Here is a 72,089-nt window from a genome sequence, read left to right as displayed (position 1 = left end):
TATGGTATAAATATAGATGCTAGTTCTATCTTGCAGCCAAGTTTCTCACTAGAAAGCCACATTAATCTCATGATTCCCTTACATAGCAACTAGTAGAATTGGATGATTTCTTCTAAATGGTAAACTAATAAAAAAGAATCCACTAGTACTTGTAGAGTTAAAAAAATATTGTCTTCCTCCTTTTCCCCTCTGGTTGGAATTAGTTGGTTTCAGTCCACAAATATTTACTGAGTATTTATTATGTGCCAGGCACTGTTTAATGCAAAAAATACAGATTCTGTCAAAGGTGGTTGCATTCCAAATGAGGGGGAGACAGGTAATAAACATGTAAACAAACAAATAAACAAAACAATTTCAGGAACTAAGGGCTATGAAGAAGATAAAATAGGGTAATATGGCAGATGGTACCTGGTGAGTGGTGTGGCTACTTGGTGACATCTGAATTGAGACCTGAAGGCTGAGAAAGAGGCAGTAGTGTGACAATCTAGGGAAGAGCTCTCCAAGCAAAGAACTAGTAAGTGCAAAGGACCTGGGGATAGAAGTGAGCCTGGTGTATTAGAGGGCAGAAAGATGCACGTACGGCTGGAGCAGAGTAAGAGTCTTGTAAGGAAATGAGGAGATGGGGTTGAAGAGGGAGGCAGAGATGGGAAAGAACGATGGTCAAGGAATGATGGGAAGCTACTGGAGGATTTAAAGCAGAGAAGCTTGGAAGTGATATGATTTAATTTATATTTTAAGACGATGAGTCTGTCTGCTTTGTGGAGAAAGGATCATAGAAGGTCAAACATAGAAGTGGGGAGATCAGGGAGGAGACAATGGAAGAAGTCTGGTGACAGATGCTGGTGGCTTGGCCTAGGGTTTCAGCAATGAGGCCACTGCTGGCCTATATAGTGCTTCTGTGAAAATTAGAAGAAGTCTCCCCTTCCCTTTAGTGGTCCTGAAGAGCAGACAGATTAAATGTGGGGTGTGAAGAAAAGAGAGGAATCCATAATGACTTTGGTTTGCACCTGACTAATTGGGTGTATAGTGGTAGAATCAATAGTTCAGTTTTAAATATGTTCACTTTGAGGACCATGAAGTTTTCACATGAAGTGGGTATACCCATGTCACAAGGTGAAAACGTAGTAACATTTACCACACTGACATTGGCTTCCCCTCATCCTGCACTGAAAACCTTATATTGATGTAACGGAGATAACATTTGTGAGATATTCAGCCAACATATTTGCCTTCACAGTAAACCGTCATCCCCCTGGTTCCACCACCCATTGAGTCAATGGCATGCTTTGGGTCACAGGGAGGAAAAACCCCAGACAAGAATGGGTAAGTCATAATTTAACTTTGAATTTCAAAATAGAATTTAAAAAAATTCATAGCAAGACAATAGTTTGAAATCAAGTGCTTTTGATTAGCAAAAGCCAGACTTTGTTGAAAGAAAAAAATATATGTGTATACACCCATAAGACAGAGCTTGGAGGACTGCCCCTGAACAGATCATAGATAGTGCCAGGAACAACAGAGGATATGATGTCAGAGCTATTTTCTCATGACTATAAAGGAAGATAAAAGTTTAAGTAGCAGGCAGGAAGTTAGGAGATTCAGAGGGTATAAGAACAGAGTTGTCCCAGACGAGTGGTAGAGGAGTCCTCAAGCAGAGGAAGTGTGTACTCTGCTTTCCATTTGGAACTAGGCCAACTGCAGAGCAGTGGAAATACTATGGTTAGGGAATGAGAGGCCTTGAGACAGTGCTTCCGTTCCCAGGGGCCTGTGCGTGGTCTGTAGGAGATCCAGTGGGAGAATGACGAAGGCTGACAGGATGAAAGGGCTGGAAGAGGCCTGGCCTTGGGCCAAGAAGGTACAAGGCATGTGGCCTTTACCACTGAGGGCCATGGCAGGGACTGTGGCTGTCAACAGCTTGTATCAATGTAGGCCCCAAAGCCAGAGAGAACAATTTCCTCACCAAGGGAGGCTGGGAATGTCTGGAGGTTGGCAGACTTTCCCTGTACCTCCCCTGTGGCTTCCCCTCCACTTGGGTGATATTTTGGGAAAAGGAAAGGGGAAGGGAGAACCCCGGGATGAAGGAGAAATCCTGAAAGACTGAGTGATTTCCCAAGGGAGACTGTTTTAAACCTAAAGAGACTGAGATATCTTTAACCAGCAAGATCAAGTGTTTTCCACCTACATCAGGAATGGGGCTTCTTTTAGCAAGAAGTCATTATAGACAATAGAGTTTATATATATATACATTCGTGTATGTGTGTGTGTGAGGAAGATCAGCCCTGAGCTAACATCATGCCAATCCTCCTCTTTTTGCTGAGGAAGACTAGCCCTGGGCTAATATCCGTGCCCATCTTCCTCCACTTTATATGGGACGCGGCTACAGCATGGCCTAACTAGCGGTGCATCGGTGTGTGCCTGGAATCCGAACCCGGGCCACCAGCAGCAGAGCACACGCACTTAACTGCTATGCCACAGGGCAGGCCCCGATTTTGTATATATGATTTTTTGATGTGTACGTCAAGGCTGCTACATTAGGAAGGTCTGTATCATTACTGAATGAAGAGAGCTCAGCTTGACGCACCTAAGCCTATAATGGAGAGAGGAGGCGGGAGGAGAGGGGAGCACAGGGATTCATTCTGTCAACATTGGTTGCCTCCAGAGAGTATAACTGGAGGACAGAGGAGAGAGAAAGACATATTTTTTTTTTCATTTTATTTATTTATTTTTTTTCCCCCAAAGCCCCAGTAGATAGTTGTATGTCATAGCTGCACGTCCTTCTAGTTGCTATATGTGGGACGCGGCCTCTGCATGGCCGGAGAAGCAGTGCATTGGTGTGCGCCGGGGATCCGAACCTGGGCCGCCAGCAGTGGAGCGCGCTCACTTAACCGCTAAGCCATGGGTCCGGCCAAGACATATTTTTCACTGTATACCTTTGGTACCTTTTGCATTTATACCACGTGTAAGCATTAACTATTCAAAAAACAAATTAAAATTGGAAAAATAAAAGTTTTTGTAATGAAAAAGAATGCAGATGCACAGAATCTGATATTCAATGCTTGGCAATTAACATTAAACACTTTTCATCTCACCAGGAATCTTTGAACCACCTCTCCTCCTCAGTGCACTCTGTGTTTATTCCTTTCATTTGTGTTGATGTTGGGTTTTGTAAGCCGTCTTGCTTCTCCAGCTAGCCCATGACCACGACCATCTATGCTTTGTACCACACATCTTATAGGTCTTATACGTAGGCCATCCCTTCTATAGGGGAAAACAATCCTATGGACCCAGTCAGTCTTGCCTGCTGCCCTGGATTGAGGCGTGGAAAGGATTGATGAGGGGTATTTGTCCCCACTCTGGTTATGTCCACCCCTATGGCATGAAGTAGCAATTGGGAAGTAGTGGAAAGAACTTGGGCAATGGAGTCAGACTCACTAGGACTTACCTCTGCCATCTACTAGCTTTGGGTCCTTGGGTGAGTCTTGAGTTTCTTCTTCTACACATTGGAGTTAATACAAACCTCATTGGGTTATCCTAGCACAACACTAGAACTGTTCTGATTGCCCCTAACCCTCAGTCCAAGAAAACAGAGACTAATTTTTGTAAAATCTTGCATCCAGCCAAACTCAGCACATCTTTTCTCCCTGTTTTCCTTGGCTTCTACCCAAGACATAAGCCCCTCCATTCATCTATCACATCCTTCACTCTCATTTATATACTTCCTTATACTTTCACTCTCTTGACCCAACCATCCTTTGCTTTCCTCTTTTATTAATGTGTTCATTTGCAAGTAACAGGCAGCTCAAGTCTAACTGGTTTAAACATTAAGGGCATTTATTGACTCAAGTAACTGAAAATTCAGCAGTGGCAAGGGCCTTGGGGTTGGTTGGAGTTCAGAGGTACCAAGGACTCTGTTTCTTTCTGTCTCTCCACTCTGCCACCCTCAATGTCAGCTTCATTCTGGAACTGGCACCCCTAGTGGTTCTAGGCTGTATGTCAGCAGCAATTGGGCCCATGTGCTTCCTCCTTATGTCCAGAGGGACTGAGAGAGAGTGAGTCTATAACCATCAAACAAAAATCTTGACTTCCATTAATTGGAACAGCACGAACCAATCATGGTGACTAGGAGATTGTTGTGTGCTAATTCACTCAGCTCTCAATTGTCCACCCTTGAGCCAATCACAGTGCAAAGGGAGATGGGACTACCACGATTAATTTAGACCAGTGGTTCTCAACTGTGAGAAGTAATGCCTCCTTAGGAGTATTTAGAAATGTTGTTATGACTAGGGGTGCCACTGGCATCTAGTGAGTGGGAGCTAGGAGCTTCTAATGTCTTGGAATGCACAGGACAGTTCTGTACAGTGAAGAATTGGCCTGACTCAAATGTCAATAGTGCCCCTGCCAAGAAATACTTGCTTGGACCATCAGGGCACACACACCCCTGAAGCTGGGGGTTCACTTTCCCCTGAAGTACACAAGCCAGATAGATACCTGAACAAAAATGATTAGATCACTTAGCTCCTTCCTAATCTTTATTGGCTCGCTTCTGTCTTTACTTAAGTTCCACTTGAGAATAACATTTACTTCCTAGCCCCATTCTATTGTACCTACCCAGATAAACCTTATTGTGGCAGTGACTCTTAGTACCTCCCAAGGTCTGGGCGCAAAATTTTAATTTAGACTGTAACTAAACCCGTGGTCATCTATAATAAAGATTATATTTGTCAGCCTCCCTTGGAGCTAGATGTGCCATGGGACTAAGCTATGGTCAATGGATTTAAGCAGTGGCATATGCCCTTCTCCTGGTTCTTCCTTCTTCCTGCCGACTAGAATACAAACAAAGTGGATGGAGCTGGTGAAACTGTATTGGACCATGACATGGAAGCCAAATTCTAAGGATAGCAAAGCAAGGAGATACAAAGAACCTTGATTCCTGGCACCTTGGTGCTCTATTCTGGCCTTATTAGTCTGCCTGGATTTTTATGTAAGAGAGCAATCAACTTCTTTCATGTTTAAGCAACTGTTATTTGGGCTCTTCAGTCACTTGCAACCAAATATAACCATATAACAATATTGGATAAATTTAACTGCTTCCCCACACCAATACTGGGGATTCTAAATGCTGATGTTCAAATTATGTGACTAAGCAGATCAATGCCAATATCTAGTACCTTCTCCAACCTTGCCTGGGCCCTCAGTGCTGCCCAGCAGTGTCTCCAATTCTCTCCAGTAGCCACTTCAAACCTCCTTCATGCCTCTCAAACTTTTCACTCTTTCTTCTCTCATTTTTCTCTCAGCAGTTGACCTCTGCTTATTTCAGAGGGAAAATATAAGAAACCATTAGATAAGAACTTCTGCCCTAGGGCCGGCCCGGTGGCTTCGCGGTTAAGTGCGCGTGCTCCACTACTGGTGGCCCGGGTTCGGATCCCGGGTGCTCACCGACGCACCGCTTCTCCGACCATGCTGAGGCTGTGTCTCACATACAGCAACTAGAAGGATGTGCAAAATATGACATACAACTATCTACTGGGGCTTTGGGGAAGAAAAAAAGGAGGAGGATTGGCAATAGATGTTAGCTCAGAGCCGGTCTTCCTCAGCAAAAAGAGGAGGATTAGCATGGATGTTAGCTGAGGGCTGATCTCCCTCAAAAAAAAAGAAAAAAAAAAGGAACTTCTGCTCTCAATTGCCCACCTCCAAAATTACTCAAATCCATGCCCACTGTTTTTTTTTTCCCTCCAGTTACACTAAATTTAGCTTGTCTAAGGCTACTTCCTCCCTTGTGCTATAGATCCAATCTCCTCCATCCTACTAGACACTACCCTCTATCCATTATCTTCCTCCCCTACTCCACTGGCTCCTTCCTTTCAGCTTTCAAACATCCTCAAGTAGCTCTAATCTGCAAAATAAACACACACAAAAACTTTCCTTCAACCTTGCATCCCTGTCCAGTTTTCGTCCTTCCCTTCCCTTTCCCTTCCCTCCCCTCCCCTCCTCTCCTCTTCCCTCTCTACTCACTTCCCTCCCTTCTCTCTGTTTCTTCTCCCTCTCCATCTCCTCCCTTCCATAGCCGAACTATGACTTTTCTGGGTCTCTACTTCTTCATCCCTCAGGATCTCAAACCTCCAGAGTATGGCTTCTGCTCCTATCACAGCACAACAATGCTGTTGTCCAGGTCACCAACACTTTCCTTATAGCTAAATCCAATGGATATTTCTCAGTCCTCAACTTAACTTTGCCCTTCAGTAATGTGACACTGTAGATCACCTCTCCTTAATGCATTGTCTTCCCTTGGCTTCCATGTCATTGATCTCTTCTGGTTTTCTTTTCTCCTCTGACAGTTCTTTCTCAATCTTTGTTATGGGTTTCTTTTCTTCCACTCAACTTCTTAAATATTAATGTTCCTATCTGTCTTCGTCACAGCTTCCTGGGAGATCTCATTCACTTGTAGGACCTCAGGCTGATGATCCCCAAATCCATATCTCCAAGCTGGATCTCATCTTGGGGCTTCAGACTCATACATTCAAGTGCCAACAGAACAGCATCATGGATGACTTATACTGATCTCAAACTACATCCTTTCTCTGCTGCTCGTCTTGCACACCATTCTCCACAGTCCAGCCAGAGTGATCTTTCAAAAGTGCAGATCTGATCTCGTCATTCCCTGATTCCCTATGGCCATTAGCATAAAGTTCAACACCTTGGCTTTTCTTACAAAAGTCCTGTCTGATGAGTCTCCTGCCTGTGCCTTTGGCCTCTTCTCTTGGCACTCCCCTCCTTTTACTCTCCAGTCAGCCACATTCAATTTCAGTTCCTCAAATATGTGCTACTCTCTATTGGCTCTGAGCCTCTGCACAAACTAAGCTGCTCCCTCTGCTGGGAATCCTTTTCCCACTGACTCCACCTGCCACCCTCCCCCAACCTTGGCTATCTCCCTCTTCCTTCAGGTCCCTGATTGATATTACTTCCATCTAAAGAGCCTGCTCTGACCTCCAAGTCTGGTTCAACGCCCCTATGTGCTCTCAAAGGATCTTTATTTCTGTCATACCACTTAAACATCAAATTGTAATTGCTTATTTACCTGCTTCCTTCTAGATTTTCAGCATTGTGAGGGTAGGGACTATTTCTATTTTATTCATCTTTATATCTCCAGTGCCTCTCACTTAATAGATGCTCAATATATTTTTATTGAATAAATGAACCCAAAGTAGGTATTTGGTATTCAATACATGCTTCTCTTTCCCATTCGATAAACATGTCTGACTAGTCAGGCAATTAAGAGATATTCAGTGGAACAACCATTCTCATGGTGAGTGAAAAGAAAGAATCCCTCTCTCCAGACATCTTTATTTAATATTTTTTTAAAAAATCACTAAGTTTAACAGAGCACTGTAAATTGTGATGCTTTCGTAGAGAAAAAGATCAAATTAAAATCAGCTCGCACTTTCCAATTTAAGTTGTCAACAGGCTTTCTTCTTTGAGGTTTCCCCAGGAGTCCCACAGGACAGGGAGAGAGAGAAAGGTGTATCACAACTGTCAGCCAAGACTCTCATGACTTTCCTACTCCACTCAAAAGTGGAGTTCCTCTCCCCTATCTTGTGATCTCAAGGTTCCTAGAAAATTAAAAATAGCTCTTCATCCTTCATGAAGGATCTAGTTCTGCTCAAATATTCAATGAATATTTAACTGAAGGCTGACTATATACGACATCCTCTTATTTTTTACAATCTCATCAGGTTTTATGAAGGATCAAACCTTTGTCTCCTGCAAGTATTCTGTTCTCTCGCATAGACCTCCCTTACTCTATTGCGAAAGGCCCCTTAGTCTTTAAGAAGCAGAATGAAATCAGACAGGAAATAGTTTCAGTTCCAGCTATACAGGTCAGATCACATTGCTGACTTAAGATACCAAAAAAAATTTTGCTCTGAGCTGTTTTTCTGATCATATTAATCATGATGCATTGCACTATACTTTTATCCAGTCATTCCAGTGTATATCAGCCTCTGGTACATGTTTGCTGGTCATAGAATGGTTTTTCTCCATGAGAAAATGATTGGTCCAGAGAGGGGATCAAATTTTAGATTTATTAACAAGCCAATTCTACTATCTCCAACCTCACATAGAGAACTGATCTCCTGGAATTCCACAAAAACATGGCATTACCTTGTTAGCAACCATGTAAGTTTAGTTTGCTTAGACAAAACACCAGGAAACAAAAAGCAAGTGCTGGCATTTCAGAAATGCTGTGTTAGCTGGAAATGAACCATGTAAACAGAAGCAAATGAAAGAGGGCCTTAAAAGTCAATGTGTTCTTGCCAGCCAGGAAAACGATAGTCACTGCATTAGATTCCATTTTGCTGAATGATACCAAGTTTTCCAAATAAATAAAGACTTCTATCACCTTTTCACATAAAGACAAACTTTAAAGAAACAAAGTCACAAAATAGATTTTCTGGAAATGTTCTCACTTAATGAGATGTGAGCTTCTTGTTTGCATGTAAATCTTCTCTAGCGAAGCTGGGTCCTGTGGTTACAGGTGTACTTATAAATCAGACCAACGGTATTTGGGAATCCAGAAGGTTAATTGGTCACTCAAAGTGTCAGCCACAATGAGCACCAATAATGACAAAACTCAAATTAATGTAATATTCTCAGAGTAAAAATTTAAACTACTACGTGTTATATCAGTTCTTTCACGTCTTTTCCATTTTGTAGTATATTTCATGGGTAAGCAGGCTTAATTCATCATAATGAAGGAAAGTATGAAAAAGTTAAGATCAACCTTCTATTTGAATTCCTAATAAAACCAAGCATTTTGCAGATCAAAAAGATGTTCAAACTGATGTCACAGGTCAACATATAATTAAATTCCAAAAGAGGCTAATAGAGACAGTTCCTTGGAATTTGTTTTGAGGGAATTTGATATGTTGGGTCATTGCTCTGAACTCTGTCCCCCAAAGTATATCCTTTCAGATGTGTTTCGACTATGAATAATTTGGAATATCCTTTCCATTAGCCAATGAATTATTAAAAATGTCCTTAGACTGAAGATAACCTTATAATTCATTTAAGATTCTCAGACTTTGTTGTATTTCAAAGAGGCTACTGAGCTCCCCAACTGAAGAGGCCATAAATTTAATAGTCTGGGGCCATCTGCTCTTACAAGCCCAGTCCCACACATAGCACCAAAGTCCTAAGGAACTATGATGAGGTAGAATGAGTATTAACTCACTGATGCCAAAGGGTTGGATTATCTTGTTCCCATAAGATATCAAGTAATGAGATTCATGATCACGGATAGAGCCAAGGAGTTAAACATAAAAGTATGTTACAAAATTACAGGAAATGCTGGTTTCGGTATAACTGGACCCTCTCCGAAGGGGCAATGCTTATCTTGATATTTTCTAACTCCCCTCACTCACTCAGTTTCTAGTTTATTTACAGTGAATAACTGCCCATTGCTACCTACTCTGACAAAGGAACATCTAAGGCCTAGTGTCTGAGGCCAGACTGGATTAAGGCTTGGACTCTCCTTGTCTGAAGAATTCCTTGTGTTTGTGAAATTCCACCCAGACATTTTCAATGGTCCTTTTGTATTTAAACAGGAATTAAAACACTTTGGTAAATAAATATGGCCATATTTGAAGTCAGTAGCAATAACGAAACCATAAAAGCACCTTCAAACAGTTTTTTTTTTTGTTTTTATAATTTTTATTTATTTATTTATTTTCCCCCCAAAGCCCCAGTAGATAGTTGTATGTCATAGTTGCACATCCTTCTAGTTGCTGTATGTGGGACGCGGCCTCAGCAAGGCCGGAGAAGCGGTGCGTCGGTGCGCGCCCGGGATCCGAACCCGGGCCACCAGCAGCCAAGCGCACGCACTTAACCACTAAGCCACCGGGCCGGCCCCAAACAAACTCTTGATTGTTAACTTTCAAACTTTAAAAATCCTATGCATAAACCAAAGCAATAAATGTTCTTTTAGTGCTTCTCTGCAAAAGACCACATCCCAAGAGCAGTATCTTTGACTTTCATTTCATCACATCACAAGTATCACTTCACAGTTATATTATGTTACCTCTGCAACTAGATACCAACTTCGCATAGTATACCTGATACAGGGATTCTTGCCACAGTTAAGTTCCTTATAATATATAATAATAATATAAATATATAATATATAATATATATAAGTTCCTTGATAAAATCAATCAAAATATAATTAACATTTGCATTCATGCAGTGTGACTAAGATAGAAATTACACTAACAAACTTTTTAGAATTTACACACTCAAGTGAACAATGTTTCCTTCAAAAAGTCATCTTGAGAAGCTATACTTATTCTGAAATTGGGAGCAGCTGTTTGGGTTGGGGGGGTTGGTGGTGAGAGAGAGAGAGAGAGAGAGACATAGAGGAAACAGAGTGACACAGAGAGCGTGCTCCAAGAAACTGCCTGCCTCTTAATGTTATGATTCGTTCCTATAATTTCCACACCAGAACATTTGGATAATTACTATGGTGTCTCTGATGGGGGCCACAATAAATTCTCTAACACCCCACTTCCACCCCCAATCCTATTGCAAACTCAACTTTGGAAGTAATTACTTTAGGTATCCTAACATGTTACCAAGACCCACAGTGGGGAACTCCTCACATTACCCCTCCTCAGCTGCCACCTGAGCCCATCCCTGCTTTGGGGGCTCCTACCTTCTACAGATCTCTGACAGCTATTCTGTGGGAAATTCCTTCTCTTGTCCCTAAACACCTAGCCCAATTCAATTCCTGTCTCCACCTAGGGATCTGCCCCTCACAATGCAAGATTGAGACAACTTTATGGGCACTTTGGGTTCCAGTAACTATTATTAAATTATACTGTGGATTAAGAAAGATTTAGAGTTGCTTGGCAATATAGTAATTTTAACATTTTAATGAGACCTTACAATCACCATTTCAAAAAACTCATTTTCCAAAGGTCTTTTGACAAAGAAACCAAGTGAAAGTGAAGAGTATCTCAATGTGTTGCATTCCTGCAGAGGCGTGGTATGCAAACAACTGTGCTAACTTCACAATAAATAGAAAAGTAAAATAAGAGCCTTGTCTTGATTCTCTCTTCCTACTCCTGTCTTTCATTTCCAAACAAGGCAGCCTTTTTTTTTTTTTAAATAATTTTATTTATTTATTTTTTCCCCCCAAAGCCCCAGTAGATAGTTGTATGTCATAGTTGCACATCCTTCTAGTTGCTGTACGTGGGATGTGGCCTCAGCATGGCCGGAGAAGCAGTGTGTCAGTGCGCGCCTGGAATCCGAACCCGGGCCGCCAGCAGCGGAGCGCGCGCACTTAACCGCTAAGCCACGGGGCAGGTCCCGAGGCAGCCTTTTAGTTAAAAGAATTTTGAAGCAGACCATCCCCTACATTTGGTAACCATTGTTTATATGACAATGAGAGTTGACGTTTTGACTCTGCTGACACTTTTAATTTAAAAATAAAAACTATGGGGGCTGGCCTGGTGGCATAGCGGTTAAGATCAGCGCGCTCCGCTTCGGCAGCCTGAGGTTTGCAGGTTCAGATCCCGGGTGCGGCCCTACGCACCACTTATCAGGCCATGTTGTGGCAGCGTCCCACATATAGAGCAGAGGAAAATGGGCCCGGACGTTAGCCCAGGGCCAGTCTTCCTCAGCGAAAAGAGAAAGATTGGCAACAGATGTTAGCTCAGGGCTAATCTTCCTCACCAAACAAAACAAAACAAAAAAACTATTAAAGTGCAATGTACTTATCTCTGCTTCAACAAAAAAAACACGGGACTATAACTAAATCTTGGTGACTCAAGTTCATGATAATCAAGAATATTAGGATAGACATAGGTGACCGAGGTTCTAGTACCAGATTTATCAATCAGTAGCCACTTTACCTGACTAGGCCTTGGTTTCTCATCTATAACTTGATTGCCAAGATCCCTTCTAGTTTATATTCTATATTTTTATTAGTAATTATACAGTAATATGATATAGTACAACTTCAGGAAATTATAAGGGTGGTAGATCTCAGTTTTCCCTTTCAATCTTGGCTGCCTTCTGTGCCTTTTCTTAACGATAATAGGCTCTCAAAAACTTGAATGTCTGGATGCCATACTTTTTGGCTATAATTGATATTTATTCTTTTTTCTTCAGAATAATCCTTTTTCTTCTCTTCTGGCACCATCCATGGGTTTTCTCCTTGTTGCCCTGTCAACCTCCTAGATATTGTCACTTTTTCCAGTATCTGTACCTTTTTCATTTTTGTCTTTTCAACCAATGAAAACACATTTTCTGAACAAATAAATAGCTTCTGTAACCTTCATTCTTTTGACTGTTTCTGTTAATGCTGCTACTCAGAGACAATTTTGGTAGCTTAACGGTTCAGAATTCTAAGAGTTTTCCACAACTATCTAAGCAAGAGTTTTTGAGCATCTACCATGTGCCAGGCACCATGATAGTCCTTTAACAACTTGGGAAAGAATTCCTTCAATGTCTTGCATCATTAAAGTGGGGCAGCAGCAGATACGACATCCAAAGCACAGGCAACAAAAACAAAAATTAACAAGTAGGAATACATTAAACTAAAAAGCTTCTGCACAGCAAAGGAAACAGTCAACAGAAAGAAAAGGCAACCCATGAAATGGGAGAAAATATTTTGCAAACCATGTATCTGACAAGGGATTAAGCTCTAAAATATATAAGAAATTCCTATAACTCAATAGTAAAAAAAAACCAATAACTTGATTAAAAAATGGGCTAAGGACTTGAATAGCCATTTCTCTAAAGACATACAAATGGCCAAGTACATGAAAAAATGCTTAATGCCACTAATCATCAGGGAAATGCAAATCAAAACCACAATACCAGTTCACACCTGTCAGGTTGGCTATTATCAAAAAAGTATTGGCGAGGATGTAGAGAAATCGGAACCCTTGTACGCTATTGGTAGGAAAGCAAAAATGGTGCAGTCACTAAGGAAAACAGTATGGAGGTTCCTCAAAAAATTAAATATAGAACTACCACATGATCCAGCAATCCCATTTCTGGGTATTTATCCAAAAGAATTGAAATCAGGATTTTGAAGAGATATTAGCACCCCCATGTTCACTGCAGCACTATTCACAAGAGCCAAGATGTGGAAACAACCTAAATGTCCCAAAGTTGAAAGGATAAAGAAACTATGGTATATTCATAAACTGGATACTATTCAGCCTTAAAAAGGAAGGAAATTCTGCAATACGCAACAACATGGATGAACCTTGAGGACACTACACTAAGTGAAATAAACCAGTCACAGAAAGACAAATACTGCGTGAATTCACTCTTATACAAAGGAACGGCACTACTTCCTGGATGTGAATTTCTCTGGTTGCAGGACCCGAAATGATTATAAGTTCCTACAGCAGTGGATTTCTTGCTACCTTCCAGGCAGCTGCATGGATCTTGTAACTGATCATGCTCCCCTTATTGAATAATCTCCTAAACACCTTTGCACTAAATTCATTTGACTCACCTTTAGCAAATTTACAGGCCTTCATTAAATCCATTCGTGTACTCATGCAACTTCTGATTCTCTGATTTTGTTACACTACCAAACTTTTTCTTTTGTTCTTTTAAAAACTTTTGCTACTGATGTGTCATCAGTATAATCAGCAAAATTATGCCTTACATAATTTTTGTAAGGCATCTGAAATCACTTTTTTAAAATTGTGATATATAGACTTCAAATTCCAAAGAAAAAAAAAAAAAAAAGGAAGCAGCAAAATGTGGTGCCTGTGTACACAGCTATGGAGCAAGACTTCCAAGGTTCAAATCCTTACTCCTCTAGTTATGAGCTATGTGAACCTTGGGCAAGTTACTAGACATTGCTGTGCTTGGTTTCTACCGTAAAATGGAGACAATAATTCCTATCTCATAGGGTTGTTTTAAGTTTTAAATAATATAGTAATATACTTAGAATGGTGCATTTAGAACAGTGCTTGAACACTCAAATGTTGCCCATGAGAAATTTATTTTATGCTGTGGTTTAACTTTAACATACATAGCTGGATTTACAATCCAATGTCAACCTAAACAAACCAGCATTCCCATCATATCCTCTAACAGAATGTTTGAACGTGATACTTTACAACTAGGAAAACTCTTTTGATCTTATTTACTCAATTTTCTGCTGACAAAAATTATCAAATACAGGCATATTTCCTTAAGGGAAGCTGGATATTAAAATCTGGACTTATAAAATAAGCTCAAGAATTCTTTGTTTTCCATAAACATTTGAATGTTTAAAAAAAATTTTTAAAACAAAACACAACTTGTGCTCTGCCACTGCCAAAAAGGATTTGAAGCAGCAAAATATTAAGATACAATAAAACTGAGGACGTTTTTTTAAAAAAGGCAAAAGCCAAGGAAAAAGGTGTACATGAGTGAGGAGGGACAAAAAACTATATCAGAACACATTGGCTAAAGGAAGTTAACTACAGTTGAAAACAGAACTTCATTTCCTCAGAGGGCAGCCAAAGCAAAGAGAGAAACATGAGAGGTGTCCCAACTCTATTTCAATGAAAGGAAGTTCACCATTAGTCAGGAGGAATACTTTTGTTTCTAAGCTTGCATAGGCTGTATGGAGAACACTGATCATAGTGGTTAAGAACTTTGACAGCAGTTAAAAAAAAAAGTGGAGACAGTTTACCTTTGGCAAATATCTCATCTAATAGGAGTCTCAATCTAACGTCCAAGACTAAGTTCCTGATTCCACAACCAGTGCACCCTCCCCCCAAACTGTTCTTCTCCTAATCATCTCCACTTCAATACACGGCAATTCTGCCCTTCCAGCTGCTGCGGCTAATTGAGCCAAGTCATCCATGACTCCTCTTTCTTCTTTCATACCCATATCTGATCTGCCTGCAGATATCGTCAGCTCTGCCTTCTAAACATATCCAGATTCTGGTCACTTTTCAAACCAGCTCCCCTGCCACCACTTGAACCAAGTCACCATCATGTCTCTCCAGGATTCCTGCAATGGTCTCCTGCCTGGTCCCCCTCCTCCCACTTCAGTCTATTTGCATCCTACTAAAATATAAATGGAATCATTTTACTCTCCTGCTTCAAATCCTCCAATGGCCCCCATCTCACTCAGAATAAAAGCCAGGTCTCGGGCGGCCCTCCACTTAACCTGTGTTGCTTTACCTACTCCTCTTCCCCTTTCCATGCCACAGCACACTGGCCTCTTTGCTACTTACTACAGAAATATTCCTGGCACACTTCTACTTCAGGACCCTTGCATCTGCTGTTCCCTCTGCCTCAATGCTCTTCTCCTAAGTAGCTACTCCCTTCAGCTCCTTCAGATGTTTACCCAGATACCAGCTTTCCAGTGGGGCTTTCCCTTGCCCTCTCCTCTTTAGTGCAAACCCTCCACACATGCGCATCACACATGACATTGTTTCTCCCCTTTCTGCTTTGTGTCCCTTCAGCAGCGTTCACTATCATACTGTATCTTTTTTCCTGTTCATTTCTATCTTCCCCACTAGAATACAAACCCCACGAAGGCAGGGATTCAGACACTTTGGGAAGAACATGAACCTTTTATGGTCTCATGGGCACTACTTAAACAGTCTATGTACGCAACTTACAAAGAGCCAACTCTCTAGCAGAGCTTAACTTAGAAAAAGGCCTCAATTATTCAACCACTAAACAAAGTTCCTTTATTAATAAGTAAGAGATGCTTTCCCAAGAGAGCTAGAGATTTAAAGTGTTACATTAAATGCAAACTCATCTATTTCAAGTGAATATTTTTGGAGTGTAGGGTAGATTTGTCCACAAGTTTTCACTTCTGGTTTCTCATTCTCAGTTATGCAAAAACGAACTCACAGAGACAAATTCAAATATCTATTTTGAAAAGTATTTACTTAGTTTGAATAAATTAATTGCAAATAAAAATTAACTACAATATATAGCCTGAATAGAAATGACTAGAACAAATACAATACAGGACTTGATTTCCTTGCATTAGTCACAAAGCATGTGACAATCTAGAAAACTTCAAAATCAATTATATTTCTTTGAAAAAGGGCTAACAGCAGTTACTGATACATCACAACTAGTAAACTTATAACACAAGTTTCCTGACATGCATTTCCTGAGTGAACCCAAATGATCATTTTTAAAAACAAGGAAATTTTGACAAGTTTAAGTAAAATGAAATAGTTCATGGCTTCTAAGCAACAGGTTTTGTTTTTTTTTTAACCAAAAGAAAATTCAGAACAGCGTTGTAATAGGATAAATTAAAGCTATGCTACCACATATAAAAATCTGCTAGTCAATTAAGTATTATACAACTTTTCGAACTAAAGGAAAACAAATCAAGAGATTTAAAAAAGGATTCTGTCTAATCTAAAAGTGTATTGATTTCTACAAGTGTCACAAAGGGTTTCATGTAGTGCAACTGTCTATACTTTCCTTGTGGTGCATTAAAAAAAAGGTGGGGGGAAGGGAGGAAGAAGAAACTTTCTCTTGCTTCTGAGAGCAAAAGATTTTATTAGAATTAGAGAATGAACAGACCATACAAATATGTCCCTCCACTCTGCTGTCACTGGTGCTATCTGCCAACCAAACATTTCCTTGAGTCACACTGTGGCAACTCTCTTTAGGATTCAAGCCCACAGTTAAGTCTGGTCTGCTCGGTTAAAAAAAGGGGGCACTATTGTCATTCAACCCTTTATATCTCTCTGGATTTCTTAAAGCCTGGATAAGGCCAAATATAGAACAGTTAATTAATTAAGCATTTCTTTTTCTAAAAGCAAATCAAGTCACTTTCCTTTCTTGTTAATTTACGCTTCTTCTCATGGAAATGATTTTTTTCTAGAAACAGTGAACAGATGAACCACAGTTTATATCTAAAAAATAAACTTGCCAAATGTTGCTGATACTAAAAACAGATTAGTTATCATGGGAGAAAAATAGATAATCTAGATTAAATTGCATATTTAAAGGTGCATATAAAATGTTTCTTAGCATTAAGTTTTTGTTATAGTACTACACTCAAGAGAAACATTAAGGAAAAAAAATCTTTCCTGATTATCTTCAATGTGGTTAAAAACAAACACCTCTTACACAATGGTAATTAATATGAATTTGGTTTTATAAAGTATTCTAATTTACCAAATTCCATAATTAGATGGGGGTGGGGAGAGAGGCTCTCTTGTCCTTCTTCCTAACCTTGCAAATCCTTGAGCTATGCTTGCTAAACTACCACTCACACCAGGAGTGTGACACCATCGTTACCATGCTACTCGATCAAGAACATTCTAAGATATTTTCTATAATAAAGATAAATAGAAAAAAAGTTAATATACATGTTGCTGTATTTTACAATGTTTGCAACAAACTGTAAACTAACATAGTTTGAACCAACAGTACCCTCAGTTATACAAAACAATTTTTCAACACTGAGGATGGGTGATTCAAAAACACTAAAATGAAGGCATCATCAAATTAGACTGTCTTTTTCATCTCAAAATATATTTTCAGAATTCAGAAGTCTGGTACTTTTGGAAATTCCTTTGCTTGCGTCTCCCAGATTTTTGCTGAGAAATTGCTCCTATTTATTATAAATGTTTAAAAAAATTCTTCATCTTAATGCAAACAACCAGAGCAGAGAAACTGACGTGGACAACAGGTTGGAAAATCAACTCACTTAGCTTATAAATTTATAACACAGTCCTGGAGGACGACTGTTTATTAGTCTAGAGGTCCTTGGAAAATAAGTCTGATGTAGCCTTGTTCACCAGCCAACTGATGTGCACAGAAGGGACAGGCTGCATGAAAAGTATGAGTACCATGAGGAAGTGGGATCTGGGACCAATAGGCAGTTGTCTTTTCTGAACACACATGCCCACATGGGCTAAATGCATGGGTTGGAGGGCCAGCGTCCACATAAAATCCAGCTTCACATCCAAGCCACAGAGGGACATAGGGACCAACGGACCTACACATAGGACATTCACGATCTTTTCCATCACGTTCTTCTTTGTTTCCCCAGTTATGATAGCCATGCACATGGCCACAGTTTAGGTATACCCAGGGTTGTTTTTCATCGACAACATCTTTCCTCTTCATACTAGGAAATGCTAGTGTGTTGAACCCTACAGGGCACTGAGGTCGTGCTGCATTGATTTCCTGTCTTAAAGCTTCTAAATGCTTCACTGTAGGAGTGTGGGAAAGGCCTTCTGCAGTACGCCACAGCAGTGTTGCACCACAGAGGTCAATTAATGAGCCATCTTGTAACTGATTGGTTTCCATTTCCACCTAGAGGAAACAAGAATCAAAAAATACATTCATCACTATGTTTAGAATTTTTACATGAGTTTTTTTCTTATGTGCTCCTTACTCAAGAATTGAGTTTCCTATGTTTGTTACTAAATATTTAAGAAACTCCAATGACAGTCAAGAAAACATAAGTTTGAAAATCAAGGATAAAATAGTGAGCAGTTAACATATTTCTTTTCAGGCTTATAGTAAAGACAATTTATGATTAAAACATCTGGTTAGTAAGTCAGTCTATTATTTCCAATAAATATCATGGTCAAAGATATACAGATATAAGTAGAAAAGACACAGAGTACTGTTTAATTTAGGAAAGCTTAGGTTTTAAAATACATTAACATAATATGAAAAAATAAAATTTTTAGTGTCCTAATAGAAAGATTAAGGTATTATCCTCTAGTTTAGTATTTAATAGTCAGTGTTTGATAGTCAGACTTAGTAGTACTCTGTGTTAGCAAGAGATTTAAGAGTTTTGGGGAATATGTAATGCATTCAGTCCAAATCACCCTAAGTGTTTATTGTAGCTAAATAACAAGATACATCTCAGTACTTACCATTTTTCCTCTCTGCTGAGCTGATCTGGTTTCACGCAGGCTGAATACATTTCCACACACTGATATTTCTCTCCAGATTCCAGGCTTGGAGTCTTCTGTGAACCCATTGCGTGGATGCATAACAAGAACGCCATTAGTGGTCAAGCCATCCATCTGCCCATCTGATGTCTTCCATTTGGCAGCCTTCTCCTAGTAGGAATAAGAATAGTGAGCTTCCATTTATTTGTAATTTGGAAATAGAAGTGGTTATGAAAAATGCGTCATTTAGGAAAAAAGCTTTTTACCCCAAGAAAGATGTTTTTTGATGAGTCAAATCCTGCAGCATAAATCCGTGCTGTAAAGGGTGGATTCCGTTCACATATGATTCTACAGGCAAATCTTGATATAGTGCTTTGCACTGACTGTGTATCAGAATTACTTTGACTTCCAGGAACTGTGTCAGTTACTACAAAATCAATGGGACTTTCAGTCGACCGACCAATCTAAGGGAAAAAGAAATATCTATAAACCCATTCAAAGGAACACAGTGGAAAATCCATTCAAGAAAGGCACAATAAGGTGAAATCATTAAGCTTCTGAAATTTCTAAACCTTAAACTTACCGTACTTAACTCTGGGGGCATCTATACCCCTGAAAACTAATCTGTCAGATTTGCTCTGATGTAATAATCACTAAGAGCACAGAATTAAGTGGGAATTTATGACCCAGAATATATGAAACCCTCAGGGAATGACGAGTTTAGGATGGCTGAGATTTCTAGATGGCTGTGGATTTTATTTTTAACTCCTTTGGATGGAAATACGTCTACCATGTATTACTACTACCTTCTTTCACAGAATATAGTGAATATATAAGTAAATCTTTTATGATGACTCCAGGACATTACACTATGAATTCCATTTACATTAAGCTGAAAGGCAGTGATGTCTTCACATGCTATAAAGGTGTACAAGAACACTAATCCTTATGTTAAGGGCTTACATAGCCTTGCTTTGAGGTCTTATGTATTCTTCATAGATTTTCTTGTGTCTTTTCTGTCAGGTTGTCAGCCATCATTTCTAGCTGTTGGGCATACTTTCTCTAGCCGCATACCCCTCCTCTAACCAGCTACTCTTACTCTACTATGGGTTGACAAATTAAATAACCAAACTTCAAAGAACAGTATTTCAACAGGGTCTTGGTGAGAGCCTAAGGGATTCTCCAGGCAGCAGAGAAAAGGAATTTCAGTGCATGCACAGCCTACGTGGCATTTATTTTCTATGCTTAGATTTAATTTTCTATGCCTTTTTATTTTCTTGCTGGTTCTTGGCCATATTTCAGAGACAAGGTTCCCATGTAAGAGTTCTAGTGGGTGAGGTGTCAATGAATTAAAAATATCTTCAAAGGTGCCAGCTAGTAAATAAATTAATTTCATTTTGAAAGATGAAAGTTGAAAAGAAAAAAGGAAATCAGTGGAACAGGTGACAGAACTGACAAGTGTCACAGGGTTTTGAAGTAAACATTTAAAAATGATCGGTTTATTAATGTATTTGTTATAAAGTAATATCATAAAATTGAAGAATGTGGGTACCGAGAAAAAATAATGACTCTCTACAAAGATGATGACTCTTAAAAGTCATTCTTTGCATAGTTGAGCCTCAAAAATTCCCCTTATCAGCACACTTTTGGATAAAACTCTTCAGAGTTTTTGTCCTGTCATCAAGTATAAAGTCTTTATTTAGTTTGGATAGTTTTAGGGGGAAATTGGTTGGTTAACAAATGTAATACTGGATGTCCCTTTTCCTTATTTTTAAGATAATGATATCCAAAGAAAATGGTCTCAGACCTTTGAAACTAAAAATATTTCCAAAAATAAAAGGCTCTTTTAGAGCCAAAAGGTATAAGCCAGGGATTGGATTGAGGATTGATATTCAGAATCAAGGTATTCAGAAGCAGAACTTATTTGGGAAGAGAGATTGTTCCAGAAGAGTTGATATCTGATCTGGGCCTCGGAGGAGAAAATTTAAGATATCAAAGCAATATTGGTAATGACAGGTAAGAAGGAAGAAATCTTAAGTATCTATAAAGAGAAAAAAATCTACATGATTGTGATCAGATGTGTGTCATCAGGATATAATATAATTGTTTGTTAGGATAAATTTTAGTAATTCCTCTTCTTTCTTATTGCTACTATTAGCTTTAAAAATACGGATCTTATCATGTCATTCTCTCTCACCCCCATTAAAAACCTATCCAAACTTGTTAGTTTCTTATTTCTGATAATAATTAGAAACTGATTTCACAACTGGAGTCCGTCTACCAATCCAGCCTAATTTCCTGTTATTTCTGTTCACACAAAAAGTATTTTTTAGCGACAAGTAGCTTATTCATCAATCTTCTACCACACTGTGTACCTCTTTGCCACCTCTTTTGTCAAAACGCCTTTCTACTAGTTGGACTGGCAAAATTCTACTCACCTTGATAAAGAAAGGACCAGATAAAAAGGCACTACCCTTCTTCAACCCATTCAGAAGCCTGTACTTCACATTTAGACCATCAGTGTAGCACCTATGTGTGTAATCAACTTGTAATGTCTCCTTTATTTACTTCGTAGTGTCAAGCAATGCACAGAGTTGGAATCTGAATATCTGATGGATCGAATAATAAATGTTCTTGTTCAGTTTAGAAGGTAGGCAATCTTAGAATGTTTATGAAACCAGTTCCTCAAAGACTGGCTAATTTACCAGGGTAGTTTGTGATATAGCTCAGGTTTTTTTAAATGTAGAAATGTTTGGATTTTCCATAGGTATAATGCTTGTAGAAAGGGTATAATCAGTTTACTATATTGGGAAAAACTCTCTATTCCCATATGAAAAGAAGAAAACAAAAAGTGTTACAACTTACTTAAGGACCTTCATAAGAGGGTGAAGACACTATTCCATAATGCAGGATGCCTGGTTTAATCCCAATTTTGCCCCCAACTAATTCTGTAATCTTTAACTCACAAGATTTCAGTAACTTTATTGACAAAAGATAAGGGATAAACAAATAAATACAAGGTACTTTCTGAAACTAAAATTCCAGTCTATGATCAAATATCTAGGCAGCAACTTGATTTTTAAAAAAGATAATTAAGCACATTCATTTGAACTAGTTGTCAGTAAAATAAAATGTGAAAAATCATCCTAAAGCTTGTGTTAGGTTCTCATTAAGATCCAAAACTTCATCTTCATTAAGGACGTTATTTACTTTTAATTTTTGGTAAAAGCAAAGAAGACATAAATAAATATCCACATTCTAATATTAACTATAGAGACTATTCTAAAAAATTCAGTACAGTCAAGCGTCATTTAACAACAAAGATACATTCTGAGAAATGTGTCCTTAGGCGATTTTGTCGTTGTGTGAACATCATAGAGTGTGTGTACACAAACCTAGATGGTATAGCCTATTGCACACCTAGGCTCTATGGTACTAATCTCACGGGACCACTGTCATATACACAGTCCGTCATTGACTGAAATGTTATGCAGCACATGACTGTATTCCATCAAACGTGCTGGGAGGGAGCAAATGACTTCAAAGAAATATTTTGCTATTTGTTGTAATTACCCCAGGCCTTTTCACATTCATTTAATCTTGTAAAATAAAGAAAAACTGAAAAGTAATTGGGATAATAACTGTAACAACAACATTATCAGGTACTTTATGTCCTATTTAAGTTTGTTTTTAAAAAGCTGAGGGCTTTACCAAACCCAATATTAAGGGAAAAGATATCATGAATTTTGTTTACATCTTTGGGTTTGGCTGTTCTATCATCTATCAGTTTATCAAAACATCAGCACTGGATTAGTACAAAGAATGAGAGGAAAAAAAACTTGTACTGCACCAGTAGCTTAGACCAAATAAATATGTGCTGAGAAGCAAGTTTGATTTCACATATATGATATGAACAGTTGGAAATTGCCTGTATTTTGTTGCCTAGAGAGGAAGATGACAAATAGTGGCAAAAAAAGTCATAAATGTGTGCAGAATATTCCTTAGTTCCTTTTTTGGATAACAATAGCTAACAGAGCTATTATCATAGCTATTGTTATTATTAACAGCTAAGTGTTTACCAGCTACCTGGCACGGCTCAGAACACTTTACATGTACTAACACTTTTAAGCCTCCTAACAGTCATATGAGGGAAGTTCTGTTATCTGCACTTCACAGGAAGAAAAAAACAGAGGCACAGAGTGCCTAAGTGGTGGTTTACCAGGAATTCTGATTTCGGAGCCTATCTGTTAATCATGCTATGCTGACTTCTATATATGAGGTTTAGAAATCAATATATATTTTAATGAAATACATTATTAAAATATGATAATCCTTAATCTGATGACAGCAAAAGTTACTGACAGGTTTTTAATTTTTTTGTTTTTCAAGAAAAAAAATTCAGATGTTATAATACCTGAAACATATCAGTGTTGCTGTCATAAGTATATTCAACCACCACCGTCTGGGCCCGAGATAAGGTATATGATATGCTATGCTGGTCCTTGTTGCTTATTGCCTAAGAAAGAAAAGATTAATAGCAAAAATTAGCTGGCAGGTCAATCAAATCAGATAATCTTTTCATTAAAAAAAAAGAAAGGTAATCACATATCTGACATATTTTCCCCTTGAAATTTCTGGTAAAGATTAATAACTCTCGCATAACCTCAGCTGCGACAGTAGTTTCTCAGGTTGACTGGGGTGTAGAAGAATAATTTGAAGCAGTTATAGAGTAAGAACACAATTTCATAGCATAAAAATACTATAAAATCTGGATCTCCCTTGTAAGTATTTTAAATTATAAAGTAATCAAAACCAAATCCCATGTAGAAACTGACAATAGTCCTCAGTACTGCTCTGATAAGGAGAAAATAAAAATTTTGCAGAATAAGAGGAATTTTATTTTTAAAGTAACTCGAAGAGTTACAGTTAACCAATAAGCAGAGTTAACTGCTTTCCTAACCATTCTGTGACTCTATAGATGACAAATATTTGCCACATGCTGGGCAAGATACATAAAAATTCATAGAATGATTAAACGTTACCAAAGGAAATGGATATAATGCTTATGACTGTACTTCTGACCTATCCCAAACTAAAAATATTGCTAAAAAGAACTTTTCAGTTTTGTTTTCAGGCGTTTTCTATGTGCATGAGTTGAAGATAATATCAGAGGGGGGAAAAACCTACAGAAAGGAAGTGGAAATAGGTTGCGTAAAAGGAAAACAGATACAAAAACACAAAAGAATGACTGTACATAGTAAAGAGGCTAAATGAAAAAACAGCTTCTTAATTAGAACTTTGGCATTATAAAATGTTACTTGCTTTCAATTTGTAGCTAACCTGTAATAGATAAAGCCTTAAAACAACAACTTTAAGACTGTGAAATTTTCAAATATATGAAGAGAATAAACAAGCATGTGGGCATTATCTAAACTAACTACCCGGCATTATCAAAGCTTAAAAATGCCATTTTTGCTTCTGATTTTTAAAAAGAAGTTAAACTCTACAGATACAAGTGAGGCTGCTTACATGTCCCTCCCTACTCTTCTTTCTTCATAGAGGTATCCAACCTCAAGAATGCAGTCTAGATGACTCCCATGCATCTTAACATTTTTTCCTACACATTCATGTATTCAAACATTATATAATTGTTTTATAGGTTTTATAACCTACAATTGCTTTAACTCAGCACTAAGCAACTGATTTTTCAATCAAATAATTGCTCAGTATTTTGCAAGTTAATTCTTAATGGCTAAAGAGATTTAAAAACAGTTTTTTGTGTACTTGGAGATTGTAATCCCTGTTTTTTCGCTCTTAAAACCTACTCTTAGATTGAGAATAAGAACTATGTCAAGTTAAGTTCCCACTGGACTGGAAGGCAGGGATTAACCACTCATCCCAAATGACTGCCAGACTAAACAATGAGTTTTCTTCATGACCTCACTACCACATTCCTCCAAAACTGAAAGAGGAAAGGGTCAATCTTTGATCCCTAAGATTCTTGTTGCCTAGTAAAGATGAAAAGGAGCTAACAATAAAAACATTAGGAGCATGACAGTAAAAATGCGAGGTACAGAGTAGGATATTATAAAGGTAGAGATTAGAAATATTTTCCCTATGACAGTGGTTCTCAACTAGAGGTAGTATTAGCTGTGTAAGGGGCATTTAGAAATATGTAGTGCGTTTTTTGGCTGTCATAATGATTTGAGGGCTTAAATGGCATTTAGTGGGTGGAGACAAGAATATTAAACATCCTGCAATATATGGGACAGTCCTGCACAAAGAAAGCTGGCACCCCCAAAATGCCAAGAGCACTCCTGTGGGGAGATACTGGAAAGAAGCTCCTACGACTGGATCCATAAGCAGTTCACTTCCACCAACTGCTTAGCACATCCCGTTTCTGAAAAGGAGTTAAAAGATACACCTAAAAAAAATCATCCCTTTTCTACATTCACTGGCTTTCAAATAATAATAGAGGAGGCCTAGTCAAGGTGTGAGGACTCTGTTTTAGATACCACCCTCAAAGCCAAAAATGCAATTAACTTCAGGGACTGGAGCTGTGACCTAAAACAAGGCATCATATGCCAATTTCTCTGTCTCTCGTTTATTTAACTTACAAAGATATACCTCAGATGGTATAATATTAATACACATCTTAGGACTGCTTAGCTAAAGATACAGGTACTTCCAGAAGTCAAGGAACTCGCTGTAATTTTTATTCACTCATCACATATCAAATTCAGTCTGTGTTATAAAATTAAAAGTAGAGGGATTTATAAGAAATGTAAAGATCTGAAATTCCACCTAATTGTCTATCACTTTGGGAAAAGCCCAAGTGTCCTGAAATGGTGGCCTGGCTTCTGGAGATTTTGGTAGGGAAAGGAAAAGGGGCTAGAAGCATTATATAGGCCAGGAGATTGACAAGTTATATTGTAGATACAATTGAGTATTTGCTTTCATAGCTTTGATTCAATTTAATAATTATTGAGGTCTACTTTGTTCAAGCTATGCTAAAAGCTGAGTCATAAAACAAACAAAAAATAAATAAAAACAAGAACATCCATAGAATCTTTGATAAAGACCCTTAGTTAAAAAAATGACCTCATCCAAACATGCTTCTAGGACCAGAATACACTTATTATTATATAATACTGCATTCCTTGCCCAGCCCAGGTGAGGTCCCTCCAGTAACAGTGAGAACTCCCTACTTCTCAGGGCAGACAGCCGCACACTTCTTAATACCAGGTAAAGCCCTGGCCCCACTCCCACCTTTTTTTAATAAGAAAAGGGAATGTTTCCTTCTAATTTCCACCCACTGATCTTGGTTTGTCATAAAACAAAAGTCTGAGGCCCTTCTTTCTATATGGCAGCCCTTCAAACATCATGTCTCCAAAGTATCTTCTCCCACCCAAACAAAAAGGAAACTTCTGGTATACAATGTGAAGGGAATGCTAGAGAATATAAACAACATGTACAAGGCTTCCAATTTCTCCAAGTTAATTTATTTAACTTTTTTTTTTTTTTTTTTACCTTTGCAGCCTGAGGAGTACAAGCAATATGCACAGTGCTGGGCTTCACCCCATTTGCCTTAGGTCTTTTAAATAAAGCAAACCTACTTTTCCTCCTTCCTCTATCGCCATTTGGGAGAGACCCATTATACCTGATGGGGGAAAAAAAAGTTTAGGTGATCTCTTGTAAGAACCACACAATTCTAAAAACAAATGCTTTACTTTGCTTTATAATATCAACTCCCGATTACTTATCTATTAGCACATTATAAGTATCTCAAATTCCTTTGAGCAATCACTGACCCCCAGTGCAGCTGTTGAGTGTGGAACAAAATAAGATTCTTTTTGGCTACATTCCAAGTCACAGAAAAGTACCTTCTGGATTATACATAGCTTTGAGTTATCTATATTTTTCTTCCCTCTTTTATTCAAGATAATCAAGAGCTGATTAATAGCATATCTGACTCCTTATGACTCATTCAATTTTTTTTAAAGGTGAATGTTTGCATGTGCTAATACAATCTTTAAAAGTATGGTATGAATTATTTAAAATGGAATCTCCTTTAATTGTGAACCAAACATCTTAAATAGCTGCACTTTCGAAATAAGAATGTTTTAGACTTGTTAAGTCTCAGCTATCTTAATGTACACATACACATTCACATTATGTTGGCAAAACTTGTCCAACTGAGATGCCTGCTAAGTAGTAGTTAAACATACTTTTGTTGTTGAGACGTTATGACCATTTCTCCATGATAACATATATACATGTCCTGAAGGTAAGCAAGTAAGCAAGGACTGAACTAATAGGAAAACAGTTCAAAACAGAACATTTGGGTGTTTACTATGTACTAGGCACTATTGGGTTCTATCCCATATATTATCTCACTTAATCCATCCTCATAAAAACTCTTTGAGATTGGCATCACTCTCCACCTTTACAGGTTAGGAATTAAGTTATTCCTCAGAGGAATTAAGTTATTTTCTGAAGGTCACACAAGTGACACTGGCAAAGGCAGAATTTGAATCCAGGTGTTTGTCATGTTTTTTTTTATTCTTTACTGCTTCATTATGGCATGAGCAGTAGCTTAATAATAATCTCTCCTTATTCACAGACCCCCAGCATCCCTAACACCCAGAAAAAATCTTTGGTTTGATGGTCTCTTACATATAGTTGGTCAACCTGGGGGAAAATGAAGCAGGGAACAGGGACAATTTTGAGGTTGGAGGAGAATGTGATTGTAAAATGGCCTACATTAATGGCTGACAAGGAATAGAAGGGAGTTTACTCAAAGACTACCATTTACAGAAATTATACTGATCCTTTATAAAAAAATAAAACACTCTGATTTCTACTGGAGAAAGCCCTTGCTAATCTTGCAAACCTTGCTAAAAGTTCAGAGCAGTGCCCCTCAGCTAATACATTAATTTTGTTATTCTAGGCTGTGTGGCCACTAGTCTCACTGTGGGGTTCCTCACTGCCCCTCACTACTGCCCCCCACTACTGTCCAGAAGAGTCACATGACTTGTTTCTCTTCTGGAGATATGCTCTCTATTCCCACATTGTGTTCCTGTAGCTCAAAGCTCTTTTGTAAGTAGCAACAGCATGAAACTGACAACCGTATCCAGCTTCACTTCTCCTTCTAGAGGGATGGGAAGAAGCATTATTTGCATTTTAAGACATCAAGTGCCAGATACAGAGACAACTCTATTGCTAAGGATTAACTGAGAAACTGCTGGGCTAGGAGAGGCAGTTTAAACCATACACTAAATTTGAAATTCTAGTCTTCAAATGACTCGAATTTCCTGCTAGAGGAATTTAACTTGCAATAGTTTTTGGTAGTTAAAAACTGTTTGTCATTAATACATTAAAATCTATGTGATTTGAAGTTGTAATATTGTAGTTACTATATTAAGTATACGATCTTCTAAATTCTGTGTTTGGAAAAAAAATTTTTTAAGTCTTAAAGGAACTTAGATGATCTTATCTAATTGTCATTTTACAGAGGAGGAAACTAAGGCCCAGACTGGTTAAGTGACTTTCCCAAGGTCATACAATGAGCAGTATTGGAATAAGCGCTGGAATCCAGGATTCCTGACTTCCGGTCAAGCTCAATAACTCCATATTACCTCCCCAATTTCTCTTACTCTCTCATCTGAAATAACGGATACATTCTCACTTAAACAAGAACTTGTCCCGGCCTGATTCTGTAATGTTTAGAGCTGCTTTTTTGCAAATTTTGCAATTTCTAGTTTCTGATATCTCTAGTTAGACTAATATTGTGCTTCTGTTTTGACAGTTATGGCAAGTTTAGATTGAAGAATAGATGATTCCATTATTTCAATTTATTTAATCTTTAGATTGTGTCTGTGTGAGCTGTATGGATAGATGACTCTTGAAGCAAACAAGCAGCGAGGTCCTGGGCTTCAGAGTCATGTATCCTTATGCCTGTACAATTCGTTTCACAAAGTACAGGACTATACGCACAAAACAACAACCGCTTCAGAGGGGCAAAGGAACAAATAAATGCTAACCCAGAAGAAATGACCTAAAGGGGAAGGGGATTTTTGGTAAAGTCAGCTGAGGCAAATTTTTCTAAAAGATGGGATAGGGAAGACAAATGAAATGATTATGTGCCTTTCAGACAAATACATTTTTCATTTCATCCTTAAGAAGCTTTGTCCTTTCAGGGGGTGAGGGTGAGGCAAAGTTTATGCGGTATTTGAGCGCTTGACAAGATGACATAAAAATGAGAATTAAAAGAGTTTCTTGATTTGGTAATATTACCCTGTAGCTTTAAATCCTTTTCGGAAATAGGTAGGATACAAATTCTAAAAAAAATACTTTTAACCAAGATGTCAAAGTTACTATATATTATTAAATTTTACGTGTCATCAGATGGAGAAACCTTACCCTAAGACAATGAGTTCACCATATTTTACTGGTGCTTTGGATGGATGATTTTCTTGATCAGGAGAAAACATGAGCTTGGCTGTCTTTCTCAAATCTTTGTTCACTGGTCAGGAGCCTTGGGACACCTTTTGCATTATTTCCTAGAGGGGAAAAGTTTTCATTAATAATGTGAACAATGAATTTCAGTTTAAATAAAGATCTTATTTTCTAGCAGTCCTCAAGAGCACAATATTATGCAAAGCATCACATAATATACAAAGTATGTGACATTTTCCCCAATAATGGTTATATATTTGGTACGACTGTCTAAACAGATTAAAAATGTAAATTTGGGGACTCCCACTTCCAGGAAGATGGAGTAGATGTATTTTCCCCTATTATTTCCACTAAGTACAACTAAAAACTCTGGACATTATATATAAAACATAAGAAGAATCTGAAAAGCAGAGATAAGGCAGACCAGTTAGGGACCTCAGGGCCCAATTTTTGCCTAAAATATCCCAGATTTGGAGCTGAAGAATCCAGCAACCTGGAAATGCCAACTGGCAGAGACAAAAAAAAAAACAAAACAACAAAAGCTTGCTCTCTCTAGTCAGAGGAACAAGAAAGGGGCAGCCTAAGCAGGACAGAAAACTTCTGACAATAACTACTCTACCGCAGCCAAACACCACAGAAAATACTGTGGCCCCACCCCCACCCACATCAGCAAGAGCCGGGTGGGGAACCTAGACTTCCACCTCATGAGGGCATAATGAGGAGGCCCAACCCCCCAACCAGGGTAGTGTCAGGCAGGCCAAGAAGGGAAACAGGACTTCTACCCTGCTGGCTGATAACATGCCCCCACCTCTACTCTAGCGGTATCAGTGGAGACCACATGGGGAGCCTGCACTTCTACCCTCACCTGGCAGTAAACAAGGATCTCCTTCCCCTGAATGTCAATGGAGGCTGAGTAGGGAATCTGGACTTCTATGTCCTCCAGGCAGTAACAAGGAGGCACCCCCAATCCCCCTGCCAAAACAGTGTCATCAAAACCAGTGGGAACAGAAGGTTTAGATAATATCCAGAGTCTCAGAACATAATGCAAAAATGTCCAGGTTTCAACAGAAAACCACTCATCTTATCAAGAACTAGAAAGATTTAAAACAATCCAAAAAGATAATCATCAGATGCCAAAACTGAGATGACAGAAATGAGAGAATTATCTGATAAAGATTTTAAACCAGCCATAACAAAAATGCTTCAACAAGCAATTACAAACATGTTTGGGACAGAGGAAAAAGAAAACAGAGTCTTGGCAAAGAACAAGAAGGTATAAAAATCTCACTGGATGGGCTTAACAGCAGAATGAAAAGAACATAGTAAAGAATCAGTGAACTGGAAGATAGAAATTACCCAATCTGAACAAAGAGAGAAAATGGACTGGTGGGGGGGTAGGGCGGGGAAGAACAGAGCCTCGTGGCATGGACCTAGGGCACTACAGTAAGAGAGCTAACATTTGTATCACTAGAACCCAGAAAGAGTGGAGAAAGAGAGCAGAGCTGAAAAAGTACTCAAACAAATAGTGGCTGAAAACTTAACCAAATTGGGAAAGAGCGACAAGAGCACAGACTCAAGAAGCTGAACAAATTCCACACAGGATAAACCTGAAGAAACCCATGCCAGACACATCATAATTAAACTTCTGAAAACTAAATGCAAAGAAAATATCTTGAAAGCAGTCAGAGAGAAAGTATACCTTACCTTTGAAAGGAAAAGCAATTAGAATGATAGTGGACTTCTTACCAGAAACTACAGAAGCCAGAAGGAAGTGGCATTTTTTTTTTTTCACTGAAAAAAAAAGAACTGTCAACCCAGAATCCTATACCCAGCAAAAATGGAGGGGAAATTAAGACATTCTCACAAGAAGGAAAATTAAGAAAATTTGTCACCATCCGATCTACTGATAGAATGGCTAGAGGAAATTCGCTAAGCAGAAAAGAAATGATAAAAGAAAAGAATCTTGGAACATCGGAAAGGAAGAAAGAACACGGCAAGTAAAAATACAGATAAACACAATACACTTTCTTTTTCTTGAATGTTCTACATTATGTCTGAAGGTCAAAGTGAAAAGTATAACACTATCTGATGTGGTTCCAAATGCACGTGAAGGAAATATTTAAGACAATTACATATTGCACTCCTGGGCATTTATCCTAGAGAAATGAAGACTTATGTTCATATAAAACCTGTACACAAATGCTTATAGCAGCTTTATTTGTAATAGCCCCACACTAGAAACGACCCAGATGTCTTGACTGAGTGAATGATTCAACTGTGGTACATCCACACTGTGGCAGAGCCCTCAGCAAGAAGAAGGAACAAATTGCTGGTACATGCATGAAACAACATGGATGAATCTCCAAAGAATTATACTGAGTAGAAAAAGCTAACCTCAAAAGGTTACATAAATGGTTCCATTTCTATAACATTCCTGAAATGACATATTATAGAAATGGAAAACAGATTAGTGGTTGCCAGGGGTTAACGAGGGGATCGGAGTAGGAGGGAAGTAGGTATGGTTTTAAAAGGACAACAGGAAGGACCCCTGTGGTGATGAAAATGTTCTGTATCTTTATCAATGTCAATATTCTGGTTGTGATATTTTACAGCAGTTTTGCAGGATATTACCACTGGGGGAAACTGAGTAAAGGGCAGGCTGGATCTCTCTCTGTATTATTTCTTACAATTGCATGTGAATCAACAGTTATCTCAAAATAAAAAGTTTAATTAAAAGATATAAATTTGACACAAGCATGAAAAACAAAAGACTAACACTTCTGATAAGCCAGAAAAATCACTACAATAAACAATCCCCACAATACTATGATGTCTATTCATCAGCAGTTTAATGGGACCAGGTATTTCCTACATCTAGTCTCTCCCTGGTCTTCCTGTTAGACCCGTTACAAAGGTTTCATAACAAAACTCTTACTAGCTAATCCATAAAAGTCTCCTGGTTTTACACTTTCACCAGTAGGTTTCATAGGAAACTCCAGAACGAAAAATCCTACTTGTCTTTTTCTACAGTACAATGAAATACAGCCTGTATAGAGGCACTTTTCGAGAGAAGGTAACACAAGATTTGTAGCCCAACGAATCAAAACAAGTAAAGGGAGAAGGCTTAGCCATTTTGACCCCTTTTTCTCCCTTGTAACTGACATACACATTTAGACCAGCAATTGAGACAAACACACTAACTTTTATTGTTGGTAAATTAAAAAAAAAGCTTACTAAATTATTTTAAAGAAATGAAACATGCTTAAGAACTATTTTAAGAAAAACATTTCCTACATTCAAATACACTATAAAATCCTCTCATCTCCCCAGATGAATTTGCTTTTGATGACCAGATTTTAATTCATCAGATTGTTCAAAGGTTACAGAAACCAATATATAGGTACGTCACGATAATTGTGAGACATTAGGCTTGTGCAGAAATGCTTTACTTAAGTAAAATAAACTATACTGATCAAATATCCCAATTAGAAAAAGAAACAGACGTGAAGCTAAAACCTCCAATGTAAAAATTTAAGAATTTTAAGAAAAATTAAATTAACCAAAGAACAATTTTGGTTCCATGTAACAAGATCTTCTGATCTACATTAAATCATACTGTAATATATAAATATGTATCTATGGCCTCTCATTTCTCCTCTAAGGAAGCATCCCATTTTAAAAAGCTAAGCAGAAGCTTAATTAGAGGCTTTAACTGTGCTTTTCTTATTAGACAATTAAGGTACTGCCATCAAACGTGAAAACATCGCTTTGACACATTTCTGACCAAGAATAGCAAGAATTAAAAACTTAATAGCAAGAATTAATTAAATTTAAATTTTAAATTAAATTTTAATAACATTGCGTTGTCTTGATTTGGATTCCTATTTAGAGCTACTTTCTATTTTTAGGCAGTGACAGTTTTCCATTTATAGTAGCAAAAAATTTCCTTTAAAAAAACTTATTTAAAGAAGTAAGTCAAATAGTATTAGTAAGTACACAGATATGGCAAAAATCTGAAAGTGATATGTGAATGCCCATATCTGGCTGACACTAGTATATAGCATGGTTAGCAAGTATCAGTCCATGTTCTAGTTCTAGCTCTCTTTGAACAAAGCTGTCTATTTCCTCATTTTTAAAAATCAAGGAACTAAAGCAGAATGAAGAGAATTTTAGAGCTGGAAAAAAATGTAAGAGACCATCTGGTCCTAACATAAGAATTTATAAGTAATGTGCATATAGCCCTATACATTGAGTCCTATTGCCTCTATAGCAAAAGCAACAATTTTTAGCTTTGACAAGGAATTAGAGAAGGGTTGGCACCTACCCACCATTCCATACTTTCTAGAGCCCCTGGCCAAATTAGCCAAGAAAAACAATATATTTCCAATTATACTTATTCTTACTCTACGTAGGTCCCTTAGAAGGCCTATCTTGGGATGTTTTATCAGTGATATCAAAGTCACAATCACAGAAACACACTCAAACTTAGCTTCTATTTCTATATTTAATAATCTAAAACTATATAATAAAACCCTTTAGTAGTATTGGTTATTTATACATTTAAATGATGCAAGATAAACAGTTTTCTTAAATTTAAAATGGCATATCATCAATAGATATATAACTGGCATTCTTAAACTATGAATAAAGTGTGCCATGATAGCTACTTCTCCTGAAACCTTTCACTGCAATTCTAATACATGTTGATAGGTGATTGTTGGAATCCTGAATCCTGATGTGTTCTGAACAAAGATTCATGATCTTTACAATAGTTTAGAATCTTTCACAAAAGCCCAGTTAGCTAGACAGTGCTCTCATGCTCAATTTCTCTCTCTATTCTCTATATTTTAAAATCTGAATAAGATATAGAATTCTTCAAAATCAATTCCTGAAGTCATGCACTTGAGAACGTGAAATGGGTATGTACCTAAAGTATATTTGAATGCCTCAATTACTGGCCCCACTTGTTGGTATTCAATTAAGTTAGCTGGTCTGACTCCACATATTCAGCCCTACCCCAATGTGATCTAGCACAAAGAACATGAAACAGCACCATTAATTCTAGAGAAAATCTGCTAGGATAATAAAGCTGTTTTCTATAATATCTATTACTTTGAAGCTCTGCTTGATACTTGAAAATTAAGCATGTTGTTCTCATCAGCAGGGACCTTCCCAAGTTAAACAAATTTTCTTAAAGAAATATATTCTAGAATAGTGTTATTTTCTGTGTGGGCTGGGAAAACATGAAAAATCAGCCATAAAATATATATTTCTTAGAAATAGTCTCATTAATTTGACTGACACAACATTCTAATCATTTATTCTTTAAAGGTCAATGAAGTACAATTGTTTTCATATCAAGTCTTCCCAAAGGACTTTCTATAATACATAATTGTTAGTTTCACCTAAAGAAGGAAAACTGGGAAATCAATCTTTGTCCAAATTTCTCCCTCAACATAACACATTTTTTCTTTTATTATTTACATTGCACACAGCCTTTTGCTTACTACCTACTAAACACAAGTACAAAATTCCTGCCCTGAAAAATAAAAAGAAGCAAAACAAATACCAAGCAAGGGACAAAACAGATCTTCACAGATGTTTACATAACCTTTTGAACACTTCTATTTTGGCAAGCAAGTGAGTAGGCACAAAGGGGTGCTGAGAAAAAAAGGGAAAATGTTTTAAAACATGAAAATGTTATGATGCTTCTTTATGGTGAAAAATATAATGTGGACTGCATATATTATCTCTGATAAAACAGATTTCCATCTACACTAGAGCTTCCCTGTGGTTGACTTCAAAAGGATGACTCAAACAGAAAAAACTGTTTTGGTATATTTGTGGTGGAGCCATTTTATGAAACCAAGTTAGCTAGCTGATGACTGAAGGGAGGTCCATTTATAGCAGTTTCTTGATAAGAGTGAAAATTTAATCATCTTCTTCCTTCTTTCATCATCAGCAGGATTAATAAGCAGCATTTTTCCATAAAAGGAGAGAAGGGATAGGAGAAACAATGGTGCAGCAGTAGCAGTATGAGGTTACTACTTTGTCAGTGACTTTTAGCTTCTCAATAAGGCAGTGGAGGAAGTGAAGTCCATGTTCCCCTTCCCAAGATAGAGAGCACCCCCTGGGCAAACTCCCAGCCTCCCCTTTAGGGTAGCCAAATGACATGCTGATATTCTATCACCCACAGGGATAACATATTTCAGACCGATGAGAAAGCAATGAACATCTTTCCCAGGGACAGTATTTGTTCCTCTAAACTAGGGTTTCTCAACCTTGGCACTACTGACATTTTGACATTGCGGGGTGGCTGGCCAGTGTATTGTAGGAGGCTCCGCAGCACTCTTGGCCTTAACACCCCCCCGAGATGCCAGTAGCACCTCTAGTTGTGATGATCAAAAATGTCTCACCTTCCCACCCCCTAACCCCCTTCCTACCCTCACCCTATGAGAAACACTGCTCTAATCTCAAATTGGGGATGACAGTTTGTTTTTAGGAGGAGAATTTCCTCTATTTTTGGCATAGTGCTTGGCACATAGTAAAGTATTTAACAAATGTCTGCTTACTAACATCATCATACTGATGTCTTAAAGGGTTATTATCACTAAGCCTTGTGTTAGTGAAGGGAATGGCTGGGAGTGAGAAAGGGAGAACTATCATCTTACCTTGATGGTGATTAATTATTGGTATTTCTGTGCATTTAAAATATTGTAATATTGTAGCAACCTCTCTCAAGTGGTTGAAGGAGAGACTGGAGCTGGGGTGGCCATAGAAGTAGCTATAAGGCCAGTGCTGGGTAGCCTGATGTTTAGAGAAAGGCTAATCTGTGGAAGCCAGATAAAGAAAGATCTTCTTGACCAAGGGGACCCATACCTAGAAAAATTAAAAGCACACTTTGGAAAGCATGGGGGAATCCTTTTAAATCAAAAGAGGTGTCAGGGGCCGGCCCCGTGGCTTAGCGGTTAAGTGCACACGCTCTGCTACTGGCAGCCTGGGTTCGGATCCCAGGTGCGCACCAACGCACTGCTTCTCCGGCCATGCTGAGGCCGCGTCCCACATACAGCAACTAGAAGGATGTGCAGCTATGACATACAACTATCTACTGGGGCTTTGGGGAGAAAAAGGGAAAAAAAAAGGGAGGATTGGCAATAGATGTTAGCTCAGAGCTGGTCTTCCTCAGCAAAAAGAGGAGGATTAGCATGGATGTTAGCTCAGGGCTGATCTTCCTCACAAAAAAAAAAAAAAAAAAAAGAGGCGTCAATTTGAATCAACTTTGGATTAAGGTCTATTTTGTGCTTGCATAGAATGTTAATTAGCAAAGTGCTCTCACACAAGATTATTTTATTTGACCCTCACAAAAGCCCTGTGAATGTGGTAAGAAAGTCTTATTAACTCCATTTTCCAAATAAGGGAACTGAGTGTGTCAGTAAGAAAGGCCAGTGACCGGTTCAAGCCAAAAGGTAGTATCTGGCAGAGCTAGAACTGAAATCCATATACTAACTCGACATACATTAACGCATTTAATTTCTATCACAACTATATCAAATATAATCATTTATCCCCATTTTATAAATGGGGAAACTGAGGCTCCTAGAAGTTAAGTAGTCCAGTTTTCTGATACCACTAATCACGCATCAGACAAAGCTGGGTGGGGCTGATTCCTAAATAAGAACGAGAGATCCTATTATAGGACTATTTAGGAGAGAGACTAGAAAAGATATCTGTGTAAAAATAAACTCTAAACAAGTTATATTCAAGCATAGACTAGTGACAACTACGCAACTATGACTAGTGTTTTATGAGATTATTTGAACCTCTGTCACTTCCTCAATGCTCAATGTGTTTGTCAACCCTGTTTCCTGGTAGTGGCCAACAATAAAATCTTCAGTAAATGAAGTGGACTTTGCACACTTGTTTAAAAAATGGGGAGGGGAGAAAGGAAGCCAAGCGGAAAGCAGGGTGTTACACTAAGGCAAATTCCTGCTATCAGCAGGAAGAAACCCATGTATTAGAGGTGAATCCAGATGCCTAGGGATAGAAGGCTTCACGCACTCCCTGAAAAGTGACAGCCAAGAGAAAACTGCAGGGCAGTATTCCTAATTGGGGAAGAGAGTTTAAATACAACCTTGCCACCAACCCCAAAATGGTCACTTAATGGCCCACATCTAGAAAATGTATTTTAAAATACACAACTAAAGACTCAAACATTTTTACTGTCCCTGCCCATGCTTGCCCTGTATTCAACTCTTTTAGATTACCAAAGTTCCTAAAATGATAATAAGACTAGAAATTACTCTAGGTTTAACCACTCAAGTCCCAAACAAAATTCTGCAGGAAGCAGCAAATTCAGTGGGATTACATTGCTATTCGGAACAAAAACATCAGATAGAAGTATATTCATGGGAAATTCTATCATTTTCTAAAGTCAGCATCCAACACTGGCAGTCAACTCATGCTTAGGTTACCCTTTTTCCATAGTGGCTAACACTTCCTGGGTTCTGTCTCTGTGCCAAGCACTGTTCTAAGCATTTTATATGTATTAACTGATTTAATCCCTAGAACAACCTCATGAGGTAGGAACTATTATAACCCTCATTTTATAGATAAGAAAACTAACATTACAACTCAAATGTAGAAACAGTTGAGTTTAAAAAAAAGTACATGGGGGCGAGGTAGAGAGAACTACATTGGGAAACTAAATTAAACAACAAACAAGACAATCCTCCAACTCTTCTCCTATTATAAAGTATTAAAGAGTGAGAGTTTACATAAATACTACTGCCCTAACATGTGAATAAACTTCTATAATATTGACTAACTATTTAAATTTTCTCAGTAATTCAATCAATTGTTTAAAGCTGAGTGGACAAGTCCCTTGGATAAAATTTAAACTTGGAAAAAATGAATAAAATAGATGTTTCCCAACCACTTTAAATCTAGGTGCCAACCTGTGAAATAAAAAAATGGAAGACTGAGTCCATGGTCATCTTTTTATATTCTGGGAGTAAACCATAATAATCTTATGTAGGTGAAAAGCCCTTCCAAAAAAAGTATTGTGTAATGATTATTCTGGACAGTTAAATTACTCCTGGAAATAGAATAATCTGAGTTTTCTCTAGTCTTCATTTTTACTAAACCACTGACCAAGTTATACATGCATTTAAAAAAAGGCAAGAACAATAGTCTCAAAGTATCTCCCCCAAGATATTTATTAATCATATGGCGGAAAATAGTAACTTTACGGTGGGAGAAAGCTGGAAGATCTTAATCAACTGATTGAGGTTAACATTATCTGTAATAAGACATTTTGATGTCATGGATCCCCTGATTATGATGCACTGAGGACACATCATTTCTGTAGTATGTTGGCAAAAAATACATAACCTCAATCTAATCAAGAGAAAACATCAGATCAACCCAAATTGACAGATATTATACAAAATAACCATCACTACTCAATAAAAGTGCCAAGGTCATGCATGGAAGGTTGAGAAATTCCTAGATTAGGGGAGATTAAGGAGATGTAACAACTACATGGAATATAGGATCATGAATTGAATCCTGGAACAGAAAAAGGACTGGTTAAATATGAATATGGTCTGCAGTTTAGTTAATACTGTAGTATTGCACCAACTTTAATTTCTGGGTTTTGATAAATATACACTGGTTATATAGACTGTTAACAGTAGAGGAAGTGGAGTAAAGGGTATATGCTAACTCACTGCATTATTTTTCCAATTTTTCTCTAATGCTAAAATTTCAAAATAAAAAGTAAAAAACAACAAAAAAGACAATAAAAATAGAAAACAAACAAACAAGCCCTTTATATTTAATAAAAGGCATTGAAGAATGAATTAAAGATTCAAAGTTTGCCTCCTTTCAGCCTTCTCAGAACCTAAAGGTGCAGGATTTCCAAGTTGTGCTTGTCCTGTCAAATCACAGTGCCTGCCAGGTCTTATGTTCTTTCTCTGACGTGAAACTGCCCATCTACAGCTCCTCTGGTCAGCAAAGTTGTTACTACACAAGTGTGGCCACTCACTGGACTGAGCGATACCTGCACCAGTGATCCATCTACACACTGACCAGAATTTGCAGAACCATGCTTCGTGGGTTTTTCTTTAAAAAGAAAAAAAAGTTATGATGTATAAGGGCAATTTTAGTATTGAATGCTCTAGGTGGTTTAATCAGAAAACACTTTGTATATGCAATTACATCACAGCTTCTAAATTAACGCTGCACAGTGAAATCTTTAACAGTATTTGAATTTATTTGAGTTCTGTCCATCTACACACATGAATTCTGGTCTTAAAGAGTTTATGAAAGGGAACAGAAAGGGGAGCTGAGAGGAAGAAAGAAGAGTTAGGAAGCAGCAGCCCTGGGTGACTTGGATACATTTCATTAAAAAAAAACCTTGGAAAGCCAGAAAGTCAAATACTTTCTTGAATTATTCACTAATTATTTTATTATGATAGTGTTCTTCAAACTAGAAGAGATACTTGTGAAGACTAAGCTACGACTGTGCCTACGGCCAACCCTGAGAACTCTGGCCTTTGCCAGTCATGAGGGCAATATCCAGGTCCTTCATGAATTCTCAAATCCACAAAACCTGTTCTGTAGCACACGATTTTCTCATCCTATAAAATGGTGACAATATTTTCCACATCTCATAGGATTTGTCACCAGGACTGAATGAGAACAACAAAGCTGCACTGAGATTTGGATGTTGGGCCATCTCCTTGGTTCACTCACTAGATACACAAGTCTTAGACTTTTGGGTCTCTTAAAATTATTCAAACTGTGAGAGTTAAACCAGTTATTTGCAAGGACCTAATGTAATATAAAAAAAAAAAATCACGTATTTGTTAAATACGTAATATGTATTTAGTTAGGCATACAAAGTAGGTCTTAATAATACTTGGTTAATTTATGGTCATGCTGCCCCATCACTTAAGACTTAATTATTTTCTCAGAGATTCATCTTTATTTCTTAGTATTTAAACAAATGTTTATAATCTGTTCTTTGTAGATAACTTTGATACCATGTAGAAAGCTCCAGTTTTCTACTGCTTGTAATATATAACAGGCCCTGAAATATAATCAAAGGCCTCAAAAATCACTGCAATTAGTTTCAAGGTTGAATGCTATATAAATGTTTGATTCTCAGTAAGTGAAAAAGCAATACATTTAAATCAAATAAGATTTCATGTATGTATTCCCTGCTGTTACACAGAAATTAACTTTAATTCTTTTATAGTTTCAAAATTCCATTATAGGCTCTATTATAAAGCAATGGGAAAAGAATAATGTAGTTCAAAATTCAAATTATGAATGAATCTCCAGTATTGTTTCTAACAGTAAAGCCTAAAGAGAGAAATCCTTATTAAAAGATGACAACTATTACTAATCTCACTAATGAACAAAAGTTTCATCTTATAAGTTTTAGTTTTCTCTTTGGTTCATGAAAAGTTCTCAAAAGTAGCAGCTGATCTTTCTTTGACCAAATCATGTTTTCCCCATAAATTTTTATAGCAGTAATTTAGAGACATTGTGTGTGGGAGTCTAAGAACATCTATTTTTTAGCAGAGTGAATATTTTAAATCAGTCAGTATGGTATTCCTATTTAACTCTTTTCATTAGGAAAACCATATATACATATAGCTGGATTGTTTGTACAAATTTCCTCTCTCCACTCTGATTATTGGTATATTATCACATTACAAATATGTATTATTATGATAAATTTTTCCTGATTTGCAACTTTTCTCTTAACTTCCAGGTTATACATATACAAAGTGAATACTTCCTCCTCACAAATAGATTAGAAAATATGGTAAAAAATGAACACACATTACTGGGCAGCATGTCAGTACTCTAGCAAACAGATTCAGTTTTTCATGAATTTCCTATAAAAAGAAAAAAATCTTAATTATGCCTTTACTTTTAATGAAAATAAAATGCTTCAGAAAAGAACATTGCTGGGAACTTACAACTGTTCATTTTTTAGCAGAAAAGCCGCCCCTGCCCCCCTCAATCATCAGATCTAAAATTATTAAATCTCTTTCTACCATATCAGAGGAAGAATAACATTACTTAACATCCTTATAGAGCAAGACTCTCAATATTAAAATAAAATTCTTTATAATTTTTCCCTACCTTGTGAAAATATTTAAATAGTAAATTGTAGTTATCTCAAAGGCCTAGATCTCTTTGAGAGGAACTCAGGAGAAGATTTATGGTCAAAAAACTAGAGTCTGAATAAGCTGTCAACAGCTAACCAAAGTACAATGACAGCATCATCATTCTGGCTACCAAACAATTTCCTTCAGAGAACAACATAATTCTCAAATTTAATAATTCAAAAGAAAACAGTGGACAACATTAAGTTCTGAAGCATGTAAAAAACTAAATATTGCAGCTTGGATTGGAAAAATATTACAAATAAAGAGTTTTCAGATTTCTGTTGCCCAACAGTCAACAGGCAATAAATACCTGTAGTTATTTTTCTTATGCTTTAAGACTGATGGGAGGTGAGAGTTACAGTGTGAAGCCTCTCTAAAAACACAAAAGCCTTGGAGCTTGAGATTTATTCAACCCTTTCCCTAAGATGGATGGAAATGTAATTCATACATAACACACTTCTAAAGCTGAATGTGAAAAAATTAAATATAAACAATTTGATTAATTATAACTCAAAGCATTCCTTTTACAACCCTACCTTTACCCTGAAGCACTGACAATGTGACACTTAAAATTAAGCCACAGAACACCTACCTCTTTATTCCATCGCTATCACAAGCTAGATAAACAATCTTCTCGCCAGAGGATAAATTCCAGATAGTATTAAAGCATCTCCCACTTACGCTTGGAATCACACACCGAATAGCTGTCTGCTCAGTGTTCTTTCACTGAAGCACCTCATAACGTGTGTGGGTGGGCCTGTGTTATGCAAAATAGGTAAACACTATATAATTCTAGATTCTATTGGCTGAAGTGAGAATTCACTTCTCCCTCACCTCCTCCCTAAGGAAGTCTGTGGCCCAAAAGGGAAGAAACAGAAGTAAGAGGGAAGCACAGAACAGTTTTTAACACAGGCTTAATTTCAAGTTATGGAACAAGGTACTTCAAAAGGGAGTATGCTATTTCTTAAAAGTCTGAACGAATTAACTAGATAAATGCTCTATAAATGTCAGAAGTATAACTAAGATACTGAACTACCTTTTCATGATGTGTAATAGCCTATTTTAACAGATTTAGTATAATTCTCAATCTGTTAAGAAACACTCCATTTGAAAAAACAGAAGAAATACAATTCATATGTAAAGAAAGAGGGCCCTTTTGGCACTATCAAATGAATCAGTTTTTTGTCTGATTATATAAAATACTGTATTATCCTAGGCATAAGAATAGGTGAACATTCAGTCATATTTTCAATTGATCATGCTTGTTTATTTCCAGCTTTATACTTTAAAATAAAATAAATTATATTCATCTGGTGCTCATGAATGGAGAAACAATCGCAGTACCCAGAGGTGAGTTGGGACTGTACAAGCTCCATCAAGTAGCTACTGAAGGCACCCTACTTACTGACTTTAGCTGCTCTGAGATTGTCCTACTTGTAAGCTTCATTTGAGGAGTTACTGCCTGCTACTCCATAGTCCCCCATACCTTTTCTTATGAAAAGAAATGTTTTTTCATATGGTGAAGGGTTGCGCATGGAACTAGTCTATTCCTCTACACAGCCAAAGGTGAACCTGCTTTGTGCTTAACTATATTTAATATTTTTCTTTTTTTTAATTATATTGAGGTCATAATAGTTTATAACATTGTGAAATTTCAGGTGTACATTATTATTTATCAGTCACCATATATATATGTGCCCCTTTACCCCTTTTGCCACTCCCAACCCCCTTTCCCTCGGTAACCACTAATCTGTTCTCTTCATCCATGTGTTTGCTTTATCTTCCACATATGAGTGAAATCATGCAGTGTTTGTCTTTCTTTGTCTGGCTTATTTTGTTTAAAAGATGTTTTTAATCATGCTACATTAAGTCACAAGAGTAAATGCTGGTTCATATCTTTTCATTAAGTTACATATACAAACCATCTATACTCTCCACCCATTAAACTGTTGTTCAACTTGAATCTAGGGGCTGATATTCTCTTATATAAAAATACTTTTAGTGGCCCTAAGTCTAATACCTTGTCACCTAATATCTTGGCACGAAATGAACCCCCCTCTATCTTAATAGCTGCGAGTTTACTTCTGTTGCTTCCCAGCATTCCATAACTGTGTCATATCCCTTGAAGATGTTCTTTAGTAAATTTGCATAATGTTTCTTTTGCTCATTCTGCTGGCAGCAGGCCCACTAAGGTTACTGTTAAGTAAATGTGCTCAGGTATTCTGCTTTTGTCCAGTGTATACACATGTCCAGTCCAGGAAATATATCTGTAAAAATGATCTAGGCATGTTCTAAGATTTTGCTGTTTGGTGATCCTGCCTTGTCATGTGAGTCTAGGCTGATGAAATTGCTCAAGAAGCCCAACATGACAAGTCCAATACTCATACTAAACAGAATGTAGTTGTGACTGACTATGCCTTAAACTTGACTTCACAACAAAACCTAAGGACCTGCCATTCTTTAGACCAACATATCGACTTCTCTTAATTTTGGAAGTGTATCTTTTGCTCAACTCCTAAGGCAACTGAGATATCAATAGCTCATATGCCATCATCATGAACTACCTTAATGATTAAAAATAGAGCATTAAGAGTATAAAAATTCCTTATGGGTCTGGTCCGGTGGCATAGTGGTTAAGCTGGTGTGCTCTGCTTTGGCGGCCCAAGGTTCGCAGGTTCGGATTCCGGGTGTGGACCTACGCACCCGTTATCAAGCCATGCTGTGGCAGGAGTCCCACATATAAAGTAGAGGAAGACTGGCAACGGATGTTAGGTCAGGGCTAATCTTCCTCACACACACACACACAAAATTCCTTACGTATTTCAAGCTGTGTTTATACCAAATAATCTCCTGAGGGAATATATTTTTCTTAAAGAGCTCTAAGAAGACACTGACGACAAAACTTCCATATTTTCTAAGTGAGTATGATGAGCTATTTTTATAATGGGACAAAGACCCATCTTTATAACGGAGAGAAGGGCTAGAATTAAATTTCTAAGCTTTTCTTTCCCAATCTGGATTCTGACTATGTACTTTTTTTTTTTTAACTTTCTTTCTTTTTGCTTTTCACATGTGCTTTATTTACAATGATGCCTGATTAATAACATCATGGAGGCCAGTCAAATACAAAAACAAAATTTTAAGTAGCTTTCTTGGCTGGTGGGAATCAAAGTTACCAAACTTTGGCAAATGGACCTGAATCTCAATAACCTTTCCCTAACACTCTTCTTCCATATCTGGCTTGGCTTACAGGTGTCTTAAACTTCCTTGTCTTCATCTACTATGTCTGAACTTATGGCAATTATCTCAGTTGAGCTCAGGGACCAATGACAGTTTCAGTATCCTGAAAATTTTAAAAAATCACTCCAGAAAAAACTAAACAAAACAAAATGCACTTACCTCACAATTTCTAGGTCTTTTCAGATGCTTCTTTTCTTATGGCCCTATTTTTCTTCTTATTAGTTGTAGTCTAGGTTTTGATTTCACCTTTGGACACAACTGACCTCTGAGAGCTTGCTTATTCTCTAATGATCTCTGCATACTTCCAAGGATGCAATCAAGGACTCATTCCTCACAGTCCCTTTACCTCTAGCCACACCCACAGCAGGTGTGTAAATTACTTCATTCTTTAGTTCCACCTCATTGGTGACGCTTAGCTTAGTTCATCTTCCTTTAACCCATAAGGAAATTCACATAGATGGCATTGGCTATTCGACAATAAGTCTTTACTGAATACATACATGTGCCCAATTTTTTACTTGCCAAATCCATCTAACTCCAATCCTTTTGAGGAAAAGGTACATTGGGGCCTAAGATTTTTCAACAAGGCATAATTCTTCCTTGTTAGGCGCAGGAAGAAGAAAAAAGTCACTGGTATTACTGTAGCATATAATTACATTTTAAAGCTGGAAAGAACCTTAAAGAATATCCTATTCAACTTGCTCAATTTTCCTTCTGATTCCCTCATTATATAGATGAGAAAAATCTATCTCCAGAGAGAGTAAGTTATTTGATAAAGTCATAGGGCTAAGTAGTGGAGCTAACTAACAGATCTTTTGACTTCTATGTTAGACTTTGTTTCATTAGTTTTGGAGGCAATATCATAAGCACTAAAGAACAGAGTAGTCAGCCAACAAGTTAACTCATACTTTGTATTATGTGAGTATTATCACATGAGATGGTCAAGTATTTCCCTTGAGCTCTATTCTTTGCTGTGTTGTCATAATTTTATACTATAAAGAGAAAGCTGAAAATTAGACAAATAAAAGTTTGATGATAGGCATACCAGGGAGATTTGTTTCTTTTTGTTCACCAGATGGGCCATGCCTCCTTGAATTGGCTATTCACACTCCCACATTGTGGGCTTTGCAAACCTGGAAGTCTCCTTAAACAAACCAAAGAAATCTAGATAACAAAAGAACTGCCATAGATAACCCACAGAATGAAAAAAAACTGCAAATCACATATCTGATGTAAATATATCTATATCTAGATATATAAATATCAAATATCTATATATCTAGGTATAGATATATAAATAGATATATAAAGAATAGATATAGATATATAAAGAATTCTTGCAATTAAATAGTAAAAATATAAATAACCCAAGTAGAAATTGGTAAAGGATCTGAATAGACATTTCTCCAAAGAAGATAAACAAATGCCCAATAAGTACACGAAAAAATATTCAACATAATTAGCCATCAGGGAAACATAAATCAAAACCACAATAAGATACCACTTCACATCCACGAGGATGGCTATAATCAAAAAGACAGATAATGACAAATATCGGCAAAGATGTGGAAAAGTTGGAATCCTCAATCACTGCTGGTAGGAAAGTAAAATGGTGCAGTCACTTTGGATAACTGTCTGGCAGTTCCTCAAAAGATTAAACATAAAGTTATCATATGACCCAGAAATTCCACTCCTAGGTATATACCCAAGAGAAATGAAATCATATGTCCACACAAAGACTTGTGCATGAATGTTCATAGTAGCATTGTATTCATAATAGCCAAAAAGTGGAAACAACCCAGGTGTCTATCAACTGAAGAATGGATAAACAAAATATGGTATATCCATAAAATGGAATGTTATTCGGCAAGAAAAAGGAATAAAGTACTTATACATGCTACAACATGGAAAAACTGAAAACATTATGCTAAGTGAAAGAAGCCAGTTACAAAGAACTACATATTGTGTGATTTCATTTATATGAAATGTCCAGACTAGGCAAATCCAGGGATAGAAAGTAAGATTAGTGGTTGCCTGGGGTTGGGGTGGAGGGTGGGGAATGGGGGATCGAAGGGAGAGTGATGGCTAAAGGCTATGGGGTTTCTTTTTCAGGTGATAAATTGTTCTAAGACTGATTGTGATGATGGTTGCACGATTCTCTGACTATACTAAAAACCATTGAAGTATACACTCCAAGTGGGCACACTATGGTATATAAACTGTATCTTAATGAAGCTGTTATAATAAATAACAAAGCATTACCATGTTAAAAAAAAAACTGCCATAGACTCAAGATCACTGAATGCTGGCATACATCTGGAATTCAAATACTGACCCTTTGAAGAACAAAAGATCAGAAGAACTTATCCAACTTTAGAACTTGCATAAGTTTAAAAATTCTGGCTATTCTAACTCTTTTCTTCTTCTTGAACCAGAGAAACTGAAGGAAATAATTATTTGAACATTCTACAAGATACATGTTTTAAAAAACAGAGCTGAAGACCTTCCGGAACCAACTGCTTTTTGTACCAGAATTTATGAAATTCACAATTAGGCTTGGAATTTCTAATCTCATATTCTGTTTCAATCTAGCTTTAACTGTAGACCTGGATTTTTGGATTATGTTTTGCTGACATCTTATATCGCCTTCAATGAACGCAAACTAAGGGATATTTCAATTCATCAATTCAATTCAATTAATCAATTCTCCAATGCCAACTGGGTGTCCAACAATTCAATTCAATTCTGACACTCCCTACCTGAGTTAGCTCAGATCCTACAAGTTAAAGAGCTCAGTCCTACAAGGTTGCCCTACTTCACATACCAGTTCAAAGTCCCAGGCTACCCTTACTTCTGACCAACAGGCTATAAATTGGGGGTTCCCATGGCCCCCTCCTCATGTTCCATAATTTACTAGTATGGCTCACACAACTCAGGAAAACACTTTACTTATGTTTACCAGTTTATTATAAAGGGAAATATTAGCTAGAAATATTAGTTTACCATCCTATTTGGCTAAATAGCTAAACATAGTTAAAAAACTAACATTTCTAGGTTACCAGATGATGATATCTCTCAACAACAGGCTTATAAAGAGCCACTTTTCTTCCAATATTCTAGACTAGTACTTTCTATTAAATGCTTATTAATGATTTTTCTACTAACAATAGCAAATTGTGGGCTTCCCTAAGTTTAATTAACTTAGATGTTTGAGCAGTTTTCAAACTGTGGTCTCCCTACTTGTAATTTTGTGCATCTAGAGTCACTAACAATGCAATTACTAATCCAACAAATATCACTGAGCATTCACTGCAGTGCCAGAAGCTTTGGGAGTATTCAAACTAATGCAAGAGGTATGATTACCCATACCAGCACTTATTTATAGTTATGAAAAAAAGGTATAAATCAATCAGCCCAATCCAAATCAGTATAGGACAGGTACCATATTAAAGTAAAAGACCAAAGGTACTGTAAGACTTCAAAGTAAAGTGTTACCACTTTGGTGGAAGAGGATCCAAGGAAAGCTTCATAGGAGGAGAGGTATTTGAGTTGGACCTTGGAAGACAGACTAGATTTTGATAAGTGGAGAAACGCCATTTCATGTGAAAGAACATGCATCAAGATAAAAAAGGCAAGGGGAAAAAACTGTACTATGTGCTCGGGAAAGGGTGAGTTAGCAGGTTCCCTGGAGTGAAGGGTTTGGTTAGGAGACCCATAAATAGTTAAGTCTGTGGATATCAAGGACTATGTCTCTATAAGCTCAGTGAGCACCGAATAAATGTTTAATAACTGAATGAGATGTAGCTAAAAGACAAAGAAGGGCGATATCATGGGCCTTAAGAGTCATGGTAAAGACACTGAACTTTACTCTGGAGTTAATCAAAAGCCTTTAAGCAAGGTTTCAAAAAGGGGAAGAAAAATATGCATATCTACTACGTAGCAGGTACCAATTACTTTACATTTGTTAAACTCAATCTTTACAACTGTCTTATGACAGAAGAGGAAATCAGGCTAAATAATTTGCCATTTAGAAACTAAGTGGCAGAAGTTGGGATCTGAATTTAGGCACGTGTCCTTTCTACCACTCTACACAGCAAAAAACAATCAGGCAAACCAGGGTCAGACGATGTCTGGCAATGTCTAGGATAAAAATAATGTATTATGTCAAATTTAAATTTTTAGTCTGTTTATTACCGCATTACGGTAAAATGTGTTTTTGCCAAATTCAGGTGGAATGCTGGGATAGTCTGATCCAAAATACAGGCTGTGGTAGACACAAAAAGTTCACTTCGGGCATTTTTTTTTTTTTTTTGGAGGAAGACTGGCCCTGTGTTAACATCTGTTGCCAATATTCCTCTTTTTCTTTTTTCTCCCCAAAGCCCCAGTACATAGTTGTGTATCACAGTTGTAGAGTTGTAGCTCTTCTATGTGGGACACCGCCTCAGCATGGCCTGATGAGCGGTGAGAGGGTCCGCACCCAGGATCCAAACTGGTGAACCCTGGGCCGCCAAAGTGGAACGTGTGAACTTAACTGCTATACCACCGGGCCGGCCCCAACTTTGGGCATTCTTGGGAAGTCATCTCCAAGAAAGAGTTATCTTTCCAAATAGATTAAACTGATGTAAGAGAAGCTAATCTGAAGAGGGAGAGGAAAATATATGCCAAATGCATTAAGACGAAATGGATGTAAACCAAAGAAAGCCATAAAAGACAGACAGCATGGTTCCTTTTTCTAGTTACTAATTCACAATGTCTTGGTAATTTTTTAGTGTTTATCTATGAAAATCTCTATTGATGAATACAGAAGGCTGGTGTGGGCTCCCTCAGCATTTGTGAATGTTATTGTTCAATTTCTCCCAGAGGGAAGGCTCTTTCCCTAAGGAAGGGTGGAGACCCTTGGGGTCACCAGGCAGAAATGGGTTTGTATCTCTCCTTTTTCTCAGGTTGAATGGATCAAGAATGGACCAATAATGTGGCTCTCTCTTCGAGTGAGATCGGTTGCATACATATTTCTGGAAGGCAAGTATGTGAAAGAAATAAGCAACTGTACATAAAGCTGAAGGATGCTTATTAAATAAACTATTTAAAACTAGCCAGAATAAAACTGGTCAAAGGAATCTGTTTGATGTTGATGTGGTTTTCATATTTTTAAGTAGTGAGAATCAGGACAAATTTGACTAAGGATGAGTTTACCAATAGGGATGAGGAGCTGGGTGGGGTGAGTTGGAAGAAAACTAAAGAAATCACTCATTAGTTATGACTTTCAATATTTGTACACCAAAATATAAAACCTCACTTAAAAAAATTCAGTTCAGTATAAATGAAAAGTATGAGAACAATTACTGATTCTCCCTTGTATCTTGACAATAGAGAAAATCTCTTTATACTATATTTTTTCAACAATGGATAGACTACCAAGACTAGAAAAAACATTCCTTTAAAGCATATTAATTTGCAAAAGCCCAGGCTGTTACATAACCCTTTTGCTGATATTTATTAAACAACCGCAACAAAACAAGAGAGAATGAAAACACAAAACCCATTAAATTCCAAGCCATTGAGAGTTGATTTAAAAATTTTTCAAACAGGCATGATTCTGTATAAACTTGTTGGGAGACTATGCTTTAGTAGATTATGACATCACAGCAATGTTTCCTAAAAAATGGTAAGTGACTCAGGTTTTTAACACTGATGAATATGGCTTGAATTGGAAGTGGATGCCTTCTGGAACTTTGTTGTGTTCAAAATATATTCATTTAATGCTGTTTTAACCTTTTTTCTCCAACTCTATTTCCAGTGAGAGCTTAACTGCAACAACTGCAGTTTTGTTAACCATCATTCTTTTCCTCATTGTCAAAAGATTACTGGACCTGAAACTGGAACTAACCTGGAAAATCTAGGTTGTTGCCTCGTCAACATTTGAAAGTCAGAATTTAGCTTCCCTCTAACTACATTTGTTAGGACTGACCACTAGACAGGTAAAGATCCTTTTCTCAAACGAGTTCCCACCTTAGTTTATTGACTTTTTTCCAATCAATCATTTCAGATAAAAACAGACTCTTCCCATTCATATCATTTAGAATCTATATTCTATACTCCAGATATCTGAAAAGAAGGAATGCTGTTAAATCCAGTTCCCTTTTAAGTAAAGTCAGCTCAGGCTAATATTGGGTAGATGAAAAATATCAACTGGCCTTCTTCACACTCAAACCTGAGAACCTGTTTGTATCAAAATTGAGATACAAAGGTGTGTGTGGGGGGGAGAGGGTAGTTTTTAAAACCCAGAAAATGAATACCATCTTATCCTGAAATTTTTAAAATTGAGGTTAGTTCAGTAAACAGTTATGGAGTGCCTACTACAGATCAGGTTCTGTGCTAGGAGTTATAGATACAAAGATTAAATGAGAAATATTCCTATCTTAAAGGAGCTATTAAAATTAGGAAAAATACTTTTCTTTCCTAGAATTTTTCTGAGATTTCCTATTTTTAATAATTTAATAATCTTATAAGCAAATAAAGTTATACTCAATACACTTCTAACGCTTTTAAAACTAAGCTATCTGATGTGCATATTTACTTTTGAAAAGTACTGTATACATTTTAACTGTCACCAACATTTCTTTCTTTTTTTCCTCTCCCACTGAAGAAAATTTTTTTTTTTAACAGGACCTCAAAAATTTCCTAAAATTTTACATTTTAACCAGAGTTACAGACTGAGTTGAACTAAGGTAACATCTATAAAAAGTTTTTTTTTTTTTTTAAGTCTTCATTTTCTTCTGTTGTTATCTTTAATCATTTGTCCCAATTATGCCTCCTGCCTTTACTGGAGTTTTATTGTAGAGTATATGATAGTTATGTTCAAATTTCTACACATATCTTTGCATTTCATACAGCTTAAAATTCTCAGCAAGGATCTCATCTATTAATATTTTTACATATTAACATTTGTCAAAGCATTGGGTTTTATGTAAGCTAACATATGATTATTTTTCATAATAGTAATAGACAAGATTATAACTAACATATTGTTCTTCCTCTTCAAAAGCTCTGACATAGACATAAAATTGCTGATATCTGGATCTATAAGTTTGGTGTCTTTTTTTTTTTTTTTTACCTTTGACTATAGAGTATTTGGTCTATCACTGTGTTTACTGAGCCAAGTATCTACAAGCACAAATAGCAAAGCTTCCTATTCATTCCAGCTAAATCAATTAGGTTATTCACACATTTATTGAACACTTGCCAAAAGCCCTTTTTTTTGGTATCAATAAAAAGCAATCTTATAATAAAGGATTATTTTGTTTTGATAAAAAGCCAGGGTTCTCAAATTCACTGTGTTACTTTGCAACTCTTGCTTCACTTGCCTTCAACATTGTGTAGGTGGAGGAAAGAAACCAAGACATTCAGAACAAAATGTGAAGTCAAGAGAAATTTTTAGACAGCAATGAATTGTGAAAATGACTTAACTTACTGTCAGAACAATCTGTTGTAGAGAAACATAAATGTAGGCACTTTAATATACCCCTGACATTCAATGAAAAAATACTAGGCTCAGGATACCATAAATTCAGATCTTATTTGTTTAAACTAATTTGGGGTCTTTTTCAAATAACTCAATAAACTGCAATGAAATCATATTCAAATAGGTTTTATCTAATTACTCTTCTAATACTTTTTTAAAAAGACAAATTCTTAACTCATAAAATATATTACTTCCTTTTTTGTGATTATGAAAACGTTCTTCAATAAATACTTAGACTATTTATAAATTTTCTAAGACCACTCATTTAAAGTCACACTGTATTTTCAAAAGTCCACTTTTTTTTTTTTTTGAGGAAGATTGGCCCTAACATCTGTTGCCAATCTTCCTCTTTTTCTTTTTTCTCTACAAAGCCCAGTACACAGTTGTATATCCTAGTTGTAGGTCCGTCTAGTTCTTCTGTGTGGGATGCCGCCTCAGCATGGCTTAATGAGCGGTGAGTAGGTCTGTGCACAGGATCCAAACCGGCGAATCCCGGGCCACCACAGCGGAACACGAGAACTTCACTACACCACCAGGCCTGCCCTGGAAAGTCCACTTTAAATTAACCGTCCTATATTTGTAAAACATACTAATACCTATATAAAAACCCAGCAAATAAATACATTGCTGATTCTAGAAGACGTAGAATACAGTCTACAATTGCTAATACTGCTGATCCATATACAGTCACAGGAATTTCTTTAGTGACTCAAAGTTGCAAGATTAATCTAGCATCTTCTAAGGCAACATACATACTATTAAGTTTTTATTCAAATCACTGGTTATGTCCCAAGAAACAATGTAATTCTTGTTAGAAATTATTCTCAACTCATATTTATACTAGGAAGAAGTACGCAGTGGCTGAAACAGAAAGCTCCCCATTTCATGTGTCCAATGTGCTCCACTACTTTTGATTTTTAAGTTTTAAACCATGTGTCTTTTGGATCCACCATAATTCAAATTCTTTCCAAATTTTCCCCAAATTTAAAGTGACATGGCTATCCCTCTCTATATCACATATATCACACATTTTTGACAAAAATGAAACTGAATACATCGTAAATGCTCAGTAAACAATAATTGTTTTAATGTTACCACTAATTACCTGTAAAAACTACTGATAATGTTTCAAGACCCATTTGATATGTCTTTCCAATCAGGAAGTCTTTCCTTATCCCTAAACTCATCCTTGTATCCAGCTTTGCACTACAGTTATGTATGACCTTGTGCTCCTATTAAAGCTGAAAACTCCTCCAAAGGAAAAACTGTTTTGCTCACTTTCAGCCCTTAATAATGAAAGAAAAGAAGATGTTAAATACAGACTTAAGTTAGATCTTATGGAGTCTACATTTTAATTTGGTAGATAAAACAAATATTTCGATGGTGTCAAGAAATTTAAAAGAAAAAAACTAAAACTTCCTAAAGACTACAGAATGTTAAAGCCTTATGGGGATAGATGTACTCATTCATGTATATATTAACGTAACATAAGAAACAGAAGGAGCTATCTAAATGATTATATTAGAGACTGAAATGTAAATATCATTTTCCACTTCATTTCATATTTTTGGTGTTAAATAGGAATAGTAAGGGGCCGGCCCGGTGGCATGGTGGTGAAGTTCAGGTGCTCCGCTTCAGTGGCCCAGGGTTCCGATGCTGGGTGCAGACCTACAGACCGCTCATCAAGCTATGCTATGGTGGCGTCCCACATACAAAATAGAGTAAGACTGGTGCAGATGTTAGCTCAGGGACAATCTTCCTCACCCCAAACCCCACAAAAAAGAAACAGCAATCCTACAATGGATATCTCATTTTCCTTTTCAGTAAGAATCGAGTTTTCATTTTCAGACTACAATCAGTCATAGAAATCAATACATAAAGCCTTTGTTAGTGGCCCTTATCACCCCTTACTCCTCCTCCTCTCCCCAAGGCCCTGAGTGCCTAGGAGACAACCTTAGATTTTACGGTTCTTGATGAATTTCTTGGTCCAAAAGCCCAGTCTCCTTTAAGATATTAAAGAAGTGATAACCTAGAAAAACATGTTAATACATAAAGACACTGCCCTATATCACAAGAACAGCTATCAACAAATTAGATTACTACAGCTAATAGAAAATTAATAATATGATATTTGTTAAAGTAGCACCAAATTTTAAACTTTGATACATTCTCAAAGCTCTTCAGAGGTGAAAAGTCCTAGCAATTTCCATTTATATATTACTTAAAACAGTAATTTGGAAGTGAAATCATACAAATTTCAAATTAGCACTAAATATTAAATTAAAAAAAAAACAATCAAACTGATCTTCCCTAGTTGAGCGCTAACTCTTAAAATGGAAAAGGTACTATCAAGTGTTAAGGACCTCTACTTTCTGCTGCCCAGCAAACATTCACCCTTCCTGTGGTATAATCCTTCCTTTCTGGAAATACATAGTTTATGTGTAACTGGTAGAGTTGACTATGCCCTCAAACTCAATGGCTAGGCATATGGCTCGGTCCCAGATAATATGAGCTTCACAATCCCCTGCCCACAACAGGAGTGGACCAGTACCAGCCAATGAGATGCAGTGAGACTTCTGCTGGGGCTTCCAGGAAAAAGATGGACACTCTTTCCAGATACACATGACACTCTGAGGATTCAGGGGCTGAAGGGACTGAAGTTATCTTTTGCTCACATGGGGCTGGAGAATAAAGCCAACACCAAGTGCTAAGAAATGTACAGAAATTGAGTCTTGATGACATTATTTGAGCTTTGGGTGGAGCCATTCTTGAAGCCACATCTATCCTGGATCAGTTTCATACACCAATAAATCTTTTCCCCCCTTAAGCCAGTTTGAGTGGAGTTTTGTGTCACATAGAAAGAGTCTTAACTGATATAACAACTATTTTAAGTGTGTTTGTTTCCTCAAGAGTAAATACACTAAGACATAGAATTCAGTTCCAAAAACAGGTAAAAACAGACTCTTCCTCATGGATGATTCTAGTTTTTCCAAGTCTAGTCTCCTTCTCAAGACTCCCTCTCTGCTAAGTTCAAAGGCTACAAAAGACTTTAGATCTCTGCCTTTATACTGTCTTAATACAAAGGAAAAAATTTTTTTCTTGCCACAAAGGAATAAGAATAAAAAACCAACAACAGAAAAAAGAATAACAAGTAATGGAGGGAGAGCCAATCATCTATACTATAGAAACTATAAATAATAACCAGATGTACTTTTTTTTTTTTTTACTAAACGCCTAAATGAGAGTCAGAGCTTATAAAATAAAACTTAAAAAATTAAGCAGATTCAACTACTTCAGAATCTAATACAAAGACATCAAAATACTTAAAGTTTCTATTCAAAAAGCAGCTGATAAAATAAAAATGAAAATGAAAACTCCTTGGGAAATTGAAACGACTCAGACTTTTAAAAATAGGCAAATCACTACATGATTTCAAAAGAAGCAATAGTTAATCATAAAATTATTGATTTTAAGCACACTATGTGGATATGACATGCTATTGAGCCCTCAAGTCATTCTGAAAATGTTTAGCGAAAGAAGATTTAACAGATTAAGTAAAGCACAACAACTAAAGTCACTTAAGAATAATGTAAAACTAGTGCTTCCACTTTCTAGGGATTTTGGTGACTTGACTAACAAGAAAGGGAGAGAAACAAGCAATGCACGTGGAATAAAAAGAATTAAGGCTACATTCTTGTGCTTCTCAGATCACACTGAAGTGATTTTTTCATCTGCATATTTTAGATCTTCTACAGTTTAAACATCAGGTGTGGGCACTGGAATAAATTACAATACTGGTATGAGACGACTAATATGGAGTCTGTGTGCAAGAGGATGAGATAAATTATTATTAATTGAGATGAAGTAAAACGGAGTGATTAAGGGAGTTCTGGAGTCAGACTGTCTATGGTGACTCCTGGTACTGTCATTTAATAGCTATGAGACTTGGACCAACTTCACTGAGGCTCAGTTTCCTCATCTGTAAACCTAAGATAATAACAACTAATAATATTAACATGAATGCAGTGCTTCTCATAGCAAGTACCAGTACTCATTTTTCAAAGAGCTTTACATATTAATTCTTTAATTCCTAATAATGTTCTTAGGAGATAAATAATAATATCATCTCTCTTTCGAGATGAGGAAACTGAGGCCCAGATCAGTAAATTACCTGAGGTCATACAGCTAATAAGTGGTAGGGCTGGCATCTGCGATGGGAACCTGAGAAGTCTTGGTTAAGAGTCTATACTTACAAATATTACAGTCTATTACCTTTCAACAATATATTACCTACCTCAAAGGGTTATTATAAGAACTAAACAAAGTGCCTAGCACATAGCAGTAGCTCAATAAAGGTTTACTGTTACAGTTCTTCTGATAGTTAAATTCTATTTACTTGAATATTTATATTGTCAATTATTTAAAAATGATTACTTTAGTATGGAAACTATTTCCTGCTAAAGAGAATTTTGGGGGGAAGGGGACAATGCCGGCAAATAATTTTCATGAAGGGTAATAAATCACTCTTCAAAAACTTCTGTAGTCTGGTACTCTTGAAGCTTCCATGAGTTTGACCTTAAGCATGGAAATTTGAGGTACCTTTGAGAAATCCATGGGGAGAGTTAGAAATAATTATATATATAAGTCTGGAGCTTGGACTGGAAATATAAACCTGGAAATCTTCAACACACAGATGAAATTTCCTAGGGAAAGAGTACAGAGTAAAAGAAAAGAGCCTAAGACCAAGCCTTGAGGAATTACAAATTTAGGAATCTGAAAGAACAGCAGCAGCTCCTGAAGGAGATAAAAAATCAACAGCATCAAGGTGTTAGTGTATGGTGTCCTGAAAGTGAAGAAGAATATTTCAAAAAGTCGGAAGTGGTCAACAATGTCAAATGCTGCTGAGAGGTCAGGTAAGATGAATACCAGAAAAGTGTCTCTGGATTTAGCAATATGGAGATGACAAATGATCTCCACAGCTATTTCAAAGGAATAATGGGATTTTACTTTATTTTGAGCATAGTTCTATATCTTTTTATCAAGAATATTAAGCAAGCATTTGAGATATGTTGATACTTATATTGGATCTCCCTTCTTCCTACCTTCAGCCACCATAATGCCCACTACCCACCGAGGGCTCTACTGGGGAGTTATTCCACAATGAAACTATGGTTTAATGGAATTTTCCTGATTGCAGGTTAAGTACTGTATTAGGCACTAGGGAGACAAGGGAAACCAAGACTCGGTTCCTGTCCTTACGAAACTTGTGTAAAACAATTTAATGTCAACATAAAATGGTAAAAGTAGTGTCTGCACCCCATGGAAGCCAAGAACACTCATCTCAGTGCAGGGGGTAGGGTTAGACTGCTTATGTAAGAACAATATCCACTCAGTCATTTTCTGAGCAGCTCCTATGTGCCCTGTACGTTAGTTAGATCCTGGGAACACAAAAACAATAAGCTTAGACCTCTGCACCCATGTAGCTCATGGTTTAGTGAAATGTGTCTAGATACGTTAAAAGGCAATTCTAATACAATGTGATAAGTGCTATAACAGAGTTTATTAACCAAATGACAGTAAAAAGGTCTCATTAACCAAATGACAGTAAAAAAGGCCTGAGACCCTAACCCAAACATGGAGAAGTTAGAGAAGATTCTACAGAAGAATAATATTCAAGATGGGCTTTGAAGGATGAAAAGGCCTCAGCCAGAGATGTTTATTCCAGGCAAAGGGAATAAAATATGCAAAAGTTCAAAACTGTTTTGAGAAAAGTAAGAATTTTGTTATGGCTTAAGCAAAGTAATGAAGGGACACTGAGGGAGAAGCTAGAGAGGTAGGTTAGGGTCAACTATTTAAGGACTTTATAAGCCAAGACAGAATTTGGAACAGATCTTACAAGAAATGAGTAACCAGAGAGGGGATTGATATAACTACATTTAGTTTTTTCAGATTCTCAAACTTGACAAACTAAACTCATGATTCTACCTTCTGCTCCAACCTGTCCTATCCCTAATGTTTCTGCTTCAGTAAATGGCAGCACTATTAACCCAGAATTGCTCATCCTAGAAACCTGGAAGTCCTTAATAACTACTTCTCTGTCATCCTCCATATCCTGTCCATCACCACATCCTATCATTTCATTTCTAAAACATACTCAACTCCTCACCTCAGGGTCTTTGGTCATGCCATACCCTCACCCTGGAACAATACTGTCCTGCTCTTTGCCTAGCTGGCTCCTTCTCATTCTTGAGATAGCAGCTTAAGTGTTAATCCCTTAGAAAGCTTTCTCTGACCACCCAACATAACACAGGTTCCCTTCTGTTATTCTCTCTCATAGCACCTCGTTCTGTACGTACTTGCTGTTAGTATCTATCTCCCTCCCCAGTCTGTGATTTTCGTTAGGAAGGAACTGTCTCAATTTTGTTCTCACCGTATACTCAATGCCTGCACAGTGCCTTCTATGTGGTAGGCATTCAAGAAACATTGGTTTAAAAAAAAGAATTTTTAGGAAAATAACTTTGAAAGCAGTATGGAGGATGCGTGAAGAGGAGGAGGATGTGAGAAACATGAGCCTAGAACCAGTGAGATCAGATAAAAACAGCCCAGGTGCAAGAGGTTGAAGAGTTTACCTAAGATGGTGGAACTGAGGACAGAGAAAAGCCATACTTGAGAAACGAAGGCAGAACCGACAGGCTCCTGGCTGGGGCGTGTAGAGAGTGAAACATTAACTTCCACCAGGACTGAAGGAGGCAGAACAGATATGGAAAGAAAAATAAAGAGATCTGTTTGACTATGCTAAGTCTGAAGAATTTGGATTAATATGTCTACTAGGCAGTTGAAAATTTAAATGTAGCACACAGGAGGGAGGTCCTGGGCTGAGGACAGATGTTTCCCTCTCTTTTTTCTCCTCTACAAAACCGAATCAGGATGCCAATAAGAATAATGAAAACAGCTTCCAATTCTGAGCACCTACATCACGCCTGACACTGTGCTGAGGGCTTTATACATTATTTCTATTCAGCCCTACTAGGAAAGTACTCAAAGCTCTGAGAGGTTAAGTAAACTGAGGCAACAACCCAAGGCAGCAGAGCTGCTAATCAGCGGGAGATCTGCTATCTGAATCCAGTTTTCTTCAAATCAATGCCTCTTTCTACTATACTACCTTATCTCTAACTTGAACGACCACCTACGAAGTTCGTTTTGGAAAGGGAAAAACAGCAAAATGAAAGGAGGTGTCAGACTGAGAAAATAGGGAATGAGTCTAGGAAAAACAGGCTTCAAAAAGAACAAGTTTAATGAAACTTGTGAAAGAGCTGGAGAGAAAGAAGCGGAGTTAAGATTTAAAGACCCAGCCAGAAGGAGCCTCACACCATCACAGTACTTTTATAAAGTAAAGAGGAGTCCACGGCACACAGCAGTAGCACATCTGGGAGCTTGTTAAAAATGCAGAATCTCAAGGCCCACCCAGACTTACTGAATCAGAATATGCATCTTAACATGACTCCGAGATAATTCACATAATACATTAATGTTTAAGAAGCACTGATCTGATACCTTTACATAGACAAAGACACTTAACAGGTTAAAACTAGTTTGCGGAGCTAGACTCAGGCCTCTCGTCTCTCAGTCTAGTACTCATTCTGCTTCATTATGGGCCCACCAAATAGACATCACTTTGAACTTCTCTAACCTAAAGGTTTTGCCATAGAAACATTTAGGAGTTGAAATGAGTTTAAATCAAGTTATCACTGACCATTTTGATTTCTTTTCACGCCCTTTGAAATTTTAAGTGTCCTCATGAATTTTCTCCAATCATTTGTTTTTAACATCACAACATGTCTTAGTCCATCCAGGCTGCTATAAGACTGGATGGCTTATGAACAACAGAGATTTATTTCTCACACTTTTGGAGACCGCGAAGTCCAAGATCAAGGCATTGGCAGATTTGGTGTTAGATGAGGGCCTGCTTCCTGGTTCACGGACGGCCATCTTTCTGCTGTGTCCTCATATGACAGAAGGAGCGAGGGATCTCTGTGGTCTTTTATAAGATCACTAATCTCATTCACGAGGGCTCTGCTCTCATGACCTAATCATCTCCCAAAGGCCCTTCCTCCAATACCATCAGATTGGCGATTAGGTTTCAACATATGAATTTCAGGGGGACACAAACATTCGGTCTACAGTATTATATGAAACATAAACATGCTACCCCTGACTAGAAAGAAATCTTAAATTTACACAGTAAGTTTCAACCTTGAATGCTCAATGTGAAGAGACAATTTGTTGTTGTTAGTGCCCTGGAGTCGATTCCGACTCCTCATGACCCTGTGTACAGCAGAGCGGAACCCTGCCTGGTCTTTTTGCGCCATCCTGTCACCTTCTGGCACTGTATCGGACAATGTTCCACTGTTATCCACAAGGTTTTCACGGCCAATTTTTTGGAAAGTGGGTGGCCATGTCCTCCTGAAGAGAGAGCAAAGACTCAGAAAGAAGAGAGAGAACTTCTACAGGCAAATCATTCCAAGTCAAAGAAACGTGGAGTGGGAAGAGACCTTATAAGGTTAAGATGACAGATAGATTTCATCTAGAATGCCAACCATATAACTGCTGACAATGCTGTATCAAAAAGTAGTCTGAAGCTGGTTTGCGGTCAGCTATTAGCTATACCTGCCATGGGTTGGTTCCAAAGAGGGCTATCACAGAGTTGCTGACCTTCTTGTGAAGATAAGGAAACTAAGGCCCAGAGAGGGTAAGTGAAATATATGAGGCACATACTAAATAAATGGACCAGAACTCAAGGTCTCTTGACTTCTGGCATAGTGTTTTTTATCCTGACTCATACTGCTTCTCCTCTCTGATACATTTATTCAATAAAAAAATATAAAATCTTTTTCATGTAATAAAAAATAAAAATGAAATCAATTAAAAATTTAACTGGAAATAAACAAGTCCTCAAAATTTATAAGTTCTACAATAAAGACTTACATGTAAGTACATTCAAAGATTTAAATGAAGCCCACAACCTCTAGGTTGTATCATTGTGATCAATGAATGATCTCTGACTCAGATTGTTTTCTGACAATTTTATTTCATGGTGAGTTTTTCCATGTGACAATTCTTTATAGAGTTTAGCCATGATGACTCAGGGCACCTAGATGCTATGAAGTAGCTTTCAATTTAAGAAGTAGGAGGAGATGAGGGGGCATATTGAATCATTAACTGCCTACTCAGTTCTGAAACCTAGCAAATCCTTTTAGGAAGCCATTTTAAAAACAGCTTCAGGAGGTAAATTCTGGCTAAAGCCTTAGAAGACTGGTCTTTAAGAGCTGAATTATATGCAAGTAAACTGGAATGCCATGTCTAAAAAAGACACAAGCAAGAAGCTTTAGCAAAATGTGATTTTCTTTTGGTTGAATAAGTGTCAGTGATGAATTGACAAAAAGGTCTGGTATCACTGAAATCACAGATCTGCTCTATGTTGAACAGTTTAGGAGCCCACCTCAAAATTCACTGTTCCTTTGGTGAACTCACAGGACTAGGTCAGACTGAATCATCTAATTTTAAATAAAAATTACGGTAAAGCAATAAGTAAATTTAAAAAGCTTTCAGATACACGAAGTCTGTCTATAAGACCATGGTTTCTAATTAGAAGCAGCCAGTACTTTACAAAAGACACACATTTAACACATTTTCTCATGAATGATACACTTGACTAGTTTTATAATTTGGATGTTTTGGTCCTTTAGTAAATTTTAAGTATGGTAGTGAGAAAAAATTCGAGGAAAAATCCATTATGTTAACTGCAGTCTAAAATTAAAGAAAATCAGCTTTTAGTGCTTCCAGTATATGGAGTTCATTAAATCTAGAGTAAATCCAGAGGAACATGAAGTACTGTGGATAGTATCTGCCAAGAACCAGGAATATAACACTAAGATTTTGAAGAACCAACAAAGCACCTCCAATTGTTTTCACTTGTGGTTAAAAAATAAAACTAAATTTCATTGTGCCTTCTAAAGACTAAGCCAATTGATATGTTGAACACCACAATGAGCATCTACCAACTAGCAAAAAATTAGGACCAAACACTTAAAATTCATTCCATTGAAGGAAGGAGAAGTTATAAACTTCTTCACCACATTGCTGATCTTTTCATCCTTTCCTCTTGTCAAAAAGAAGCTCAACAGTGGGCCACACTGGTGGCGCAAGCGGTTAAGTGCGCGCGCTCCACTGTGGCGGCCCGGGGTTCGCCGGTTCAGATCCCGGGCGCACACCGACGCACCGCTTGGCAAGCCATGCTGTGGCAGCGTGCCATATAAAGTAGAGGAAGATGGGCACGGATGTTAGCCCAGGGCCAGTCTTCCGCAGCAAAAAAAGAGGAGGATTGGCAGATGTTAGCTCAGGGTTGATCTTCCTCACACACACACACAAAAAAGAAGCTCAACAGAAGTCTAGACACAGTTTTTCCCCAAGACCATTTACGATTATTATTACAGTGATGATTCCCTGACAGTTTGACATTTTCGGAAAAGACAACAACATAAACCAAAAACAAAATAGCTTTTGAAATTCCAAAGGCTGTTAATTCTACTACCAAATTTTGCTAGTTTAGGTATAGGTTCTGGATGAATGCAGGATTAACTCACGAGACAAGCTTTCAAATCAATGAGTTTATTACATTATTCACTTCAAAAACTATTGCACCCTATAGGTCACAGTTATCTCCTAGTGTCTAGCTGATGGAATACACCATCTTTCCACCAGAACACACACCAAAAGAAGGGCAAGAAAGGATAAAAAGCAGCCAAGTAGGTAAGACACAAACAGGAAAAGCGTAATACTTGCCATCCACATGTTACTTCTTTAAGGCCCTTAATTCATTCCAAGCCCACCCTATAAGTATAGAAATCGGCAGACAAATGTAGAAAACACAGTGGAGGAGCAATGGGCACTAACTAAACCTGGCAAAAAAAGACAAACAGAGCCAGTGGCAGCGGGATGAAGACAAAGTGAGAGAGATGAGGTGAGAGAGGCAAGGTTGTGGAATACAAGAATCTTGCAAGGCAAAAACTGAAAAGAATAACGTGGAACCTGATGCTGTAAAAATCTACAGAGCTTAAGCAATAGACTGAATTTTCAAATAATTCTTAATTAGTATTAATCATCATCCTTATTAATTCCAAAATTAAGTATAGGCTTTATCATGGTCATAATGTTTAAGTCAACATGTAAGATCTTCCTTTTCACTTCAAGAAAAGCAACTTCTTTTCTTGAAGTGAAAGCTGCATTATTAGTAGTATTCTCTACTTAATTTATAAATTTGAGTCTTAGCTCATTAGGTCATGGACATTTAAGTAGATGCAAGTTACAAGAATTATCTATGGTCATGTTTACTATTTTGTGAGAGCCAACTTTTTCTTTCCTTCCTTCTCTTGCTCCCTTCCCTCCCCCGCTTTCTCTTCCTCCTCCATCTCAAGTTATTTATTTAGTTCACAAAAATGGAAATGAAAAACAGATTCATAATCTTACCACTAAATCAAAAGACTGAAAGCTATTTCTAAAATGAGCCACACATCAGTATGGTCACCATCATAGAATTTCAAAGTCCTTTAAGAAAAACTACTGCCCTTTTTATTTTACAGATAAATCAAAGATAGCTTGCTACAGACTTTCAGAGTCAATGGAAAGCCCAGGAATTAAACATGGGCTCTGTATTCCATGCTAATAGGTTAGTGTTTAAAACACATTAAATAATCCAGTCTAGCACTCAATCCTGATAATATGTGCAGTATATGAGGAAAGGGTCTGGCTATCTATCTATACATACAAACATACATATACACACCAAAGTGAAAAAAATTGAGTGAATTAAAGAACTAGATTCCTAACAATTTTCTGAAAAATGTTTAAAATAGCAAGCTTTGTTAAAGTATTCCTTATACAGTTACATACTTATATTCGTAGTAGTCACTTTATGCAACTTATTATATAATAAAAGTTCACAAATTCTACTTAATTCCATTACATTCTACATATTATTGGTTAAAAATACAAAAGAAAACATTGTACTCTCCCATTATGCATAATTAACTAGAAAAAGAATGGTTTTCTTTATTTAATGTTAGCAGTAGAATACAAATCACTGAAATTAGTTTCTCAGGTTGGAAAACTTTTTCCTATAAAAAATGAACTAGTATAAAATCATTCAAAACTAGTAATCTCTACATGTATATCATTCTATGAGCAGAAGATTTTAAAAATCCACGTTTATGGAGGGTTTTGGGGCAGGGTTCAAACATTTGGATGATAAGATCCAATTTTTCTACAATTTTAATAACAAAGATTTAAAAACAGTCCTTTATGGGAAATCAGCATATTCTTGAAACAACTACTAATCTGAGAATTAAAGCATGAATACAAGAAGACTTGACAGCCAGATTCATCTCTAACACTACACTAAACATGTGCTAGTCTTTCAGTTCTCCAAGCATATGCCACAGCAACAAGTTATACAATTTCATTACCTTAAAATTCCATCTCTTCAGTCTTGAAGGCATGACACAAATGAAACTTATCTGCAATGACTGCCTTCAGTACTTAAGTATTAAGAAATGTGCACAGCCTTGTGTGTATGTGTATGTGTTTTAATCTATCAAACAGAACTTAAATATCCAAACAAGTATAGTCTTTTTCATATTAGTCACTCTCAGAGGTTATATCCTTATTCCAAATGATGCTACAATTGTCCAGAACATTATTAAGACTCCTGTTTAGTCTATGGGTGGATCTGATTTTTAGAAACGTAAGGCCTCCCCAGAGTGGATCTGATTTTTAGAAATAGCCTGAAGTTATTTCCTATTTTCTTTCTGTCAAAATCTTTTCTGAGTCATATCTGATAAAAAACAAAAAAAAATGAGATATCATGTGGCTAATACTCCCTTTTTCCTTAAAAACAAGGAGCAAATAAAAAAGTAATGAGCTATTATTTTCATGTGTGGCTCTTAAACTGGCTTAGAAGGCAATTCAAAAAAAAAGTTCCAAAAATATTTTGAGTAATGCTAGTATTGCTGAAATAAGTGTATAGCTTCCAGAGAGACTAAAGCAGAATAAGTGTATAAAATAAACATCCTTACTTTAAAGCACGGATGGACAACCGGGCCATACAGAATCTGATCTCCTCTACCCTCCCTTTATCTTTCTAACTTTACCTCCTGCTGCTCACTCTCATTCTAACCCAGCCACACTATTCTTGTAGTTTCTTGCATTATAGTTAAGCTCCTATCTCAGGGCCATTGTACTTGCTGTTCCCTCTGCCTGGAATGTATTGCCCCAAGAGCACGCCTGCAGGGCTTACTCCCTTACCTCCTTCAGGTCTTGACTCAAATATCTATCACCTTCTCAGTGAGGTCTTTTCCACATTCTCCTCCCATCCCATACTCACATCCCACATATTCCCTCTTCCCCTTCTCTGCTTTATTTTCATATGTGTGTGTGCATGCGTGCATGCATGTGTGCATGTAAACTGTTCACTACGGAAATTTTCAAACACACACAAAAGGAGAGAGAATATAAGAAATCTCATGTATCCATTATCTACTTTCAACAATTTTCAATATATGGCCAATCTCGTTTCATCTATGCTCCTCTCCCCTCCAAATTATTTTAAAGTAAAAATCCAGACATCATATTTTAATTCATAAATACATTATATCCTAAAAGGTCAGCACTCTTGTTTAAAAAACATAACACATTATCACACCTAAAAAAAATTATAATTCCTTTTCATCAAACATCCAATGTCCAAATTTCCCCAATTTTTCATAAACTGTCTTTTTACAGTTAGTCTGCTTAAGGCAGGATCTAACTCAGGTTCATACATTGCATTTGGTGGATATGCCTCTTAAGTCTCTTTTAATCTTATAGTTCTCCCTCCCTCTCTTATTTCTTGCTATTTACTTCTTGAAGAAACCAGGTCACTTGTCCTTAAAACATGAAATATTTTACTTATTTATTTTACTGTCTTTGTCTTGTTATTAGAAAGTAAACACCATAAGGCAGAGATTTTAGTCTGTGTGATATCAGCATCTAGACCAGTGCCTGACACGTAAAAGACATCCAGTAAATTGAATATTTGGCAATCATGCCCAAGTCCAATGCCACCTAATAGCAGAAATTGCTAATCATAGCACTCTTTCCTGATGAATCTGAACTAGGACTCCCAGTTTTCTAAACATAACACTCCAGGCAGCCACCACCAAGCAATCAGATATGGGACCCAAGGTGAAATCTATCTGCTATCCTTGCTTTAGCCCCCTTCAAAATAAGTGTACTTCTATCTCCTAAACAGATTCAACGCACCTTGTATGCTGAAATTTAGCTGAAGTAAAGCATAATAAATTACTGACTATATTTCTTGTCAAATATATTTAAACATTTCTTAGCTTATTTTAGACAATTTAGGGGAAAAAGCAGATTGTAGCCAAAAAAATAACAGACAAAGAAACTGCATAAGATGGTGGGGAACTGGGGGTATACATATTTTTAGAATTAGCAACATCCCAAGAGGTTCACTATAAAATAAAAATTAGCAATAAATTCTTTGAAAAGGAAGTAAATTACATGTGTATTGAATTAGAAACTTTTTTTTTTTAACTACACGAATGGTCAAGATTAACTGGGGGATGACAAACATTAGGATTTTCCAATTTACAGGCACCAGCAACATATTCTGTTTTTCTGAAAATGGTATTTTGAGGTGTATAAATGTATTACAAGGGTGATACAAGGAGTACTATGTAGAATTCTATTTCTCTGAAATGGAGTTTATTGTGGCAAAAAAAAAAAAATCTAAAATATCTTGTACAACATTCTGAAAAAATAATCAGGTCTTCTTAGACTCATTTACAATTCATTTTACTTAAATTACCTGATGAAGCTCTTTTCCTCTAAGTTTATTTCTGAAGGAAGCTATGCTAATTGAAAGGCTCCAATCAGATGTTTCTATTACTTATGTCTATCTAAAAAGAAAAAAAAAAATCAGAAATTCCCTGATATTCACTCAAGAAATCTTGTGCTTTCTCTTTATTACTTGCAAATTCATTCAGCAACAACAACAAAAATTACGAAGGACCTACTAAGTGTTAATATGTTAGGCAATTATTTTCAACCTTTGGAAGGAAAAATCATTAGAAGTGGTCTTTCAAGATAACATAAAAAAAACAAAACTAGTGGTATAACTTGAAATTATATCTAGTTCTTTCAATGAACAATATTTCTTGTTCGGAGGTTCCCACACATTAGTCTGGGAAAAATTTTCTCTGGCAGAGGTCAAACTTAAACAAAGAAAACAATAAACCCCCACTACCACACGTGTAAAAAAATCTCCAACAAACCAAATCCCCTGAAAGAATGATTTCTATTTACTTTTCCTGTGTGATATATTTAGATGGAATCTGGAAAAGATGGCTAGAAATCTATAAACAGAAAGTGCTAAGTGGAATTCACTGTTTATAGATTTTAGCTAGAATTCTGTCCCTTGTATAATGTTGCCAGAATCTTTAACATTGTACTCTTTAAAAACATCTTTATCAGGTTTCCTTCATTCTGTTGATTTTCTTCCTTCTTTCCACTGGCTGTTAAATTTGTTTTATTCTCCTCAATTAAAAGACATAAATGTAACTTTTGGAATAGCATGAGTTTACCAAAGAAACCCCTAGGACTATCTCAGTGCCATCATATCCTTGTCATTATGAAATTTTAATATACAGTATTATATACACAAAATATATGTAATAAAATAATCCATACAAGCCTTTCTGATATAATAAATACTCGGATAGGTCTATATTGATGTGCCATGGTAAGATGTATGTATGTGAGAACTTTAGAAAGATAGTTTTCAATTCTAAGTCTTTTGGCTTAAAATCTTTATCAGCTACAGAAGCTTCTGTCTGAAAATAGTTGTTCACGAACCAGGACTACTGTGTAGTACTTATCACCTGACCTACTGGACAACCCACAACAAGGCATATTCTGAAATGAAAAAACTCAATACATAAGTGACATTTTGACAACCTGAAAGGAAGCTGAAACCAAGTCAAATGGAAACACACTTAGGCTTCCCCTTGAAACTTGCCTCAGAAGCATTCGGCAGCTCTGGACTCAGCTCCCTGCCCTGTACTTTTCAGTCATTTGCTTTTCCCCAAGAAATTAGGAAACCTGCAATGCCAGCCTTCACCAGTCAACACTAACTTCTGCCTTTGGACTCCAGTGATTAAGCAAAGGCAGAAGTTGTTAGTAGCATTGTTAGTAGCTTCCTTAAAGTACAAATGCCTCTGGTAAACCTGGTTTCTAAATGCTACAGAAAAAGTTCAACAGAACCAACTGTAAGGTGACTTAAGCTGACAATTTTAAGGAGAGCAGAGATTCTGCTCCCTCCCCTTCAAATCTGCCACTAAGGTACAATTTTCAACTCACTTTTTTTCAAGTCAGTAAATACTACTATTATTACATTACAGCACTCCTCTAACACTAATAAAAACCTAGGTGACAGTTTTCTCTTTGAAAGTTGTAAATTTATTAGATGAGGCATTACAACCACTTCACTACATGCAACTTTCCATACACTTAACTGTTCTATCTTCCAAATGTTTGCTTTAAACTCAAGATCTCTTTTAACATACTACAGAAAGGGGATAGGTTAGAGGATTGGGGGAAAAATATCAAAATACCAGATGTCTCACTTTCCTTTTCTGACGGAACCACCAGAATCTAAAATCTGGGGGCAACTATATAATATAAAATTCAAGAGAATTTAGGATAAGTGAAAGTACTCACTGTTACTACAGTTCTGATCATTATTCACCTCAGGAAATAACTAGTAGAAATAATGCTTGATTTAAATTTTTAGTGCCTTCCAGTTTGGTTCAACTACCAAAATAAATAAACTTGTCCTCAGAGTTAAGTATTTTCCACCAGAAGAGGTTGCTGGTGTGAATAAAAAACGTCAGGAATTCATACAATGTATTTGTACAATATAAGGACAATGTTTTGAGAGATGTAAAACTGATCACTCTGAAAAAACATTTTGTTATAAAGAAAACATCACAAACTGAAACAGAAGAACTGAAGAAACAACGTTCTCTACAATTCAAAAATTTAAATTCACACTATTATGCAAACTAAATTAAAAAAAAAACCTCACGTTTTGCCTCAATTATACAAGTAATACATATTCAATGTAGAAAAAGACAAAGCCAGTTCTTAAACAAAAGATCAGCTGCTATGAAAACAAAACAACATTTTGCAAAGAAAAGTATACAGCCTTTGAACCAAAACAAACTGATGACCTTATCATACACTTAAAGCTTCAGTCCTTAGCACAACCTGCACCTTATGGATAAAGTGCTCACTCAATTATTTGATGAGTCAACAATGGGAAGGTTGTTGGTGCTATTAAAACCAAGACATATTTCCTCGCGTATAGTGATTAAAATCTGTTAAATCTACATTAAACAATCTCTGCCCTCCCACCTCCCATCATTGCTCTCTTGCCTTGTAAGGGACCTGCATGTACAAAAATAAAAGTAGATGTTGAGGTAAATTTATGATTTACAGTATTTTCCCCACTCAAAGCATTTTTCAAGAGTCTTTGAGGTTTAAAATTCAAACACTCTGTAAGAAGAATTAGTGTTTGAACTACCTAACCATTACTCCGACTTCTTTTAGACTTCAGTTAACCTGTAAGTAAAATGAGCATCTTTAACTTTTCCACGGGGCATTGGAAAACGAGCTCTTACTCATAAATGCTTTCAGGTGCTCAGACACCAGGCGCGGTGGCAGATCAAGCCTATCCATCAATTTGAGAGCTCTTCCGGACCTCAGTTTACCCACTTACGGAAACGGGCTATTAACTTGTTTCGTAGGGGCCTCGGAGGCGTAATTAATTAATGTTTTTAAATGCTCTAAGATCCAGAGACGAAAGGAAACGCGAGAGACGCGCAGAGATGATGACAATAATCACAACAATAAAAAGAATGACTAACTTGGAAGTCTGCGTTATGTAAGGAAGGAAGTTATCAGATTCGCACAAACAAAAGGAAAGCCCACCGTCCCCTTTGTTTCCCTTTCATTTCTCTCTTCTTCCCCGCCCCCGCGGAGCTCCCCTCCCGCAGCGGGCGGCCGGGCGAGGGGCTCCGACTTGGCCGCCGCGAGCCCCGCTCCCCGGCGGAGGGGGAGGGCTCGCCCGGCCGGCTCCTGACAAAGGCGCTTCCTCCTGCGAGGGCGCGGGATGCAGGCGCCGCAAACTCCGCTCCCGGCGGCCTCCGGCGCGGGGGCGCGCAGGCGGGCGGGGAGAGCCGGCTGGCCGCCCCGGGAAGCTGCCGAGGAAGTTGCGCGCACGCCCTGCCCGCACCCCTCGCCCACCCCGCCGCGATCCCTCCCGCGCCGCGGCCACACTCACCGGACAACTGCTGGTGGCCGGAATCCCAGCACGGCCCCCAAGACGCGGAGCGAGGGGGTGAAGCGTGCGTGCGCGGGGAGCGCGAGCAGACAGCCCGGCGTACCGCCGCCGCCTGCCTCGCCAGCCGGCCAAGCCCGGCGAGGGGAAGTTGGCCGCGGAGCCGAGCGCTGAGGAGCCGGGGGCGGAGGGAGAGGCGCAGGGCCCGCTTTGTGGTGCGCTCCCGGAGGGCTCGAGGCAAATCTGATCGCGCGGCACGGCTGGTGCTGCTGGTGGAGGCGGCGGCGGCGGCGGCGCCCCCCGACGGTCCCTCCGCCTCACACCGCCTCTGGGTCACTGACACACAGTCGGAGGGAGAGGAGGGGACTAGCTGGAGGGCGGGGCCTGAGGGAGGGAACAGGGCAGGGCCACAGAGGGAGGCGGCGACGCGGCACCAAGTGGTCTCTTGGGAGTTGTAGTTCTCCGACTGAAGAAAAAAGGATACATTGTTGAGGATGCTTCCCGCTCGCTCTGCGTTGCGCATGCTCGGGGCGGGGAGAGGTTTGGCCCCCTACTGTTACTATGGTCACCGACACACTAAGGAAGGGGACGTGTTCAGTGCTGCCGCCGACTGAACAAGGCCCTTCTTGTATTATGGTGCTGTTAGGGATCCCGCCCTTAGCTAAATCCTTCTTACTTCGCTCCACCCCCAATTCCTAGCCTCACCACTCACAAGTGTCCAGTGAAATCTGACTTCCTCCCGATATTTCGGTTTTCCCTGCTGCTTAATTTTCTTCCACAAATCCTGAATCACAAATGTCCATTTCCCACCCTTCCCTCAAGCGAATCCTCTCTGCCTTAAATTCAAGGGTTTTTTTTTTACCTAAGACTTGTAGAAATGTAGTTTCTTCCAGTAACTTAACAATTAGATTATAAAACTATTAGGAACATCGCCACTATTAGAATCCCATAGTTAATTTCTTCATTCAATTAGTCATATCTAACTCTAAGGCCAGCAAAGGTAAAGTTCAGGATTAAGAGTGCTGTCTTTTACTTGATAAGTGTAAAATAATCCAGATTTGTTTATTTTAAAGCCTACAATTTTTTAAGATATACAAATTTCATGAAGTATAAGTTCAAAAGATAAGTGGAAAGTTGAAAACTGTTAACTGTATGTATGTTGGCAAACTTTCATTTGGCAATAAGAGAAGTCTGAACCAAGGTCTGAGTATGCTGTTGGGCTGGTCAGCTAAGTCTACACCCATACTGGGCACCCAGCTGTGAATAGGTGGTGGAGGAGGGTGGTGAAAGGCAGGACATGTTTACTGGAGCTACAGAGGACTAAAGGC

The 72,089-nt window shown here is 37.5% G+C and overlaps 1 protein-coding gene across 2 annotated transcripts; it reads right to left on the bottom strand.

The window, feature by feature from the left end:
* Nucleotides 1–15,893: 15,893 nt before the first annotated feature.
* PELI1 (pellino E3 ubiquitin protein ligase 1) lies at nucleotides 15,894–71,078 on the bottom strand. 2 transcript variants are annotated; one of them, XM_058551097.1, is made up of 7 exons: nucleotides 70,765–71,078; nucleotides 29,325–29,464; nucleotides 26,433–26,562; nucleotides 23,317–23,418; nucleotides 19,169–19,366; nucleotides 18,885–19,073; nucleotides 15,894–18,312 (listed from the first exon to the last, which is right to left on the bottom strand). In XM_058551097.1, the coding sequence occupies exons 2-7, from the start codon at nucleotides 29,393–29,395 to the stop codon at nucleotides 17,746–17,748; spliced, it is 1,257 nt and encodes a 418-aa protein (XP_058407080.1). In that variant the 5' UTR covers nucleotides 29,396–29,464; nucleotides 70,765–71,078; the 3' UTR covers nucleotides 15,894–17,745. The 2 variants fall into 2 exon arrangements, with proteins under 2 accessions (XP_058407080.1, XP_058407081.1); XM_058551098.1 differs by lacking the exon at nucleotides 70,765–71,078 and adding an exon at nucleotides 67,231–67,321.
* Between the last annotated feature and the right edge of the window lie 1,011 nt (nucleotides 71,079–72,089).

Source organism: Diceros bicornis, chromosome 12 (genome assembly GCF_020826845.1).
Source record: "Diceros bicornis minor isolate mBicDic1 chromosome 12, mDicBic1.mat.cur, whole genome shotgun sequence".
Lineage (NCBI taxonomy): Eukaryota > Metazoa > Chordata > Mammalia > Perissodactyla > Rhinocerotidae > Diceros > Diceros bicornis.
The sequence above is the reverse complement of the archived record's forward strand: the minus strand, read 5'-3'. Positions and strand labels throughout refer to the sequence as shown.

Excerpts from the sequence above, each read along its gene's own strand:
- PELI1 (XM_058551097.1), bottom strand. The coding sequence starts at position 29,395 with ATGTTTTCTCCTGATCAAGAAAATCATCCATCCAAAGCACCAGTAAAA. Across the intron at positions 26,563-29,324 it reads GGTGAACTCATTGTCTTAGG|GTATAATGGGTCTCTCCCAA; the intron begins GTAAGGTTTCTC and ends TTCCCCCATCAG. Across the intron at positions 19,367-23,316 it reads GCAACACTGATATGTTTCAG|ATTGGTCGGTCGACTGAAAG; the intron begins GTATTATAACAT and ends TTTTTCCCTTAG.